Source organism: Juglans microcarpa x Juglans regia, chromosome 2D (assembly GCF_004785595.1).
Source record: "Juglans microcarpa x Juglans regia isolate MS1-56 chromosome 2D, Jm3101_v1.0, whole genome shotgun sequence".
NCBI classification, from domain to species: Eukaryota; Viridiplantae; Streptophyta; class Magnoliopsida; order Fagales; family Juglandaceae; genus Juglans; species Juglans microcarpa x Juglans regia.
The window spans coordinates 38,763,662-38,833,839 of NC_054596.1; the positions used below are offsets into that span (position 1 = coordinate 38,763,662).

The window sequence follows — 70,178 nt, forward strand, 5'->3', positions numbered from 1 at the left end:
TAAATCATATGATGATCGTAAGAAATGCACTATGTATTATTGCTAAGTCAACTGTGAGAGTTGAGCTTATAGTTTTGGCTTCAATAAAGGAGGAAGCAAATTGGTTGAAAGATTTATGACATGAGATTCCCTTGCGGGGAAAACTAGTTCTACTTATATTAATTCATTGTGATGGTACTGTTACAATTGGTAAAGTACAAAATCGTTATTATAACGGCAAATCCAGTTCTATAAGAAGAATACATAGTATTGTGATATTTATTTGATTGATGGTGTTATTAATGTGGATTATGTAAAGTCTTGTGATAATATTGCATATCTACTAACCAGACATAGACAAGAGAAATGGTCTGGAATACATCGAGAGAAATGAGATTAAAACCCATAATTCAAGAGTCATGTATGAGGATATCCAATCTAGGGACAAGAGATCCTAAGAACTAGGTTCAATGGAAAAAACAAATCATATGATGGTCGTAATAAATGCACTATTTATTTTATTTCTCATTCCTATGATATGAGTGTATTTATCCTGTAATGTTTTGAATGATGAGTTATTTGAAAAAACTCTAAATGAAATTATCTTATGAGTAGGATGTAAGAATTACATGAGTACTCTTGACATATTTCACATATGTGAGTTAGGGATTGGGGCGCTCTCTATGATTATTGGATTTATTCTCAAACATACTCATGAAACCGGGATTAACACAAGGTCGTAATGTGTTGGCTAATTGGGTTTTTATGTGTGAGTAATAATTCTTTATTTCTCTTAAAAAGTCATAGTTCAAGTCTAAGACTTCTACTGACTCTGTAGTAAAGGTTGTTATTTCACTAAGTAAGAGTTCAATACAGAGCACACATTCATGATGCATAATAATCACTTTTTGTCTGTAAGTATCTCTCTTATTTTTATTATTAAAAAATAGAAAATATTTTAGCGATAAAGGAATTAGATAAAAGTAATTCTACAAACTGATGTGGCTTGACGTGGTATGTCAAATTGTAAAGTTACTTTTATTATAAAGTAGATCTAATGAATTCTATAAAGCACATCAGTTTGTAGATTTATTTTATGTAATTTTTGTGTATCTGTAACAGTACTATTAAAAAATAGTGGGGAAATGTTGGTATTTTTTTTTAATAAATTGTATTTATTCATAACGTTTTTATCATTACCGTTCTTTTTTTCATTAAGCTTTCTTTCAGTTTTTTTTTTTTCCTTTGTTCTTGAATTTTAAAGAAAAATTTTACAACATCTTTTATTTCCAAGCATTTTTTAAGCTCTGAACGGTTAGTGCCTTATGGGTCTTATTTCCAGCATATGTTTTACCATTTGATCATGTTTAAATTTTATTTAAGGCGATAAAGAAAAGAAAGCCGTTGGGTTGGGTGTTAACTCGAAGTTTACGTTTACGGCATTAAAAGCTTGGAATCAAGTGTCATTGATATGCATGGGTAGAAATGAGCTCCGTTTGGTTTTCCAGTCGTAAGTGGGCTACTTTAATTGTTTTGATTGCCTATGGCCGTTCACTTCGAATATTCATTCTGGTGTGTCTTTTTCCTATGAGATACATAGAAGATAAGAGAAAGTGTGTAGATAAATTTGAGAGTATTTTCCAAATAAAATAGATGTGTTTTTTTAGTGGAGTTTTGAACTTAACCACTGCAGAGTTAGTTAGAGTTATACTACAATCAATTGGGTTGTTGTATCCTGAATGAGTTAACTCAAGAAGAGTTCTATTATACTGGTTAATTTGAAACTATATATACCACAAAGGGCTTGAATCTACTTAAAGAGAGTGAGATTTTCATGTCTCAGTCTAAATTAGTTTCGATTGAATATTATTTTACTGTAATTTTTATTATATTATTATGTATTTTACCAACACATTATTATAATTTTTTTTTTTTTTTTTTTTTTGTGGGTGGGTGCCACTCAAGAAGTTTTCACACTAGGAAAAACACAAATGGACAGACATGGAAAGTGCTGTGTGAAAGAGGAGCACATTCTAGACCTGATGAAAATTCTTCCCTCTTCTAGAGGTCGATTCAATTAGAGCCCTAATATTTCTTTTTTCTCTTTTTCAAACCATGATGTTAAACTTACTTTATGCCAAACCCAAATATACTCAGGCACAGCCACAGGGATATATTGACAAACTTTCCTGATTAGGACTGATGATTATTAAATTAAGTTAGGAGAAATAGATGTCATGGTGTCATCCCCATTATACAAGAGCATCAACTTGTCTTCTGATGTTCCCATTTGAAATATAAACAAATTGCAATGAAAAGCATCTTTGGTAACAAAAATCAAAATAATTTTGAAATTAGAAGCCATAGCTGACTGGTTTGTGCAGGCTTGACTCGAGAAAGACCAAAGCTTTTACAGGATCTGGGTCTAAAGAGGCAGATACAGTCGAGCTCAAGCAATCGATTTTAACTCAGGCTGATTTACGGCTAAAATTATAAAATTCAAGTTCCGAGCATAATCTCTGATCAATTCCCATCATCCCCTCCACCAAAAAAGAATGGAAAAATACAGTAATAAAGTACAGAATATATTAAAGGGAAAGCATTGAGGTGATCATGATCTAATCACAGTAGTGTTCTTTCACTAACAAGAGATCTTATTGCCCATGGCCCATCCTGATTCATCAGAGAAAAAAAAAAACAAAAGGGATGTGAGGGTCCAATGCTTATTATAGTTATCAAAACACCCTTTGTGGAGTAGGAACTACGAAGTGTATGGTGTTTAGATAGTGTATTGAAATGAGATGAGTTGAGATGAAAATTGAATAAAATATTATTTTTTAATATTATTATTATTTTAAAATTTTAAAAAATTAAATTATTTATTATATTTTATATAAAAATTTAAAAAAAATTATAATAATAAAATAAAGTAAAATACTTCTTATATCACTTCGGTCGGTCAACATATGCAATACATTATATTTTACAAATAACCATTTGGTGTGCTGTAGAGTTGTGGACCCATCATTTCATGTTTTCTTAATTGTTTTTTTCTACGCAACTTTTTATATAACAGAAAAATAAAAATAAAATGCCTCACCCTCCATTTTTAAGATTTTTGAGTTTTGACTCTCTCCTTTGTGCGCGCACACTCTCTCTATCTCTCTCTATCTGTGTCAAAGTCTCAAACAAGAGCTATCTTCCAATTAAAGTGTGAATTTTGTCTTTAATTTTTCTTCCGAAAAATAACCACCCAAATGTCATCATTCAAAGTCCCCTCTTTCTCTCTTCCTTTAATGGTATAGGTTTGCTTTTCCTTCTCTCTCTCTCTTCTTGAACACACTCTTCTGCTTGGTAGGTTGTGCCGTTGAAGTGATGGGCCCTAAACTCCACTGAAGATTTTAATGGTGCGAGGGGTCTCTATCCATCTTTCAGTGCTCTCTTTGCCCCTATTTTCCCGCTGTCTCGCATTTGGGTTTCTTTGGGTTTTCTCAAAATATGATCTCGGTTCTCTGATTTCTCAGTCTGGCGGGCATGGGAGCTGACTTTCTGAGGTTTTGGCGCATGGGTTTTATTTATTTATTTTAGACATGGGTTTGGGAGATAATGCGGTAATGAAGTTATAGTGTTTTGGTCAACTTCGGTTGATTATGATTTATGGGTTTTGCTTCTTTAACGTGTTCGGCTTCTGATCCTTGAGGCTAGTTTTCAGCTTCCCGTGAGTTTTCATGAGATGGGTGTTTGATTCTGGATGTCGATTTTGGAAGATTACGAGGAGAATTTTGTTAAATAATCAGAGTGATTTCATGTTTATGTTTTGAAGTTGGATTTTGGTCCTGGTGTGCAGCGAAAGTCAGGTTTTTTGAGACGAGTTATGCGTTTGTTACATCTGTGTTTCGGATGGGAAATGGTGATTGAGAGATAGGCACTTGATTTTGGAGGTGGGGTTTGATAAATCTGGTGTTGGCAAGTCCTTGAACGACGAGAAATGGACAGAGTGATTCAGCCTCCTCTGGTAAATTTTTTATCAACCTTTACTGCTTATTTCTGCTCTATTTTACATCAATTTTTTTCTTTTCATTTCTGGTGGAATCGAATGGTAACTTGGTCTATGCTTTCTTCCGTTCTTACTCTTTGAAATTGCTTTTTGTCTCGTGATTGGGTATACGTTTGCGTTTCTTGGTTGTTCCTGTTGTTGAATTGTGTTCCAACTCAACGATATGATTGCTGAGGTGCTTAGTAGAGCTGTAATAACTAGAATACTCTGAGCTGCTTTATAGAAATTAGAAATGCACTCTTTTTTTACGAGTGGAACTTGTTGCACAATATCTGTGTTTGTGTTTGTTCTGTTATCCGTGGATCCCTGGCTGAAATCTCCCCAAAAGAGTTGGATAAGGAGAGGTTTTTCAGCAGCACGCCTTGTTATATGCTTGTTATGTCATGTGAACCAAATTGGTTCTTTGGAAAAGAAAATTGACATAAATGGTACAATAGATTGATTCTAAACTCAATTAGAGATTCCTTACCACTCCATCGTTGCTTTGCTGGGGCATAAAAAGTAAAGAATGCTTCTTGTCCAGGATTTCTTTCATTGGCAGATACTAGAGATTCAAAGTTGAAAACTCAGGCAAAAAGGTAAAACAAAATTATCAATGGAGTCCTTTAGCTCCAGTTAGGACCTTTAAAAGCAAGGACCCGGTACGAACAAGTGCATTTCACTGACATCTTTGCTAAATTCAGAGTCAATATGCTATACAAATTCTTTTCATGCTTCTCCATTCTGTGGGGGGCGAATGACTATCCATTTCAATCAATGAGGTATCTAGCAATTTAGTCCTTTTTAACTTTTGAGGCTCCAGTATCTTACTTTTTGACAGCCGTTGCCTTGTTGAAGTCCTCTTTAGATTAGTTTTAAATTTTCCCCTTTTCAATTTTGGAGGAAAAAAAGCCTCAACTGCAAATGTCTTTTAAGTGATTAACCCCTAGGGGTTGGCTCAAGGGGTAAAGGTCTTGGTCTTGGTGGTATGTTCCCTCTAGGTCTAAGGTTCGAATCATCTTGGGTGCTAACAATTTCTAGTGGCCATCGGACTGGGGGAACTTCTTCTTGAATTACCCAAGGTGCATTTGGGAAAAACTCCTTGCTGGGATTAGTTGAGACTTTGTTCTTGGACACCTGGTGCCAATAAATAAATAAATATATATATATATAAATATAGTACTAGTCTTTTTCATCTTTTTACTATGGTGAGGCAAGTAGGAGAGTAGGAGCTTGCTGACATTATTTGATCACCTCTTTTTATCAGTAACAATGTGACAGACTGATGCATCAGGCTTATGTGGTCCTCTTTGATGTGGACATCAAGATAATGTATAATGTTGAGTTCCTAAATTGTTGGAATGGACTAGCCCACAAGAATTTTAATTATTGTACTCATGTACCTTTGCAGGTTGATACAACAGCCTGTCTATGTAGGGTAGATGCAGGCCTCAAAACTGTTGCAGGTGCAAAAAGATTTGTTCCTGGGGCGAAGCTCTGTCTTCAGCCTGACATTAAACCATCAATTCATCCTACAAGGAACAAGCCATCTCGTGGTGACAGGAACCGAAACCAATCCCCTCTGCTTCCAGGACTCCCCGATGATCTCGCCATTGCTTGCCTAATCCGGGTCCCAAGGGTTGAGCATCGGAAACTCCGGCTGGTCTGCAAAAAATGGTATCGTCTTCTGGCTGGAAACTTCTTTTACTCACTTCGAAAGGGCCTTGGAATTGCAGAAGAATGGGTATATGTCATTAAAAGGGACAGAGATGGGAAAATATCATGGCATGCCTTTGATCCTATATACCAGCTTTGGCAGCCTCTGCCTCCTGTGCCAAAGGAATATTCTGAAGCCCTTGGGTTTGGTTGTGCTGTCCTTAGTGGGTGTCACCTCTATTTGTTTGGTGGTAAAGACCCACTAAAGGGATCAATGAGGCGTGTCATTTTTTATAGTGCCAGGACTAATAAATGGCACCGTGCCCCCGATATGCTTCGTCGGCGACATTTTTTTGGCTCTTGTGTCATAAACAATTGCTTGTATGTAGCAGGTGGAGAGAACGAGGGTGTGCACCGGTCCTTGAGATCAGCTGAAGTCTATGATCCTAATAAGAATCGATGGTCCCTTGTTGCGGACATGAGCACTGCAATGGTTCCCTTTATTGGGGTTGTCTATGAGGGCAAGTGGTACTTGAAGGGGCTTGGGTCTCATCGGCAGGTTCTAAGTGAGGCATACCAACCAGAAACTGACACCTGGTACCCTGTTTATGATGGAATGGTCACAGGTTGGAGAAACCCAAGTACTTCCCTTAACGGGCAACTTTATGCTTTGGAATGCAAGGATGGCTGCAAACTTAGGGTTTATGATGAAGCAGCTGATTCCTGGAGCAAGCATATTGACAGTAAAATGCATTTGGGGAATTCTAGGGCTTTGGAGGCAGCTGCTCTTCTACCCCTTAACGGGAAACTGTGTATCATCAGAAACAATATGAGCATTTCTCTGGTAGACGTTTCGAAATCTGCAGATGCAAGGGGACCTGCATCTGAACATTTGTGGGAAACAATAGCGGGGAAGGGGCAGTTCAAGACTTTGGTCTCAAATCTCTTGTCCAGCCTTGCCGGCAGGAACCGCCTGAAAAGCCACATTGTTCACTGCCAGGTTCTTCAAGCTTAAAAGGCAGCTGCATATCAAAACTGAAGGTGGCTCCTAGATTTCTTTAGACCCTCTCTATCTGATGGGCTACAACATGCATGAAAAGATGATGCACATCAATCTGTTGTAGGTTCATATTGAAAGTAGAAATCACGTTTACCATGAGGGTGCTAGATGGATGAGGATGTTTGTTCTGCTAGACTTTTTGTGTTACATATATATATATATATATATATATATATATAATACACAGTTTTTACATGTCAAAATTGATGACGTATTTGACAACTACTTTCAATGTATGTGTGCTGTGCCGCATCAATAATAATAATAAAAAATCATTCACTGCACACCATCAGTGCAAAGGACCTTTAAGAACTCAAACTCGTGTTTATCTGTGCTTAGGCACTGTCCATAATTTTACTCCAAGAATTTCCATGCGAAGGAGGGAATAAAAATTGTATATAATTTGAAAACAACAGGTTTCACAATTACAACAGGATATCTTATTTTGCCCTAAACTGCAATATTTTCCTCTCATAAATGGCTACAAAGAATATTTTACAAGAATATATCTATCTAGAGGAATCAAGGACCTCTTCCTAGAACTCCGTATGGCAAATTTCTAAAATGCAGACACTGGTAGTAAGTACAGCGTAAAATGACAATAACTACCCAGACACAGATCCCAAGAGGTAAGATCGTGCCAGCAAGAAATAGTTTTCCTTCTGCCTTTTGTATTCATTGTATCGGAGGAAGAAGTAACCGAGATAATCAAAATCAATAGGGGACATCTTTGCCTACGAAGAACAGACACAAATATAGTAAGTGCGAGATACAAAACCAAGGGGCAAGCGAGTTTTCGCATGCAAAGCAGGAGGAATAAATATACCTGGATTAGTGCCCACAACGCCCAATACAAGTGCGAAGCTAACATATACGTATTTGACTCGACATACAGAGCTTCAAGATCTTTGTCGGATACCTGTCGTTAAAATGATCATTATTACTGTAGGGAAAGGAGAGTTTAGCTATGAAGAATGAAGATTTTCTAATCAAACATCTCATATAAAATTGCGACTTCCTTATAGGGCTTTATTCTAGATTAATAAACCATTCTATAAACAAAAACACACACACACACACACACACACACACACACAAGCAAACAAAAAAAGGTGCATAGGAAATACTAACATTTTCAAATTGTAAACATAACACAATCCTTGCATACCTCATGTGGGGTGTCAGGTTGTAAATAATTCCTGAAGAAATTATATTGTTCATCCTTATGAGGGTATCTGCAAATGAAACCACTCCCACATTTCAGAAATAGTATCCTCATTGAATCATCACGATAAATGAGAGAGAAGCAGAAGAAAATAAAAAACATACGTGCTGTAGTCACAGTCATAGCCCGCATATTCATTGAAGTGATTTCCAATGTCAAAGCCTCTATAGTTGTATGACCCATACTCAAAATCGATGAAGTATAGTTTCTCTGAACATTTACCAAACAAACAACAAGGTTAAAGGACAAAAAATGGCAAAAATAACATATCAGCAAAGCGAGAGCTCATTCTATTTCGGTAGTCTTTTGTGTTTATCTTCTGATGCTGGATACCATATTACTTAATTTTTTATGACGAGGAATCCCGGAGATTGAGCAAACACAACATGTATTTTATCCAGTAAACCCCAGACACGTGTAAAGCGTCCCCATCATACAGCTTAGGTATATGATATATCATCCATTTTTCACCGATGGGATGTGGCCCTTAGAAATTGTTTGCACCCAAGGTTTGAAGTTTGAACCTTGAACCTAGAGGGAGTAATACCACCAAGACCAAGGCTCTTACCACTTGAGCCAATCCCTAGGGGCTCCATTTTATTTATTAAAAAACAAAAGGATGTGGACACCATTTTAGGGATCCAAATCACATTTCCCTCTTGTTGCAGTCCATACTGGACCTCGCACAAATCATGATATTGGCAGCTGCCAAAAGCATAGCATGTAAATGTTCTTGCTAAACAACGTTTAGGAAATAGTATTGAAGCAACTCATCAGATGGATCATCAGAATTCTTTACACCAATACAAAGATAGACCCCATTATCTAACCATGGTATGAAAAAAATCTCATTCACTACAATTGTACTTGATTGGCATCACCGCATCAGCAAAGCCTAATCAGCAATACAGCGCACCTGAATTATTGCAATCTCAGGATATACCATTCTACTACTCCACCAATTAGGGACCCACCAAATCAAGAGATAGAATCACTTATTAAAAGTTCTTGGTATATGAAACTCTGACTTTGGGTTTGTTTGTGTCAGTTATGGGATAAGCACAAATAGAAAGAAATAACCTAAAAGAGAAACCCAAAATGTGTATATTAACTTTCTATTCAAAGGTTCATGGAAAAGATTATTGGAGGTCAGTGGAGGGTTGTTTGTTTGTCTTTACAAGCAAGAGTTCTCGCACGCGGGAGAGAGAGAGAAGAGAGAGAGAGAGAGAGAGAGAGAGATGAATAATAAAAGAGAAGTGCTAAATCTATAAAGAGAAGTACAAAATGAGAGTTTACAACTTGACGTGGCTTGATATAATACATTAGATCTGCTTTACAATATGTCGTACCACATTAAGCCAAATCAGTTTGTAGCTTCTTTTTTTTTTTTTTTTTGTAATCTTTTTGCAGACCAAGTATTTCTCATAACCAAATTGGCAGGCACACATTTTAATTAGAGAACTATAAATAAAACAATATAACAGAAATAGATCATACTTCAGCGAAAAAGCCTAGCAGACTAAAAAACTTTAGAAGTCAACAAAAGAGGAATACAACAATATAAACTGAAAAGGAAGGGTCGCATATACCTTCTTCATCATTAACCATTATATTTCCTGAAAGCAAGTCATTGTGAGCAAAAACCACGGGAGCATTGAGATGGCCTGTCAATTCCTGTTCCATTATCAGAAGACATCTATAAAGAGGAATACAGTTCTTTTCACCCAAATAAACATGAATAGCCTTTATTGATCACAATTAGCTCAATTTTTCGAAGTCCTGTGTGGTTTCCTCCCACCAAGAACTATTTTAAGGTGAAAAATTAAACCGAGATAATTCCTTAGATCATTACAAGTATAGGGCACATACTGCACGTCCCAATTATGCTTCTGGATACCAATATACCCCTAGCTCATTCTCATATTATAGCTCCATCTGGATATGATTTTGCTAAGATCCTCTAGGAAGGCATTCAGATTAATTTGGTATAAGATGATAAAGACCAATTATGGCCTGCTTTTGAGGAAACTTTTTCTGCACCTATTTATCCCCAAAGCAGAAATACCAAGCTTCTCAAAAGGTTATATCTTGTCATTGAATTGGCAGGATCAGAAAAATATGGGAGGTATTGAAACCTCTAGGAAGGCAGGTACAGAAGATTGACAACTTCAAAATTCCAAGATTTCAAACCAGGGCAATCATATGGAAAAAAACATTAAAACAACTACTACCTTGAGACCAACAATTTGATCATGTACTTCCTTGAACGAAATCGTCTCATACATCCCCTGCTTCTCTTTATCATCAAATTCAAGAGCAGATGCTGCAATAGAAGATGGTAAGTTGAATGTCAAAATATAAACCAGAAACTATAGAAAGACACACAGGCTTGGATGTAACAAACGGAACACTATACATTGCCCGGGAGGCATAGCTAGTCATCCATCAAGGGAAGATAGAACACCTTTGTCAAAGAACCTGGAGATGTCATTCCATAGCTGAGGTTCTTTAGGGCCTGGAATTTCCACTTCATGAAACTGGCGTAGTTGCTTGGCAATCTCAGCAGCTAGCTTTGGCTTTCTCATGTCTGCAAGGTAAATTGTATGTGTGTATGTTATTAGTGTATATGTATATACTTATCTGTGTGTGTGTGTGTGTGTGTGTGTGTGTGTCTTTCAATATTTATTTATGTGCTTATGTGCATTGCAAGGTTGCAGGCCAATAGAAACATAGACAAATGAATATAAACATATATGTGTGTCTGTCTATTAGTTCAATGCTAACAACTCTCAGCTGCCATTTAATTCCACGCCTACAGAAGACTGTTTTGTAAATGAGAATGCATAAATATTGGCTTATAATAAAGAGGGAAATTTTGAAAAAAAAAAAAAGTGATTGCATTAATAGAACTAGTTTATTTCTTTTCTCCAAGTGCCCTGAGAGGGGGGGGGAGGGGGGGGGGGGGGTGTCAGGTCGTCATGGTTACTTGTCACCTAGGATTTCAAATTCAATCATATAACAAAAGGGCCTCAACCCTCATTAGATTGTTTACAACAGCCCTTGAATTGAATGACAAGAAATTTAAGTGCAACTATAGAAATGTAATTTCATTTTTTAGATTACTGCTACTTCAGAAGTCCTTAGTACATGGGATAAAGCCTGGAAATAAGAATAAGCCCGTACTAGTCCTTCCCTGACATACAACTTTCTAATTTTTACCTGCTGAAGTAAGTGTGCGTGCATTGATAAAAGATTGCACCATTCCATTTCCAAAAACTCCAAGCAACTTGGCACCAAATCCAGCAGCTGAGAGGTATTTGATAGACTAAACACAATACATGGAGAGCACTTACAAAGTGAAGCTTCAACAGAAAGTCATGAACTATATACAAAAAAAGCCAGATAAACTTAAATATGGTGGAGCATCTTTCAGTAATGTTATAACATCAAAAGATGACACGACTACCATGAGTTAAACAACTACTGCCTTTCTATCCAGCTGTCCATTCTATATGGGCTCTAATTTTTTTTATAATTTTCTCTGTCAATAAGTATTTGTATATATAGTTATCAGAAAGGATTACGCATATGAACTCCCAAACAACTAGGACGGGTAAGATTCGAGATAATCAATTTTCGTCAACAAAGAAGCAGAACTCAACTTGCCGACTGCGTTGATTTCATCTTAATGAACATCCTTTTACAACCCCTCAAATCGATATCATATTGCTAGGCATTGGACCTCCGTACAGCAGAACATCAAATACAATACATTGCACTTAAAGCCTGATATCTAGCCGATACAATAGCATAGGAAAATAAATAACCAGCAAACTGCTTAAGATGAAATAAAATCTTGAAATTATTCAGTTCTCGATAGAGAATCATTTCCAAGAAGCATAGCAGAAATGCAAATCACCAATATAATGGAAAGTAATCTGGCTCAGACAAGTGACGCAAAAACTATTTGGTTAGCACACAGTGATTCTGGTATTTCTACAATGATTGCCCATTACTATCAAAAAGCTTAGGGAATCACCTGCAATTCCCGTTCGCGATTGATAACGTACTCAGTGTTAGGCCCATACAATCTGACTGTCACCGGCTCCTCGTTCCCAGTTTCTTCCTTGACGGTAACCTTAAGCACTACACGAATCAGTGATCAATTTTTCAGTTCAAACAGTATCAAAGACAAATGCGGTAACAAAGCAACATAATATGCCTAATTCCATTATCTGTCAAGACAAATCATTACTTATAAAAAAAATACTCACATAGATTCGTAATGCCACCGGATACAGTCTCCACTGAAAAGTGAGAATCGTCCAATTTCGACCATTTATTGAACAGATCCTTGCACAAATCTCTGCAAACAGAAGGGAATCGAACCGGATCAAAATTTTCGGAACAAGCAAGACGGAGGGTGCACAATGAGAACCAGAAGTAAAATAAGACTCAATTTCCTTTTCCGTAATATTAAATACATGCAAAAGAGAGAACAACTTGTTGCAGTAGCTCAAAATAAGATCAGAAGCTATAAATTTTTCTTGTTTTCCAACGGTTTCTCAGCTACCAGCCGGAAAACGGAAATCAGAGCAAAGAAAAGAAAAAAAAACCAACACAGAGAGAAGCTAATATTTCTAATTCGAATAATCCATAGAAATGCGTATGAGATGAAGAGGTAGAAGCTCGACGAACATGAGGCGAGGCTTCATGTCAGGGAGAGAGAGAGTGTGGTCGACGGTGAGAGAAGAAGACTGAATGTCCGAGCTAAGTTTCGGGTTTTCTCGAGCTTCCTCTGCCACTTCCATGGCGTTCCAGGTGGTCACAGCTCCCATAATCTTCCGACTCTGTGTCTTCTTGTTCTATATATGATATTCCTGTATCTGCTATATTCAAACGCGATATTGCGGAGCCTTTGAGGGTTATTCTTCTAATTATAGGACGAGCACGCTCAAAAGGACGGAAATTGACCCTACAAATTTCTATAATAGCGACTATGTCCCTCTTGTCGTCTCAAGTTGTCCGATAATAAGCATTCCATTGTTTTCATAATCATTTTTATCTCTTCTAATTATTATAATATTTTAAAATTTTTAATTAAAATAAAAGAAAAAATTTCAATTTTTTAAATTCTAAAATAAAAATAATATTAAAAAAATATATTTTAATAATATTTTGTTCAACTTTCAACTTTTATCTCATCTCATCTACGAAAACAAACGAAATATTGAGATTAGGTTTGGATACTAAATTGAGATAAAAGTTAAAATTTAAATAAAATATTGTTAAAATATTTTTTTAATATTATTATTATTTTAATATTTAAAAATATTAATTTATATATATATATATAATCAAAGATTTCCTTGAATCATCAAACAATTGTCCTTACAAAATATTGCTTCTATCAAGCCAAACAGTTTGAGATACAAAAGAAGGACACCCCTCCCACCACATTTCAATATCATCAATCCTATGCATATCTTGCCAATAGATAAGCTGTTGAGTTACCCAATCTATTAACATAAGAAATATAAACATCACGAAAATCACTCATCAACCTTTTGATAACTCTAAGCAAATAATCAAAATTTGTTAAAAAATTTGAACCATCCTGCAAAGCATTTACTAGAGTCAAACAATCTGTCTTAAGCAGCAAATTCAACACCCTCCACTGATCGGACTGTTGTAGACCTCTCAACATGGCAATCGCTTTAATAAACTCTGAGGAGAGAACTTCCCTTTCCACTTTACTGCATGCCACAACCACATTATCTTTATCATCTTTGAGAATTTATAAAAATTGTGATGATGAGATAAGAATGTTTCTCAATCCAACTTGAACTTAAATGAACTATCCAAAACAATCAGAGGATTTTAAAAGCACTTTGTATAATAGCGTGTGAATATAGCGTATTTGATTTTGAGTAGTGTTACGTGTATTTATAATATTTATTTTATTAATTTTTTAAAAAATTTAAATTTTTAAATTTGAAATTTTATCCTTTTTAATGTATAACTGATATATGAAAAAATAAATTTTTTATAATTTTTTCTTAAATATATTTAATATTTTCCTTCCCACTAAACAATATCATGACAATCTTGTTTAAGTTTTTTATATTTCCAATCATCATGAAATCAAACTTTTGAAATCGTATCATTGAGTTTTGTTTAGTTTTGGAATTGGGTGGTAAATGGACTCGATCAGTGAGAAATATTTCTTTAAAAACTAATGGTACATCTACAGAAAAGTGAAAATAGTAAAAATAGTCCTGATAAATTTATGAACGGTAAATTTTTCTTATCCAAAGATATAAAAACTTAAATATAAAATACGAAAAATATTTTAACCACAAAATAATTTTATAAATGAAAACTCAAATTAATATATCTTAATATGTTATATCAGAATATAAGATTAATTTTAATATAAAATAAATTTAACAGATCATATAAAATTACTTCAATTTATCATATTATATTTTGTGAAATCTCTTTATAGTTATAATATTTATCTAAAATAAAACATACAAATAATTATTTTTTATTTAAGGAGTAATTCTATAAATCAGCCATTATCTATATTCCATACCTATTAACTTTTCATAGAATGTGGTAGGGCTGGGCTCCGACTCCGACAGAGTCGGAGTGCTCGTTTCCGACCTCCGACTCCGAATTTCGATGACGGAAGAGGTTCGCTGGACTTCCGCTCGACATGTCGATCGAGCCAATGTTCAATACAACGTGTGCTCGACTTGCGCTCGACACCTCACTCGAGCGTAAGTGTACAGTAAAAAAAATTTCGGAGTCGGAATCGGAGCTTCTTGGAGCTCCGACTCCAACTCTGACTCCAAATAGATATTCGGAGCTACTCCGAATTCCGACTCCGAATTCCGATGACTCCGACGAAGTCAGAGTCGGAGTCAGAGCGGAAGTCGGACGGAGTCGAAATTTTCATAATTTTGCACACCCCTAGAATGTGGGGTGTTTTTATAAGATATGAAAGTTTTTTAAAAAGATGTGGGATATGAAATAATGAATAGTGACCGATAAGATGAATTTTTCTTATACAAGAGCCATGACCTTTTAAATTCAATAAAAAAATTAGGAGGCGAAATTTAAATACAATGAAAGATTACAAAGCAAGCATAAAAGACACTTTATATTATTATAAATTGGCGTATGTTTATACAGTTACGTTACTTCCCAAAGTTTGATTTGTAAATAATTTTTTTTTTTATAAATAATCAAATTTTATTACACGCACGTCACTGTCGGCATGTAAATAAAATAAAATAACGGATCTTGAATGCAAAATGGCAAAATCTGAAAGGGACCATCTACATTCTATATAATATATTTACGAGGGCTTGGGCAAAGATCTCGATTGGATGACGTTCGGTAGTTTGTCCAATCAAATGCATATATTATTATTATTATTATTTTAGAAAGAAAACAAAGGCACACGCAATGCAAGGGAGGGAAATGTCAACGTGGTTGCTTGTAGACAGGGACGAAAGGTCCCGGCACGCCTTTTGAGAATGTCAAAAGTTTGGAGGTACTACTAGAGTAGATCATGCCGCGTCATGCTGTGCTCTCTACCGAATTTTTCTTTTATGAATCGTGGTCAAATTTGAGAAGAGAAATTCTGTACGGAATATTCTTAGGCTATATATATTTATCTAATTAATAAATATATAAGAGCATTTTTATTAATTTAGTCAAACTTAAAAGTTGGTTAAAATTTAGATAATTTGTGTCTAAAAAATCTCATATTGGATTGGATATCTCTAAAATAATTTAGATTTCAACTACAGTGCTTCATCAAATATAACTAACTACAATTGCTTCATTAAACATTAAAATATTAATTTCTAACTCCAAGCAAACAAATTAAATTAATTAGAATATAATTAACATTTAGCATTTAGAATATAATTTTTAATATTAATTTAATTAGAATATAATTATTATTAACATTTAATTGGTAGAACTATAAAATGCGATAAAAATAAAATTAATTAATTAATTATTAAAATAATAATATTTTATTATTCTATAGAGAGTAAATGGATAATCCAATGTGGAGATTAAATTTAAATGGAATAGGCAAATGTAAATTCATGTGATATTAGCTAAAATTTGACGATGTATTTGGCTAATCCAATGAAAATGCTCTAATTTATCATTTTTATTCTTTTATTTTAATGTTTAAACTTTTTGTTGAGGAAAAAAATTTACACAATATTTTCCACAATATTTTACACAATTATATTTTAAGTGAGATGTATTTTTGTAAAACATTTTTATAAAAATAACGTTATTTTAAAAAAATTTCATCATTTTATAATATTGTTGTGCAATGTGTTGTGTATATATTATTACTCTTTTGTTAATGTCCTATTTGACTAGAGCATCTTCAGATTAGGAGGCAAAGTCAAATTTTTGGAAAACTCTTGTTTCAGGCAAGTTTGTGCATCGAAGTATATCGACTACTGACGTGTTTAATAAAACGGCTCGTTTTGTTTTTAGTTCTTTCTGGTGAGTTTTGGGCTGGATCTCAAATTAAGTGAAAATTGGCTCAAACGCTTTGTGTTGTGAAGCAGGGTCTCTCTTCTCTTCCTACCTTCTCTGTACCGAAGACTCCTCCATTCTTTTCTCTCTTCCCTCACTATTGGTTCCATTTTCTTCTCTCTGTGTGCCTTCTCAGGCCGTCGATTCTCGTTCTCTCTTCCACCAAAAAGCTCCCATGACGCTTTCTCTTCTCTGTTTCGTTTAACCCCATTTTTTGGTCTGAGCCCTAATTCTAAGCCGTCGTTCTCTTCTCCGTGATTTGTCGTCGAGGCCAACGTGTATTCACCTCCCTCTCTCTCTCTCACTCTATCAGCAGTTGATTAATTTTGTGTTGTGGATATATTTTGATTTTGTGGTTTTCAAAAGTTAGGTTTTGAATTTAGGTTTTTACCATCTCTATCAATAAAAAAGGGTAAGAAATGAGCAACCGAAAGCTAATCTTCTGAGTTCTTAGGTAATAAAATTCGGGAGAAAAATATATGAAGAAAAAAATGTTGTTGGCAGGCTAATTGGAATATTCACCAAATTCTTCTAGACATTTTGTCCCTTTGGTAGAGATTTGTACAAATGTCCTTTTTGCTGGTGTTTTCCATTTGAATATTTCCAAATTATGGCATAACAATAAAAAATGATCATTATCTCAAGCCGGTCTTTCAAGAAATCTTAAATAGGAATGGTTTTCTTTGTGGGTCTAACTGCATGCATATATTTTGCTATCAAATGGCCATGTGACCTGCCAATGTGCTTAGCTTGGTAAATAAATGATTCTATTTGGTTTGAACTAATCTATTCTATTTGGTTTGAACTACTCTATAATTTCTTGCCAATGTGCTTAGCTTGCTAATCTATTCTATTTGTTTAGTTGAACATGGTTGTAATGGTCTTTGTTGGAAGTCTCCTTCGACTCTTATCCTTTTTTTTTTTTTTTTTTTTTTCTGAAATGTACCAAGAGCTTCCTAAAGCTTACATATGCTGCAAATTATGTGCAAGAAACTATATTTGGTTTGAACTTGTCTTAATCCCAAATATATTTATGAATCCATGTGCAAGAAACTATTTTTGAATTGTTGTAAACGATTTTATAAATTTTTGAAATGTACCAAGAGCTTCCTAAAGCTTACATATGCTGCAAGCTATGTGCAAGAAACTATATTTGGTTTTGACTTGTATTCATCTCATATTATATTTATGAATCCATGTGCAAGAAACTATTTTTGAATTGTTGCAAATAATTTATAAATTTTTGAAATGTACCAAGAGCTTCCTAAAGCTTACATATGTTGTGGATGTATATAAAACTGATATATTTTTGCTTTGTTGCGAAGTTTTGGTAATATGTTAATGTGGCTGAATAAAAGTATATCTTTTGTTAAAAAGATTATATATTGAGTTGCCTAATGTGTACATTTGGCTGGCATAGATTTTTGGTATTCTTTGATTGATTTGTTGACATTGTTTATAGGTTGTACATTGGGAACATGTTTGTTGAAGCCCATTTCTTCATTGTTTTGGGTTTCTACAAAAGTTTGTTATTTTATATACATGTCATTTGTTTGTTTATAATCAGGGGTTACCACACTGTAACTATTTCAAATGGGCAGATAACAATGAGGAAAGAGAAAAAGAATTTGTGAATATAGAAATTGAGTTGTTAAGGAATGATGAAGAGTTTCGAAAAAGAGATGAAGAGATTGTAAAGAGGAAGTTGGGAGTCCACAACAACCAACTTGATATTCAAAGGCAACAAGCAGACATTCGGCGTGAACGCACACTACTTCGTGCATATTGGATTATTTCTACATTAATTTCATTGTATTTCATATGGTCACAATAAAACCATATTACTGGAGGAAACTTTGTATATACTTTTGTGGCATTTGTTATTTATAACCTCAACCAACTAGTTGAGTGTAAACAAATATACCAACAAAATTTGAAACCATCAAATGAAAGTATTTCCATAAATCTTCAATCATGCACGTGTCCATAGTGCTGTCCAATCCCACCCTCAGTTCAACATCATTATTTCTGCAGAAAAACATAGAAATATATATGAGGGACTAGAATAATTTTCCATTAAAGTTCTACTAAGAAAAAAAAAACATGTCTTAACAATACTTGTAGTCCAAAGCCAGATTCCCCATCTACAGCTCCAAAAAGCTCTGGTTGTGTCTCATCCCCAAGTTGCATCTGTGAACATAATCTAACAGTTAAAACTGTAGCTCCATACTTGAGTGTCAAGTAATTAAACAATATCAATTACACTTTCTTGACTCTCAATCATTGAAAAGTCAAATTGGGTTCTACTAAGGTTCAACATTTCAATAGTGTTTTGGGGCGGCTAACAATAGATAAAAAAAATTAGATCAATTTCAAAACCATGTTTACCTTTCTCCATCTACAGAATATTTACCAATATTTTAGAACAATAAATAAGAGAGACACAATAATTAGAAATAGAAAATAAACACAGAAATAATTAAAACTCAGCCCATTAGAATCTATAATAGCTACCCAAATGAAATAGTATTACAAGAAAATTTTAAGCCTTCCATCATTTCCCTCTTACTATACCAACACTAGAAAGATATGTCTGCAAGTATATACATTTTCTTATGCATACATTCAAAAAAGTGAAACCACCCAACATCTTTTTTCCAAACACATACACTAAGCAAATTCACAAGTTGCATGTACCAATGTCTCAAGAAATATAGTGCATACTCATTGTCTCACCTCATCAAACCTATAGAAATCGAAAACCTCTCAATCTAGTACCCTGTTTTTAGCTTTGTTTTCAAGTCCTTGAAGCTTTACTAACCATGGATTTAGAGTTTCATTTTCGAATAAGCCATAAAAGAGTAGACACTTCATGGCTAATTCACCAGTTTTATCCACTCACCAAGACTTACATTCTTTATTAACCCATTTTTTATTTTTTCCAGAAAATTCATTTGTCATTTTTCTTGAAAAATTCATTTATCTGTTTTTAACCCAGTTCACTGGTATTCTTCCCATTTTTGGTTCTTAACTAACTCTAAAAACATATTTTTTGTGAAATAGAGCCAGAGAAAGATGAAGTACCTGAGACTGTCGACGAAGAAGACCAAGGACAACGGACAACTGAGAAAAATCGTCGTCGAATAAGGAAAAAGACCATCGCTATCGTGTTCTTTCTGATGTTTCTATAGTCCACTCTCTTCGTTTTAGTTCTTTGGGATGTTTCAATCGTGTTTTGCTTCTTTTTTGTTTTTTTTTGTTTTAATACAACGAACAACAACTTTAAAATAATAATTGGTATGCAGGTTGGTGCGCCAACTCGTTTGTTCCTAGAAGAATAGTAAAATTTTGCTAAGGAAAAATATGAACGAAGTCGACTTTGCGCACTCCCTTTGCACACCCCCTTACTTGGCATGCCACCTACAACATAAAAACGGGGCATTTTAGTTTTGAGTGGGAGACAGAATTAATAGCAGGGTGAGGAAGAGTAAATCAATGAAAAGATACAGAGAAAAGTTACAGTTTCCGGAAGTCTTACCCTTGGCTTCATCGTCTTCATCTCCAGCGACAATATTGTTTCCTAAGAAGCACTTGAGGAAGAACAACTCTACATCAGCTTCGATCAGAGTGACACAGACAGTAAGTAGGAGAGGCAATTCGCTATGCAAGCAACATGATGGTATTCAAAATGCCATTCTCCATTGCAAGCAATTCTTGCATTTCTTCTTCGTCGCTCTCGTTCTTTGACTTTGGGATTCCATTTCACTTTCCTATTTTTCTATTAACAAGTTTTCCTTTCAGAGACGGCTTTCCAATTATCCTTTTGTTATCATTTCACAAGAGGGGATCTTTCAAAATTCCAAATTCTGAAACTAGGCCTTTGACAGTTTCGAATTTTGCTATTGCAAATTTGTAATTTTTTGAGCTTACAGGATTTAATGGGTGTCTTCGTTACCACTAAAGAACAAGAAGGTAAGCATTCTTGTTCATCATCCTTAATAAAAGTTCTCTAAATATTTTTTTTTTTTTTTTAAAGAGCCTCATTTCCAGAAAGTAGTGTTTTATTTAATTGAATCTCCACCAATAACCCAACTCATCTATCTCATTCCCTCATGAATGTTCTTTTCAATCTAATCCTAGTTCTAATTATCATATTTTTTATTCACACCTTTTACTTTTGCTTCGTTTCCAATCCAATCTTGATTGTGTTTGTGACGGTTAATGGGTTGCGCAAGTTTGATGCAAAAGCGATGTCGGCACTGCCAGAGCGCTTATTCCCCTGCCACCAAAAGCTACTCTATGCACATTCACCACTCACCACAGAACCAAGGCAATAGCTACCATGTTGTCGCTCTCACCTTCTCCACACTGGGTTCAATCAAGCTCGAGCCTTCCACCCAAATCAACCATTTCAATAACAAGATCATCGATGTCGACGATGATCTCACTGACGGTGATGACAATTACATTTGCTATGTCGAGAGATTTGGGGGAGGGGAGGCGAAAATGGATTTGGGAAGTCGATTTTTTTTTTCTTCTCTTATCTTACTGTTTTTCTCTTCTTCTTTTTTTAATAAAAAATACTCTGACAGCAGCAAGCCAGGTTAGCTTTCGTACCCGGATTTGTCCTCCAAATTGTCTATATCTAGACGAACTCTTTTACTAATATCTTATATTTTGCATTTTTACTTTTCCATTCAAAATATGTCCTCATATTATATTATGCATTAATTCTCTATATAATAATAAAATATAATTAATTAACAAGAAACTTCCACATAAGTTAATAATGCATACATGGCAGTAAAAGCATGAATGCATAATCAAAATCATAAGTAAGCATAACATAACTTGACATATAGCATGACATAAATGACATAACTTGAATTGAAACTGAAACTTAGCTTGACGTGTCATGACATGTACGTGAACTTAAAACATAACATGGACTAGCAACATAGCATGAACGTGAACTTGAAACATACCGTAGAGTTGAAACAAAGCATGAACGTGAACATACATAATTTGAACATGACCTTGAACATAACATGAGCCTGAGCATAACATAACATAAACGTGAATTTGAAATATAACGTGAACGTGAACATGACATAACATGAACGTAAACATAACCTGACATGAACGTAAACTTGAAACATGATATGGACTTGAAACATAGCATAAACGTGAGCATACATAACATGAACGTGAACTTGAACATAATATAACGTGAAAAATGACTTGAACGTGAAATATATGAACTTGAAATATTATTCAATATGCTTAATTAATAAAAATTGACCATACGGGTGCTACACGAGTCCCTTTGAGCTGTGTGTCATTGCCGATTACCGCATCATAACACATATATCTATATCAGCTGTGAGTACATTAAGACGTACTCCACAGTCGCTATGGCCCCACGTATTCTACGTGTCACAATCGTTGTGTCTCACGTAGTGTATGCTCCAAAGTTGTTGTGGCCTTATACTTCATGCTCCACAGTTGTTATGGCTCCATGAATTGTTTATGCCACACTTGTTGTGCACACACGTAAAATAAAGTGTGGTTTCATTGGTATTAGTGTTTGGTGCGCTCCGGTGACCAACTAGTTAGGCCCCATTCGCAACCTATTGACTGTATTTCGTGAATCCATAAAATTTCACACTTATTTAGACACTCCAACATGAACAATGGAGTTTCACTAGGATATTATCTCATCCTAGTGCTTAGGGTCGTGATTAATATGAATAACTTAATAAGACTATTCTCAAAATATACAAACTATATTCAAGACGAAATGACATGAATGCGAAAAGACAGAAGTCCTGACGTAGCGTAACGTGATATGAACGTAAAACGAAAGACATGACATATTTTGAGACATAAATGTAACAGATAACATTTCATAACATGACATACATGTAACATACAATATTTCGTAACATAACGTACCATATAACAGACAATATTTTGTAACATGACGTAACATGTGACAGTGAATATTACATGACATGACATACATGTAACAGATGACATACATAACGTGACATACTTGCAACAGATAGTAACATGAGACAAAATATATTATGTAACAAATAAATTTTTTGTGACAGAATAATTCGTGTAATAGATAAACGTGTGATGACATAGTATGACATAACATATATAACAACATAAGAACATAAACTGTAATTCCCTTACCAATCACACATAATCAGTAAACTGATAGTAAGTTAAGAGCTAACTTACCTCAATCGTCGGGTTTTACGAGAATAAAGCACGAAACACGAGGAACGGTAAAAGAGTATTCTAAAAATTAAAAATTTAATTACTAACAATTAGAAATGTGAAAAGAGACAAGTTAGAATAAAATTACTATTTTACCTTCTACATGTGAGAAAACGACCATTTTACCTATACCTTAAGGGTTTCACATCTTAATTTCAAAAATTATCAAAATTTACATTTCTCGTATAAATTTTGTCCTAGACTTAAATATCAACTCAAAAAAAATTTAAAACCATCCATAACTATGAAAAACTCACTATGGTAGAAACATTCATAGGTTATTTCTCTTAATTTGTGTTGCAATTTTTTCCATCTTCAAAGTCCATGATTAAACCAAAATTTCGTAACAAAGATCTTCCTATCCTAAATTTAAAAACACACTTAAAATATTCATTAAGAAAAAGCTAATCATCAACACCAAACTTTTTGTAAGAATACCCAAACCTTTTAACAAAAAGTAAACCCTTAAATCACAAGTTTTGACCTTAATAAAAACATCTCTAAGAATTCCAAAAAATCAAATCTTACTTCTAACATATTCATAACATTATCCTAAGATCAACCATGCTTTAAATTATCAAACAAAAGTCACCAAAAATCACAAAACAAGACTTAGAGATTTTGGTTTTACACTTGGTCAAAAAGCAGAAACTTTTATCTCAACTAACTTTGATCAATCTTTTGATCCATGGCTTAAAGACATGTTATCTTCAAACTAAAACATCACATGGTTTAAAAATGTTTCCTAAAGAAGATCAAACCATCAATTTTAAAATCACATGGCTAAAACTCAATAAAATATAAATCTAACCCAAAAAATTAAATCAGCCTAACCGAAATCCTCTTGTATAGAAAAATTATATCTTTAAAACTAAAACTAAATATCTTCAAAATAACATACTAACATGTATATAAGTGGCTAAGGATCATCACATAAAAAATATCAAAGCCTTTGGAATAAGATTAAACAACGAAATTTTCAAATTTTCACAAAACAAAAACTATTTTTCCACTTTCAGTTTTCAAGTTTCTTAATCTAGGGAAATCTATCACCAAAAATTTTATTCATGCAATAAAATCTCAATGAACATTCATAAACACAAGCTAACAACACTCCATAAAACTTTCGAACCAAAATATGTCCATTAGCTTGGTCAAAAATCTCAAAGTATAACATACTCTCCAGTTTCACGCCCAGAATGACATTTCTATGGTTAAAAATACTTTCAATTGATCAAATGAGCATGAAATGAGACTAATAAGATATCCACCGAAGCTCAAAGAAGAACAATTTTTATAAAGGAGTCATCGTACGAAAATGCCTACGAATGGTCGAAAATCTCCACACAAAAAGACTCAGAAATTTGCCCGATAGAGTTCTTTTGAGTTTCTTTCTAAGAACGGGGTGAAAAAATGATAAAAGATAGTGGAATGTGTCTTGCACAATTTTAGCCTCCTGGATGGGAAAGTTATAGGCTTGAATGACTCTTGATAAGATGTGGTTATGTGACATAAAATGGAGAATAGTGAGGGGCAAGGACTGCCTGCAGTAGCTGTGAGATATGGAGGTTGATGGAGTGGATTTCTCCTTTACATCAAGGCACTATTGGGTGCAGCCAATGGGAATGAATGGTCTGCCATGTGGGGGAGGAAACTTCTTCAAGAAACTTTGCCAAGGTGGCCAAATTCGTGGGCCTTGGTGGGCCTCAACTAAATGGACTTCAATTTGGGGTTTAAAAGGGGTTTGGTTAGGGTTTGAGATGCTATCAAACCCAAATCTAAATTTTCTTAACTCAATCAATTTTTCATGATTTAAAAGGTTGGATAATGATGTTATAACAAGGATTTGATTAATTAATAGCATGTGGAAATAATTTAATCAAGTGATTAAAGACAATACTATAAATCAAATTAAAAAGGAATTGGAGGCCAACTTTAGGGTTTGGGAAACCATTTAGGGTTTCGGTTTCGATTAAGTTTTTGGGGTTTCAATTAGATCTTAACCATTTAGGGTTTCGCTAGGATTGAAACCTTCTTTGGTCTATCACAATTTAGTTGATCAGATGGAACAAAGTTTTGCTTAGGTGGCATGATCTCACACCTTAATTTCCTTCACAATTCTATCTAATGGTTCATCTTTGTGCTAAGTGTTTAATATTGTAATTTTGAAAACACTGCAATGGGTGCGCTCATTGAGGTTACTATTCACTCTGAAAAAATGCATAATAAACTTAGTACTAAAAAATTTCAAATATTCATATTAACTTATAATGAAAAAAGTTTACCGAAATTCAACCTCGAAGTGTCCTTAAAAATAATTTCAGAATTTTGAACAGGCTTTTCTTCTGAAATTATAAAAATGGGCTATTGCGCCATAAAATTCTAAATAATCAACTGAGTCTAATGTCATAGATCAAAACACATTCTGACACTTCTAACTATCTCGTATAATTAAACTCATATTTCTGATACCTAGTGAGTGATAACACTGACTATATTAACAGACCAACACTTGTACGATTGGTCGATTCGTAAAAACTGATGGGATTTTCACGAGATTCTTAAAATCAATAGAAATTTCACTAGTGAAGTTTTAGCGGGTTGTTACAAAATTTACATTTGATCCAAATCATCTTATTCAACACATTCCAAACACAATCACATTCCAAAGAAATTTACATAGTTGCAGTCACATAATTAGTTCCATACACATTCCAAACACATTCAGCGCAATCCAAAATTGTCACATAGTTGCCTCCATACACGTTCCAAACACAATTCTATCACTCAGCACCTCCATACATAAACCATACACATCCGAAACACATTCAACACATTTCAAACACATAGTTGCCTTCATACACATTCCAAGCACATTCAGTATATAGTCATATAGTTGCCTTCATACACATTCCAAACATATGCATCACCTACTTACACATTCCAAACACATTCAACACCTATATACACAGCCCAAACACATCCCAAAACTGTCACATTCAAAAATGTATTTCCCAACCACTAAGGCTAGTTTGGATGTTGCAAAAAACCAAATCCTAAGGGCTAGTTTACAAAAAAACCCAATAATTAATTAATTACAATTGTTGGCTTACGATAAAAAAATTATATAATATAATATTTTATATCAAGTTATATTAGTTTGTAAACTTTATTTTATAATATTTTTTTAGACCAAATATTTATTTGTATGATATAGTATCAAACTATTGAAATACAAGTAACAGGTAAGGATAACTATATCAAGTGATGATGATGAATAACACTTTTTTTTTTTTGTCTCGTTGTCTATCTCCATAATCTGTCAAACTAGTTAACGTTTTCCTTTTGAGAACATAGGATATTGGCTCGGGGGGCAACTCCTACATTTTCACCATCTACACATCGTTCCAAGAAAGAGCAACATTTATTTCTTATGGTAATACAATCAAGCTTGCATTGAAGCATGGAGACAAAATGCTTGCTCAAATATGTGAAACAATTGCCTCAGATGAAAAGCACCACGAAGTTGCTTATACCAATATATTTCTCTAGTTGAGAAACTCTTTGAGATGGATCCAAATGAAACAGTCATGGCCTTTGCCAACTTGATGAGGAAGAAAATATTAATGCCAGCCCACTTAATGTACAATGGACAAGACCATGATCTTTTCCATCACTATGCCAATGTCGCCCCTCGCATTGGAGTGTACACAACCAAGGATTACAGAGAAATACTCGAACATTTGGTTGCCAGATGGAACATGGAGAAGCTCACTGGACTTTCGGGCTAGTTTTCATATGTAAAGTGTATTTCACTAACGGCTAGTTTACGTGAATAACTATCCAAAAAAGCCAAGATCAAACAGGTACACCTCCAAAAAGTGTAGATGGAAATAAAGATGCAAATGAAAACCTACTCTTTGAAGTCTCGTAAATTTCTTTTTGAAGATTTTGAAAATAGTCTTGCTGCATTGTATTCAATATTTATGCCAACAAGATCTAATTTCATTATCTTCTTCTTCTTCTTCTTTAGTGCAAGTAACTCAATTCTATCACTCTCCACCATGGTCACTTCATCTCTTCTCTCCGCCATGCAAGTGTTTCTGTCATCGGTCATGTGAGTTAAGGGAAGTGAGAGAAAAAAAAAATAAAAAAATTATTTTAATAGAATAAAAAAAGAATATAAAGTGGGATGTAGGAAGTTTTTGAAAAATGAGTAAAATTTATGAGAAAATTTTAAGAAGTGTATTTTTTAACCAAATTATAAAAAAATTTATAGAGAAACAAATGAGAATGCTCATAGTATGGGTGTAGGACACTACCATGTGCCAAACATTGTAATACTATCAAATATTGTTTTAGGAAAAACGGCTTGCAAAAGCAATGCTATTAACGTGACTTTATCCGGAAAAAAGGTTAAAAATATAATAAATCGAAAAATACAATAATTTTGCATTTTTGTTTTTTTTAAGTGCTATATTTATAAAAAATTTCATAAAAATAAATTTATAAATTAACATAATTTTACATGATATTGATTTATTTTATTATAAAAATAACTTAATTTTGTTAAATTTGCATTTCTAAAAACAAAACAATTATAAACAGGTTTCGTTAACAGACTCTCACCATTTGTCCGCATTGGGTGAGGAGGTGCACCGTGCATGGCATGTCACGGGGTGGCACTAGCAACCTTTCTAAAATTTCAAAACTCCGATTCTACCCTTGTGACCGTTGAGCTTCTCAAAGGTACCAGTCCACGCTCATTAATTGCGCGTATCTGAAGTGTACCACTGCCCCCAATATACCCTGACTCTAGCAGTCCTTGGGCCCACTAGCTACCAGCTTTCCAAAGAATCAGAATTCACCACTTCTTATCTACCGGGCCCCACCTCTTAAAGATATTTTCGATTCTACTCTCTGTCACACACTCCTAACTCCTCACACGTCACATCATTCAGGGACATTTCCGAAATATAAACTCAATTCTGAGGCCAATTTCGTCCAACAAGAATGTCCAGGCCTTCATTTAACGAACGTGGAGTTGGCCTGCATCTCCTTCTCCCTCGGAAATCTCCTCTTCCTCTCCTCTTTCTACTATTCTACAGTTATTAGGGTTTTGCAGCTTTCCTCTCCCCACCCCTGCATACATGATGCAGATGCAGATGCAGATGCAGTCACAAAGATGGAGACAGTGATCCCTTTTGAACCGACGCATCTTCTTTCTTTCGTTACTGTTCTAATGGGGTTTTCTTTATGCTAACTCAGACGCCCACGACGCCATTCATTTTCTTACGAGAAACTGATTCCATTGGTTTGTTCGCCCGTACAGAGAGAGCGTTTTCATTTTTTAGGCTTTCAGGGTGGTTTGGTTTTCACTTTTTTGAGTGAGCCTGGCTTCGCCTTGTGCTACTGATAGCAGTGACAATGACATGGTCTGACGCTAGAAACGATTCAACTCCGAAGCCAACTCGCCCGGCTCGACTCACCTACATCCCTCCGCACCTCAGGAAAAAATGTGTCCCCGTACCCAACCACAACGCGTACAGTTTACCCAATGAGTCAACTCACCTCGAGCTTCGAAACGGTCGGGGTCGCGGCAGAGGTCGTGGTCGTGGTCGTGGCCGGTTTTACCAGACCGAGCGCTGGAACCAGAACCAAACACAAACCCCTTATGATATCTCTTCCAAATTCGACGAGCTGGATGTCAATGATGACGAGGCCAACACTGAGTCAGAGTCGATGAATTTGGAGGCGTACGAGGACATTCCGGTGGAGGCCAGTGGCTCTGATATTCCTGCACCGGTCAACACATTCGCGGAAATTGACTTGGGTGAGGGTCTAAACTGGAATATCAAGCGGTGTAACTACGTGAAGCCCACTCCGATTCAGCGCCACGCCATTCCCATTGTCATGGCCGGGCGCGACCTAATGGCCTGTGCCCAAACTGGGTCTGGCAAAACCGCTGCGTTTTGCTTCCCAATCATCTCTGGGATTCTGAATGGCAACCATTTTACGAGGCCGAATCGAGTCGCGTGTCCGGTTGCGCTTATCCTGTCCCCGACTAGGGAGTTGTCTTGTCAGGTTATTCATTTGCTTTGTTTATCGTATTTAATGCCAAATGGGTGTCGGTTTTGGTTTGGATAGCGGGATTCAGTTCCATAAATTTTTTGTGGTACTTTTCTTGTAGATACATGATGAGGCTAAGAAGTTTGCGTATCAGACTGGGGTCAAGATCTCTGTTGCGTATGGTGGGGCTCCAATTTCTCAACAGGTTTGTGGATTCTCATGGTCTTGCTGGTCTAATATTTGGATGTTTTGTATTTTGCTCGCGTAATATTTTGTTGAAGTATAAATATAATTCTTCATATTAAGATGATGCATATGCTCATTTATTGTGTTGAGTACGTGGCTTGGGATTGCTGTTTTTTTTTTTTGGAATACTTCGTTGATTGTAATAAAATTGTGTGGCCCTTCGTTTGCTTGGTAGGAAAACGTAGGGAGGGAAAAAGAATTATAAATTCGAATGTTATGTATTACTTTATTCTGTCAATGACTTGGCGATACCCTCAGGGATAAGTTTCGATTGACATCCACCTACTTCTATGAATAAAATTTCTTGATTACCTATAAAAAAAAAAGTTTCGATTGACATCCATATTCTAGGTTACTGATAAAAAAAATACATGTTCTGGGTTTCTATCTTTTATTGGTAACTGCGGATTTCCATTTAGAAGTCACTACTTGGTTGTGCAATTAGTACACTTAAGGGTTAAATCCTGCACATTTGTTTTTATGATGCTGTGTTAAAAAGTACGATTACATAACCTTAGGGGTTGGCTCAAGTAGTAAGAGCATTGGTCTTAGTGGTGTGCTCCCTTTGGGGTTAAGGTTTGAGCCATTGGGTGCAAATGATTTCTAGGAGCCATTGGATTGGAGAAATTCTTCCTTGAATTACCCGATGTGTATTTGCGGGAAATTCCTTGCTGAGGGCCTTAGTCAAGATTTTGTTTCAGACATCTTGTGCCGATAAAAAAAAAAAGTACTGTTTTTTTTTTTTTTTTTTTTTCTTCTCACAAAGTGTTGAGATTATCTCATTTTTGTTAGTACTAAAGTAGGTAAGCAGCAATGTATGAGCTAGTGAGTATCTTATATCATGGTTAACGGTGGATGTTGAAGATGGCATCAGCAAATTGAAATTATGTTGTGCCAACCCCTTTGAATTACCCTCATTAATGAACCTCACTTTGTTAACAGCTCGCATTCTCACAGTAATATATATTTTTTAAATTCTTTGTGCGGTGACCTAGCTATGACTGCTACACGTGCATGCAGGAAGCAAAGATTATATAGATCAGTGAGCGTAGCTGCCCTTCCCATAAATTCCTAAACTACATGTTTGTTCGTATGCCCTCTCGTGCCTCGTTGTGAGGAGCCCTTGTTTTTTTTTTTTTCTCATGATCCTACTGTTGTGGTTGGCATTTAATCTCACTATGGTGTTGATAGCTCAATTGTCCTTCCAAACTTTATTCCATTGGTCGATTGTAATAGACTTTAATGGCATGAACGTACATGATTTTCTTGTATCTTTAGACACCCATGCATAGGTGTTACTCTTGTATATGTCCCGTGTACTTGGCTTCACCTTTTCAATAAAATTCGTATTTACCGATAAAAAAAAGATATCTCAACTGTCCTTCATGGTCAAATTGTAAGTTGGACCAAATCTATATGTTTTTATCAACACATCTTCGGTTCATTCCTTGAATCCGGAAAATGTACTGCTTTGTTTATGCTCATAAATTATTTTATATTATCAAAAGATTTCTGAGCTTGCAATCATTTGCCTCATTTTTCATTTTGATTACTTAATTGGAGAAGACCCCATGGGAATCAACCATAGTAGGTTACCCTCCGATCCTTGGTAAAGATGAGATTCAATTCCTTTTGTTTGCTGTTTCTACTTATAACTGTTCACTCTGCAGTTCCGAAACTTGGAAAAAGGCGTTGACATCTTGGTGGCTACACCGGGGCGATTAGTGGATATGATTGAGAGATCAAGAGTTTCACTTGGGGCAATAAAATACTTGGCATTAGATGAGGCTGATCGAATGCTGGACATGGGCTTTGAGCCCCAAATCCGGAAGATTGTCAAGGAAATGGACATGCCTCCATGCAGCGAAAGACAGACAATGTTTTTCAGTGCAACATTCCCAAGTGAGATACAGGTTGGTTGACGTTTTCCTTCTTTTAACTCTGCCCTTTTTGTGACTTTCCATGTGGGAAATCAGATGAATTATGCTTGATATAATTTTGTAGTAATGCTACAAACTACACTTCTATAACACTTTCATCCCACTATATAAAATGTGGCACTTTTCATTATCCTTGTATCGACATTTACTTTTCTAAAGAAGGTTGATCAACAATGCCACCTTCCTACTAACCTTATCATAGTAGGATTAGAGCAGGATGAGGGTGTAAAAGGAGCAGGGAGACTGGACCATTTACTTCTTTGCTGTGAGGTGGCCATGACCTTATGGAATAAATTATTTGCTAGAATGGGGGATAGCTTGGGTGATGCCGAGAATGGTAGTTGATTTCCTAGCAAATTGGAGAGGCTTGTGTGGCAAGTTGTAAATCATAGCCATATGGAAGATGGTCCCCATTTGCCTATGGTGGTGTCTTCGGAGAGAGAGAGGAATGATAGAAGTTTTAAAGATCGCAAGCGGTCAATGGACAAACTTAGAGTTTTCTTTTTTAACACTTCACTCCATTGGTCGATTGTACTAGACTTCAACGGTCTGAATATCCATGAATTCCTTGTATCCCTAGTCAAATCATGCGTAGGTGTCTTGTATATATCCCATGTATTTGGGTTGTGCCTAGTTCTCATCAATAAAATTCTTATTTATTGATCCAAAGAAATAGTACGATGAGGGTATAGTTGGTAGAATTTTCCATCATTTTGACACTAGTAAACAATATGAAATGATATTTTGTTCCAATGAAATAGATAATTGCCAACCATCTCCCATGTATTTCTAACTTGCTTGTCGAATTCACTACACAATTCATTGTCCTATTGAGTGGTAGGGGTTCTCCTAGTTCCATGTAGCTTGAGAAAGTGCTTTTGGAGACCTTCATGTTCGATGGTACTTTGGAAAATAATTTGAAAAGTGTCATTGGGATCCTTCATCTTAGATCTTTAACTTTTATTTCATTGTACTCTTTCCCTCTTAGGTTGGTTCTTAAATCATTTGATGGGGATTGATTTTATCTATTTGTGTCGTAAATGCAAGGTCCTAATGAGCATCACGTGCCTTTTGGTTCTTGGTTATATACTTGGTCTTTTGATGAAAAGCAAGGGTCGTGTTAATTTGAGGCTTTCCTGTTGACTGCTACCTCCAAGGTTAATTATGCAGTTTGATTTTGGTTGGGGCATTGCGCATCGGTAATGCTAATCTTTGTTGGGCTGGGGCTTGTTTCTATTCAACCATTCATTCAACCATTTATTAGCTTGAGTTGTGTTCATAACAGTTACACTTTTGTTGCATCTTGCAGAGACTTGCATCGGATTTTCTTTCAAACTACATATTTGTGGCAGTTGGAAGGGTTGGTTCTAGCACTGATCTAATTTCTCAAAGAGTCGAATTTGTTCATGATGTGGATAAAAGAAACCATCTTATCAACCTTCTACAAGGCCAGAGGACGAATGGAACCCATGGCAAGGTAGACTAACCCTTTGTTTCTTTTAAACACCCCTTCTGTTCATACTTGCACAGTTCTGACATTACTTTCATACACATTTGTCTAAAGTAATTGTATTATTTATTTTGCACATTTGAACTTGTATTGTTTTCATGAGCTAATGATCATAAACTGTACTTTGTTTTGCCACAGATTGCTTTGACCTTAGTATTTGTGGAGACAAAGAGAGGAGCAGATGCATTAGAAAACTGGTTGTCAATGAAAGGTTTTCCAGCAATTGCAATTCATGGTGACAAAGTGCAAATGGTTAGATCACATTCTCTATTGCTCTTACTGTTTCTGTAAATGAGCTAAGTTCAGTTTCTGTTTTCTGCTTGCTATGCTGCACAAATTTGGTGCAGCTTTTCTGAAAGCTTTTATTTTGATGTTCAGTATACATAGGAATTCCTTCGTGTTAATGCAAGTGGGTGCTCTATTATGTTGAGTGCCATGTGAGTGATTAAGGGATAGGTTCTATTATGATTTCCTTCGTAATCAATGTGAATAGCTGAAGTTATGAGTATTCAGATTGAAGTATGAAGAAAAACTTCTGTTGTTGTTATGTTCAAGTGTCAAGTTACAATACAATTGTCTTTAGGATGCAGTTGCTCTCTTAGAACTATAATTGATGGAAACGAGAAAAAGTCAAGTTTTCATTTTTTTTATATAAATCAATTATAAATTATTCATTTATCTTTTTGCAGCAGAGGCGTTACTCTATTGTATGTCTTCCATTATAACAGAAAGGATTAGAATAAAAATTATGATTCTCGCCAAGAATGTCTTGCATATGCTATCTTTTATTTATATATTGGTTGGTATCTTCATGCTTACTTATTAATTGTGAAGGAGAGAGAACGAGCTTTGAAATCTTTCAGAAGTGGTACCACTCCCATTTTGGTGGCAACAGATGTTGCTTCACGAGGTTTGGACGTCCCACATGTTGCCCATGTCATCAATTTTGACTTGCCTAAAGACATAGATGACTATGTCCACAGGATTGGGAGAACAGGTCGTGCTGGTAACTCCGGTCTGGCAACTGCATTCTTCACTGAGAAGAACCTGCCTCTTGCAAAGGCACTTGTTGAACTCATGCAGGAAGCAAAGCAGGAAGTTCCTCTTTGGCTTAGTGATTATGCTAAGAGAACATCTAATGTTGGTGGTAGTGGACGAAACAACCGATTTGGGGGCAACAAATTTGGTGGCTATGATTTCCGAAGAGATGCTCAATCTGAGAGTGAGAATGATTACTATTCAAGCACTTGTGGCAATGCTGCTGCTTCCTCTTATGCGCTTTCTCATGCTGTTGCAACCAGTGATGATTATGCTGCTGCTAATTCCTATGGCAACACCGGTGTTGATTCTTATACTTCTGGTTCGTATGGATACGGACATAATTTTTCATCTGGTGGCGCCAGTGGTTGGCACTAGACCAAAAGGGCCTCATTCCCCCCTCTGTCGACATCTTTTTGACTAGAACCAGCATGGTTGCGCATGGTATATAGTAAGTACACATCGGAAACAGATTTGAGTATAATCCTACAGTAGTCCGTAGTCTTTCAGATGGTCTTCTACACAGGAAATTGAAGTTCTACTGACGTGCTTTTGTTTTGTTCTGTTGAGGGAACTATGGCATAGCTCTTGATTACCTCCTTTTGAGCCTCTTAAAAATGAAAAGGCTATTTCTAGTTTCTTTTCATTTTTCTTTATTGAAATGTATCTCTCATCAATTAGGTATGTCACTTCTCTATGTAGCTGTTTGTAACGAAGAAACTGTTCGTATCGACTTTAATATCAGCATTGCCCTGCGACCCATGTGTGATTTCGGCCTAATTTTCCTCCCTTTCTTTATTTTTCCCCCCTTTTTGGTTGGTAACGTATCTTTATTATTGTTAAATAGTTGTGTTAAAAACCCAATCATTGATCCAAAAATTTTAAAATCATTGGATATTAATTTTGTTAAACTTCTAACCTTTAGGATCATAACATTTCACCACGTTTCTAAATTCGACGTTCACGGTAGCACACTCTATTGATAATGATCCAGTGGTAACATTTTTTTTTTTTGTGGCTTCACTCATTTATGAGTATTCAATGATTTAATACTATGTCCATACAAAGTACTAAAATATTTTAATTTAATTTATAGGTTGTCCCCTCTGTGACTTGAATTCGGGACATAGTCCCTACTCTGATATCAATTGTTCAAGACTTAATCATAGATTCAAATATCATAAAACTGTTGAATACTAATTTGGTTAAACTTTTAAACCTCAATCATTACATGTTGATTCTTGTGTGGATCTGAACATTGGTGGTTTTGAACGTTCAACTTCCATGTGAAAGGAAAATCAAAGAGTTGAACACTTCAATCGGGATTACTGAAAAGTGGTTTAGATCCATGTGAAAGGAAAGTCAAAGCATGCATGCATGTACATATATATGGCATGCTGATATTAGTCACATCGACTGGTTTAAATGAGTATCCAAGAAATTGGCATACTTGGGAGAGCTTGAGAAAAAAGATGCAAAAGCCCTACGGCGGATGTAAGCTGATTTACTATGGGGAACTTGATCAAAATTTGTTGTATGGTTTTTCTCTTTTAAGTTAAACATGCATGCCATCTGAATCTGGATGTTTTTGTGTGATTCATTTGCTCTGTGAATGGATTTTGTTTATAAGATGAGAATTTTGATAAGAAATATTTTACTACTGTTTGAAAGCATTGTTATATTTACTTAAAGAGTAATTTTACACATCATTCATTTTGCTATTATCTTTCTACCATTTCATGATGTAATATTTAATGGTTGGAAGCGATCTATTATGTTTTATTTATAGACCAATCATTTAATGTCGCGTTAAAATATGTTGAGAGAAGGACAAAAAAATAACAAATATATATATTTTTTAAGTTGTATTGGTCAACTGTGAATGCGGAATACTTTTCTATTATTATTATTATTAATTATATTAATTCAATTCTTAATACCATTTGAGTAATTCTACATACAATTGTGAAGTATGTAAACGACGCGTAATCGCTTTAAAAAAAAAGTGGAGTCTACTATTAAAAAATTAATTTTTTTCATGTAGATCACATGTTTTATTTACTTTTTTTTTAAAATGATTACGCGACAATTACAAATATATTTTCTCATACCATTAATAGTTAATAATGATAACAACATTAACCCACTAGTTATTAAAATAAAAAGTTATTACAATAATCTTGTTGTTTGTCTTCAAGATGGGGGTGAGCACCAGCTGAATTAGAGTTGGTATCTCCTAAATCCGAATTTGACTCAAACTTTGACTACTTTGGAGTTTGAGTTTGAACTCCAACTCCGACTCCGACTCCCACTTGCATGGACTCTGATACAACTTTGATTTCAATTTGTCGGAACAAAGTCAGGTTTGAGATTTTTTTGGGCTTCCTTTTCTCGTGGGCTTTCAAGTTTACTAAAAACATTAAAAACAAAAAAAAGATACGAAAAAACAATAAATATAGCTACAAATATTTTATATGCTATGCAAACCTGAAATTTTTTTTTTAAAAAAAAAATAAAGAAATAAAAAATATATACAATAAGCCTTTTAGGCTATTCTTGATATCCTAGCATTCATAATTTCAAATTAATAAATATTAATTCACTAGTATCTAATTACATATTATTATATCACAGTATACATGCTATTAACTGATGGGCACTAAGATGAACCTAGTAAGATCTTTTACAAGTTCTAGAGGAGCCAATTACAAGATTCTTTTCTATTGACTTGATTTTGGCTTTCTTGGAGAGTTTTTAAATTGATTGTGGGTTCAAGAGATTCCATTCCTGCGGGTTCATATCATTAACTTATTGTACTAGACTTATTTCTATACTAATATCCAACTTATTTTTATTCTAGAATTATACTATAGTGTTTCATTACATATTATTTTACTATAGTATTACATATTATTTCTAGTGTCTAACTATATGTTATTATACTATAGTATCATGTATTATTAACTTATTATACTATATTTATTTCTATACATGCGTCTAATTTACTTCTATACTATACTTATTTCTAATATTTAATTACATGTTATTATATTACACTATTACGCATTATTAACCTATCACACTAGACTTATTTCTATATTTATTATGTATGGTAGTAATATTATAATGTTTACATATACATTTGTATTATAATACAAGTATACTATTTTATAATAATTAGATTATACTTAACTATATAAGTTCTAGTTATATAATTATAATAGTTAGTATTATATATGATCAATATATATATAATACATATTTTCGTAACATATGTATGACATTGAAGGTAGAGTTAGAGTTAGAGAATAAAGTCAAAGTTGGATTGAAACGGAGTCGGAGCCGATCAGACAACACCCGATTAGAAAAAAAAAAAAAAAAATCCGACTCCGACACTAATAACGAGTACAAAATCTTTAAACATATTTCTTACGACTTAATTATTGTAAAAAAAATTGTAAAAAGAAATTGATTATTTCTTTTAATCCCTATATATAGAATCCCAAAGAAAAATATTGATGCATATACTCTCCTGTCACGATGGATAAGAATTTGACTCGTTTCTAAAATGTAAAATAATAATAGTAAGAAATTAAAAATTAAGAAAACTAATTTAAGGGAAAAAAAAAAAAAAAAACACACTTAGGTTATAACTTATATCCAGCTTCCACAGCTTTGTCTCTGCGGTATTCCTTTTCCCTCCGTGTTACCATTCTCAAATCTCATCTGACAGAGGCAGAGAGAGTTAGGGTTAGGGTTAGGGTTTAGGTCAGTCGAGCTCAATGGAAGAGATCACAGAAGGAGTGAACGCCATAAACCTGGCAGGAGACTCCCACAAGAAGAACCGGATCCAAGTCTCCAACACCAAGAAACCTTTATTCTTCTACGTCAATCTCGCTAAGGTTCCCCCCCCCCCCCTTCTCTCTCTCTCTCTCTCTCTCTCTCTCTGTCCTGAGCATATGTAATTTTATATCTGTGTTTTAGGTATTTGATGCGGTTACTAAATCTGCATAACTAGGTGCTTTCGAATCTTTTCTAGGAATTATTGTATTGTTGGTAAATATTTGATTTTTGCTTTTGATTAATGATGGGTACGATTTATCTTTCATGCAGAGGTATATGCAACAGCATAACGAGGTCGAGCTCTCCGCCCTTGGAATGGGTAATGTTTCATTCTGTTATATCCATTTTTGTAAAAGTTAGTCCATTTATTTATCTTCACATAATTTTTTTTCTAAAAGCAATAATTGTTTGATCATATAAAACACAAAAGGCAGTTCTCTTCAATCTTCATTTCGTAAATTCGCTTTACATGTTTGTTGTTCCCGTATGAATTCAATGGCCTAACTATGTAATTTTATTTATGGTAGTTTATGGTCATAAATCGTAAATCTCTATCTGCAGAAATTACCGAACTAATGTAAGAAATAGCTGCTTATTTTAATGCTCAATCGATTATTACGTTAAATTTTTTTTCCAGAGATTTGCACAGGGATTTGTATAGAACCGGGATTGAATACTAATATGGTACATTCGTCCAGATTTATCTGTTGTTTTTGGGGTGTCATTTCAGCATGAAGTAGTAATGTAATTTAATTGCCATAAATTGAAGAAAACTTCTGGTTTGCTTTGGGGTTGCTTCCAAGTTTGGATAGAGGTATCCCCAGGAGTCTTGACTGAACTGTAGGCCTAGAGTCGGAGGGAGATAGACACATCAAGTTTGCCCTATTGCATTCATTAGGCATTTAATGCTGCCCAAGAAATTTATTCGGACAACTATAAATGCTGTGGGGGGTCCACTTTTTTGGGTCTCTCTCTCTCTCTCTCTCTCTCTAGGCCCTCGAGTTCGATCAAAAACTCTAGGAGATCTGAATCCCCTAAGCTTCTCCGCCTTAGATTCGTGGAAGCCTAGGATTTTCTGCTTTGTTCTTGTAATCTTCTCTTGCTGCTGTCCCCAGAATTAACCAATATGCGGTTTTGGTGGGGTCATGTATCTGGAGTATACTCCCCACAGGTAAGTCCAGAGGGCCCTGCCTTGGTGAGGTTCCATGCCATAAAGAAAAAGAAATCCTGTTGCTACTGAGTTGGTAAAAGTTACCAGATATATGTTCAAGGGACTGCTCTATTACTCCTTTGTACATTTCATTTGGCTTTTGTATTATCTGAGCATCATCCAATGTAATATTCGCCACTATATTATATTTCTGAATATCGTCTGATGTATTATACCTGTAATTATAATATGAGTTAAAGCAAATCTATGGGGATATGGTTGATTTGTTGAGTTTCTTCCCATATGGATAATTTGCATGTAACTGGCTTTGGTGGGCATTTGATAGGGTTTGTTGCTTCCTGTGCTTTTAACTTACTAATTTTAGTGTTTCATTCTGACATTTCCCTTATCAATATGTTCATTTTGTTATATTTTCAGCTATTGCCACGGTTGTCACTATAGCAGAAATTCTGAAAAATAATGGACTGGCTGTTGAGAAGAGTAAGATTTTTTTGTCTACCCTGTACCGGTGATAAGCATACAGTTTGATTGTCATAAAAAATGACATTCTCTTTCTGCAGGGATCATGACCTCAACTGTTGACATTAAGGATGACTCAAGGGGGCGACCGATCCAAAAGGCAAAGGTAAAGTTGATGCTAATATGTTTTCATGTTTCCTTTTTGCTTTACCTTAACCGACATGCATGTTAATGGCAGTTTATATTAAATTGATGAACAGGATGGAGTGTTTCCTCACTCACCCACAAACACGTGCAACTTGTATTCTTTAAGTTGGACCCCCTAGAGTTTCTAGGGCTTAGAGTGGGAAAGAGATAGATACATAAAGTGGGTCCCATAACATTTATCAAGCATTTGATATTGCCCGAGAAATTTACTTGAGCAGCCATAAATGCTGAGGACCTGTTTTATGTGTCCATCTCTTTCCTACTGTAGGCTGTAGAGTTCGTGCAGGAACTTTTTAGGATCTAAATCCTGCATTTTCCATATTGATTTGTCCTCATGGTGAATTTCCCACCATATGTTGTCATTGTAAAACTACTTATCAAAACAAAATGTTTTCATTGTAAAACTGAATTTTTTTTTTTTTTTTGAATATCCCTTTGATGACAGATGGTTTATGTTTTTCTTTTCCTGCCCTTCAGATTGAAATAATGCTCGGGAAGACAGAAAACTTCGATGAATTGATGGCGGCTGCCGCTGAGGAGAGGGAATCGAGGGATGGTGTTGATGGTGATGAGCAAAGTTGAAGTGGGTTGTTTCTTAGTGTCTGGTTTGCTTTGCTTTTGTTGTTCTAGTTCTGGCAAATGCACTTAAGGAGTCAATTTTATTTATAAGAGATTTGTAGGAATCTATTTGTGGTCCTAATGATTTTGTAACCACCAAATTGTGTTAGTGTAGAAACCAAATGTGTTTGTTATTTAAAAATTTCTTTTCTTATTGGAATTTTTGGCATAGATTTTGGTAAACATACATGATGTGTTTGCTCTTTTTTGGATAGGCATCATAGTTGAAAGTTTATTGTTGAATTAGTATTATAGGTTGTAAACTACATGAGATAAGCATTGAAAGTTAAAAAACTAATGCACTGCCGCATTTCAAGCTTTCTTTTGGTTTATCTATGACGTGTATCCATGAATTTGATCATGGTTTCCAAAGCTGTGTATCTACATCTCGAACTATAGCCAGCCCTGATCTCAATAGACAATGAATGTTTCTTTCCACTAAAAACATTAATGTGTTTTTGAATGATCTGTTATCAAAGATGAAATTGTCATTTGAATTCTAGTCCATGTCAATGTAGCGAAAGACGGTCAAACATGGGTGTGTTGCAAACTACCACTCTTCTGTCGTCTTGCCATGATGATATGAAATACCAAGCCTTACTTGGACATAGAGAATTTCCAATCTCAAAACATTCCAAACTGTGTTAAGCAGTGTTGCATCAAAGTAAATAAACTAAGCAGCATCTGATCTGAAACATAGAAATGATTCCTCTTCTGGTAAATATCAGAGATCATTCTAAAAGCACTTTAATGCTAAAAACTTAGTTTAATTACCATCCTCAGATCTAAATCCTATCATAAAAATGTAATTCAAAAGGTCATGGTAAGCCAATTTCGCCGACGTAAACCTTCGCTTTCCTCTATCCAGAAACTGTAAGAACCCAAAACTGTATATTATTGCTTCAAAATGCAAACAACAAATTCTGCCCCTCCAAGGTTAATTATCTTCTTCTTTCTCAATCAGCAGCCTCTTGCATGCCTCATAGCACATGAAAGATATCCCAGCAGCAGGGACCAATTTCATGCAGCTTGGGCCCAACCCTCTGTACAGACCCCGGAGACCTTCATGTTCAAGTATGCTTAGAAGAGCATGAAGCATGCTTTGGTACTGCCTCCCATTGATGGCTCCAGCGGCCTGCATATGCCTTCGAGCCACCTCAAGTGGGAAAGTTGCAGTACTGGAAATTGCTCCGGATGCTGATCCAATCAAGAGAGTCATGATACTTCCGATTTCCTCCTTCTTGAAAGCTTTCTTGTAAGCTTTTCGTAATGTATCATAAGCAAAATAATTAGCGGCAGTATATGGAATTACTCCGATTACACTTGGGGTGAGGCCTCTATATAATTCTGCTGGTCCCTCCTCCTTCACTATTTTAAATAATGCATCCAAGAGATTCTTATATACTCCTCTCTACAATTAGATAAAATAAGAACCATTACATAAGATTTGAAATGACCTCATACTGAAGAAGATGACAATTTAGCAAATTCCCAAATTCTTCTCAAGACTTGAGTTACCTGGACAGTTATTCGGGTTTTGAGTAACTCGAGAGGGTATGTAGCCAAGGTAGAGCTAACTCCAGCAACAGCACCTGCAATTAATGAAGCAGGAATTGGGCTTTTGGGTTCTATCCCAGGCTTAGGAGTCAAGTGCTTCTTAACCGTGTCAAAAGCAAATAACTGCAGAATTTTCCATCAAAAGATACCAGAGTCTGTCAATAAAATGGACTTAACACAACACAATATGCAAGGTTCTAGTACTAATCAGAATCTCAGTATGAAAACCTTAATCCTGTTGGACTGCAGTAGGTTGTGGAAATTAACAGTGACAAATAATGGTGTCTTCAAATAGAAGTGATGAGATATGCTATTAGATGTCTGTAGTTAAGATATTGTTGGTCCCCAAAATGGCATCCATTCAAAATCCATGATAGTGGTCTAACCACTTAGCCGGCAAAGCGATGCTCCAATTTAGTAATCAAACACCATAATGATCTATCATATGACATTAAAAAATATCATGTCATGCATCAAAATCAAAACATAGAAACTGAAACTACTAATTGCACACCTCAATAGCCTTGCTTGGAGCAACCCGGATTATATTAACGAAGTTGCCCTTGAACAAGCCCTTCCATCCATCAGTTTCCATGATATTTTGAAACACCTCAGTCGTCGAGTGTCCCAAGCTCCCAACCATCACATGCGTCCTTATTGTCTCCAGTGGTGCTACCACAGTCCTTGATACCGCACCTGCTATTGCCCCACTAACCAACCTCCTCATTGAAGGATTACCAATCTTAATTTTCAGTTTAAGACCATCCCTCATCTTCTTCTTCTTCTTCATCATCAGCTCGTCCTCTCCAACCTCCAATGCCTCACCAGTCACCGATTCCGGAATCCAACTAAACCCAAACCTTGATTCGGGCATTGACAGATATATCATGTGTGTAGTACCACACAGGGATTTAATGTCTTCGTCTTTAGGACTCTGAGGATTCGATGGAATCCCAAACCCCAGACCTGCTTGACCAACGCTGGCAAATAAGCCACCAGAACAAGAACTACCCTCTTGAGAATAACATTGAATCTTAATCCCAGAACTGACAACAACCACATCTTTGTTACTCTGTGCAACACTTTGCAATCCTCTTCTACCCATGAATACCAAAACAGGGTTATTTTTCTCGCGTTTTCAATATACCCAGAAGGCCAGAAGACCACTTTTACCTATAGAATTACAGAAGTCAGAATTCTGAGAAGGAAAAGAGAACGATCCTTTTAGAGCAAATGAACACTAAAAAGCCGTACCTTTACGAGGCAAGGAATATTTAGGAGAATATTGATGCAAAGAATCGAAACTGTGTTGAGTAAGGTGGCTGAAATATTCTAGTTAAAGGGAATATATTATGGTTCTGTCCAAGAAAAGCCAAAGCTCGACTCTCTGCCTGATTTCTCTCCCTGCCTCAGTAAACAATGCAGAGAATTAAGAGACGTAGCGGCGAAATCTTCAATACTATGTCCTTATAATAGTATCGCTTCGTTGTTTGTTTGTTCAAAATCTGTCCCTTTGCGGGCATCAAAATCAGCCTCGTCATAGTGCTGCGAGAACCAATTTTGATGGCGTATTTATCATTAGAATTTGACTTTAGTGAGCTCACATCAATATTAATATATTATTGTAGCCTTACCTCTTGCCAAAAACCACAAAATGAGAGAGAGAGAGAGAGAGAGAGAGAGATTTTACCTTCAACTTCAAGGTTAGAACTTAGGATGTATTCTGTCCAAATTATGAAATATAGTGATGATTTTTTTTTTTATTTTTAAGCGTACATTCATGTAGATTAGTATAAAATTCAATCGATCTTGGATAAAATATTTTTTCAAAAAAAAAAAAAAAATGCTTTACACATTTAATATAAGTACACATGTCACTCACCTAAATATTATGGACTTTCTTTTATATGTTTAGCTCTCACATTTTATATTCTGAAGTTTAATTCAAAATTATACGGTTAGAGTCGAAATATAATGATAGAGAATCCAAAACAAAATATTAGAATGTGGTAATTAATTTGTTGTTATTGATTTGTAAAATAAATTTTGTGTAAGTCCTATTAAACATTTAATATTAACATTTATAAGAGAAGCATTTGAAACGCTAAGATATTATTTTAGCAAACATAGTCATCGTCCATATCATGTTCATATTCTTCTAAGAGTAATATTAGGTATAATTATAGTTGTATACGCGTCGCATATTTAAAAAAAAAAAAGATTTACTATTAAAAAATTAATTAATTTTTATATAAATATCATATTTACTCACTCTTTTTTAAATGAGTTATTGACACTTACGTACTCTATAATTACAAATATGATTTTTCTTCTTCCATACATGCAGCAATCTTCGTAGACATTTACATATTGTCGGGTATCCAGAAATCGTAAGGCATGAAAGTAGTAGCGAGTGTGTATTTTGTAGAGACTTCGGTGCTATAAGATTGGGATAAAATTGATATTTCAGTTCGGTACCGACTCGGAAAGTATACGTGGAAATGAGATTTTTGTGAAATGTTTCAAACATGTTGTGTGCCACACGTTGAATGGGATTGATCAGCCGTGTTGGGAGGACTCCAATGTCACCACACGTGAATACGTGATTGCCTTTGCCTTACATGGGAATTAAGAAGATGCCATACACGACTTATGAGGCCTTGGAATTTGAAGTGCCACCACATGATCCTCAATAATTAAGGTATGTTTGAAGAGATAATTATTTTTAAATATTTTTAAATATTTTTCAAATACAAAATATTTTTTAATTTTAAATTATTAACTTTTTTATCTAATCATTATAATTTTTTTAAACTTTTGAATAAAACATAAAAAAAATACTACTTTTTAAAATAAAAATTATATTCAAATAATTTTTTATTTTATTTTATAATATCTTTATTCAACTTTTTCTTTCTTATTTTTTAAAACTCAATAAAATATTTTAACTTAAAAACCATTTTAGTACCATTTGTAGATATACATATTGATATTCTAAATATCTACAAAGAACCTTAGAGTCTAGTCCAAACTTTTTAATGTAGTTGGCCTTTTCTGCAACTTAATTCTAGGTTTTGACTAGTAGATTAAAGAAATGATATTTTGTAATTGTAAAGTGTGAAACGTTATGTAATCATTTTAAAAAAAAATAAAAAATATAAGACTCATATAAAAAAATTAATTTTTTAATAATAAGCTTTACTCTTTTTTAAAACGATTGTACAGCGTTTACATATTTTACGATTGTAAGTAATATTACTCGATAAGATAACATGCTTAGTAATTATTGATTACTCAACAATCATCATTATTGACATGGCATTGCCACGTCAGCTCTTGCACATAACATATTTTATGTACGGAGTCGGAAATATATATTTTACTTTTTCTATATTGTGAATGGTTTCAGCCTCAAGGACCATTATCTCGACAATATTGTCCTCGTAATTTCAACACAGTAAATTTCATGAGTTTAGTCTTCTTAAAATAATATTATAAAAATAATAAATATGAAGTTTATGTAATAATATTAGTTTATTAAACGAATCGAAGAGCAAAAGCTTAGCCGATTATAAACAAATCGGTTCGTTTAAATTACAATCGTAATATCAAAATAAAAAATGTTCTTAAACTATGTATGGGCTGGTAGGGCTTTAGGCCTTATGTGTACAGATTTGTTCATTAAAGCCTCTTCTGGCGGGCTGGCTTAGGCCCAAAGCCCAAAATTTTCAAGTCTCAACCCAAAAAACTTATTCCCATAGCCTTCTAGGATTGGAAAACAACGTCGTATTGTAAGATGATTTATCTCTCCCTCTCGGCGTGTATATATATATCATCTCTACGAATGTTTGTTGCAGCTGCCATCGCTTCCCCTTAAACCCTAATCTCTGTGTTCCCCTTTACCGTGTAAGCAAAAACCCTAGCCCCTCCTCTTCTCCCTCGAATCATCCGCACTAAAAATGGTACTCTCTCTCTCTCTCTCACACACACACACACACACACACACACACACACAGTGGGTTTGATTATTTTCGTTATTCGTTCATTATGCGTGTTGCTGTTGTATGTTCTTTGCAGACAGGGGAGGCAGTCAATCCAAAAGCGTATCCCTTGGCCGATGCGCAGCTCACAATCACAATAATGGATCTTGTTCAACAAGCTGCTAACTACAAGCAGCTCAAGAAGGGCGCCAATGAAGGTCTCTGCTTTCCAACCCCAATTACAGATTGATAGTGGTTTGCTTTGCTCTTCAAGGAACGTGGTTTATCCCCTTTTTAGAAAAACATAAACTTGTAGATGATTTTTGATTATTCGAATGAAACAATAAGGTTCTAAACAAACGATGAGTTTTCTATTTAGTTCTTGGGTCAATTTTCTTTTGTTTTATTGACATTGGTTATATTTTCTTAATGGGATTTCAGCCACAAAAACACTGAACAGGGGTATTTCTGAGTTCATAGTGATGGCTGCTGACACCGAGCCTCTTGAGATCCTTCTCCATCTTCCACTGCTTGCCGAAGATAAGGTATTTTTCATTCCCTTAATCACTTTCTTGAATAAACATACTCATATAAGATTTTAATGTTTGATATATCTTGGTTTTAGGTGGAGTTAGCTTTATGTAATTGGTTTGTTATGCGTCTATTAAATTTCACCTGTTTATACTCTTCCTGTTTTGCCTGTTAATATAATTTTGTTTGATGGTGAATTTTACTTCACATAGTCATTATTGATTACTTGGAAAATCGGATCAGTTGGTGGATTACATTTGGTCAAGTGCCTGTAATGAGATGCAATTCCAATTTAATTGATTGTGTTTGTCATGTTTTATGTTTTCGATTGTTTGGGTAAATTTGGAGGGAAAGTAGTTGTAAACCTATGGATGTTTTCAATTATGATATCTATTTTTCAATCTTTAAATTCTATTCTGCCTTTACCTGCTTCCCTTCCCTCCCCCTCATTCTCTCCTCTCTTCAGCTTTTCTCCCATGAGTTGGTGTTGATTAAACCATGGGGCAAATGACAGTCCTTAATATTTTATATATGCTATATATTTTTTATGGCTTGGTCTAACAATAGAGTACGAATTGCAATTGCACTATTACTCACAGCTATGACAGCTTGAACCCCAAAACTCAACCTTTGTAGGGTTAGTAGGTTGCAAGGTCATTGGAATTGTGACAAGCTATATTTCATCTCATCTCATTTCTCAATAATTTAGTCTCCAAGTTTCTTGCTTGTAAATTGAGGCAGTCAATGGGTAGTATGTCCATTAAGATAGACTATTATTGATACAAGGTGAATGGTGGGGGCTTTGGCAATATATCCATTTTGAAGCCAATATTCTATATTGTGTGCTGGAAATTTCTGTTTTTGAAAGCAAGTTTGTCAATGCTGGACTTACTGATAAAAGAAAAATTGTCAATGCTGGGTTGTCTGGTTTGCACGTTTCTTGACTACCATATTTGTGACTCTTGCATGTTTGGGTTGTCTGGTCTGCATCTGTAGCCTTTGCTTTGTATTCATAGCAGCTAACTTGTCTTATATTTTGGATGCTTTCATTAGCTTTATAACTAACCAAACTATTAATTTGTCTTATTTGCATTTGCTGTATAAATAACAAAACTAATATGATTGATTTTTATATAGATGGATGTTTTCTGTGGCTAATGCCATGCATTGGTAGGGAACTCTGATTTTTTTATGATATTTAGTTGCAATACAGTTTGTATATTCTGTTGATTCTAGAAAGGTTGGCACTGGAATCTTTACAAAGTCAAATAATTCATGAAGTGTCTGGCACCTACCATATGTGAACTGTACTAGTATTGATCAATAATATATTAATAGCACTGCCATCCTGGTCATGTGACTAAGGAAGAAGTTTGGATCCCTTTCTTGTTCAACTTGAGCTGAGGCTGTTACCTCTGTTTGAGCTATGAAACACTTGATCTTATGCATCCCTCTTCCCACTGTTCTTTCTTGGCAAGAACATGGAACTTGACCTTCACGTACTATTTTTATTTCCTTAAAATAAAAGCTGAAAAGCAAGAAGTGAGTTTTAGGATTTTATAGCTACCATATAAGTAGACTGTTTCCCCTGTCTTCTTTCCATTCAGATCCATGTAACTTTTTATTTTTTCAATTTGGCAGAATGTGCCCTATGTGTTCGTCCCTTCAAAGCAAGCACTTGGCCGAGCTTGTGGAGTGACCAGGCCTGTTATTGCCTGTTCTGTAACAACTAATGAGGGAAGCCAATTGAAATCCCAAATACAACAACTCAAGGTGCTTATTGTACTGATTGCCTTCTGATATTGTGCTATATCCAATAAATGTTGTGTGCTTTTCTTTGTTGAATTTGGCCATGGATTCTGAGATTTTGGTTGTGAAATACAGGATGCCATTGAGAAGCTTTTGATATGAAGTGCAATGGAGTGCGTGTTCGGTATGATGGGCTTCTTGGATCACATTGGTCGCTCCTTTAGAGGCTTTGACTGATGAAGTTGTGCCATGAGTGTCTTAATTAAGATTTTTACTTCTATGCGATGTGAGCAAATACTCTTAAAATTATATTTGTGAGCAATTTGCAGGAATGATATTTAAACTTATGTTACAACAAGTTTGATGTAATTTTATTTGATTGTTGCCTGCAGTTGAAATTGCCCAACTTGTTCTCTTTTTTCTGTACTTTTTCTTTTTGGTTTCTTTTATGTACTATGGTATTATTCCACTGATCTTGAGCTAAGCTTTTATTTTTATCTACCGTACTGGATATTGGTTTTAGTTTTGTCAACTAGAAGTTGGTGTTTCATTTTTTGGACTTGGTGACAAGTTCGAGTTTTCACTCGCATTTGAATAGAAATTAAGCCAAGAAAACTCTTTGATCAAGGACGTTGGGACTTTATGTTACACAAAGCTGTTTGGTCAAGTTCTCTACTATTATTCCCACATATGCCTGTACTCCTGCCTTTCGTAAATCCTACCCAAGGAATGAGCTCTTCAGAAGTATTGACATTTGACATCTTGATGGTGTGGTGGTTTGATCGATCCAGAAGGTTGAAGACCGTCGTTTGATGCTGCCTGATAATTATAATTCTGGAAAATTAGTTTGGATATGCCCTTCTAAGAAAGGACAATGCTACTGTCTTCAGTATGTACCGATGGACGTGTCTCCGGCTGACCTGGCAAAGATTTGAAGCTTACAATTTACAAACTTCTTTTTTTTTGAATCAAAACCTCGGATATTTCAATTAACAGAACTTGAATCAATACAATTTGCATTTCTAAAAACTTGTAAAGCTATAAATTCTGGACATTCCTCTACCCATATCTTCTCTTGATCAAACTTAAAAAGAATTCTTTGCTAACAAATGAGCCACCTCGTTCCCTTATCTTCGGAGAAGCTGCACTCTCTAAGCTATTCTCTCGTTCAAAACAGTCTTGACATCTTCTATAACATGGCCAACAGAGGACAGATTCTCCTCCTCACTATGGACTTCTTTCACCACCACTTCAACATCTCCTTCTAAGATTACTTTGTTGAAACCAAGTGAATTACACAGCTCCACTGCAAACCAGAGGGCCACAATTTCAGCCTCCACGGGATCTTGTACTGGGTTCTTTTTGTAACAAGCACAGGCCATGATATCTCCTTTATCATCTCTCAAAGACTATGCCTAATCCCAAGCTGTGTTTACCAAGGGAAGCATCCCAATTTGCCTTGATGAAACCTTGAATAGGTTTTATCCACCTATGATTAGCTCTTTCACCCCCTTTTGCCTCATTTGACACTGAAAATTCTTGACCCTTTTCATTTCCTTGAGCATCTTAAAAGTCATCAAGAGTTGCCTTGGCTGTTCTAACCAAGCTCTCAGGGTCCTTGAATTTATCTTCAAAGATAACGAATTTCTTCTTATCCATAACATGCGCATCAATACAGCAGCAAGTTCTAGCTCCACATAAGACAATCTGTCCATGAATTTATCCCATAACAGTAGAAAATTATCTTCTGCACTAGTCCATTTTTTAGCAGCTCTAAAGGATACTGCCCATACATATCTTGCTGCTGGGCACTGCCATACCACATGCATAGCTGTCTCCTCCTCTTGACCACACACTGGATAGATTGCAATTTCCACCAATTTCCTCTTCCACAGGTTCTTCTTTGTAGCTAGTAGGTCATCCCCCATTTTACATAGGAAAGCTTTGGTTCCTCCTGGAACCTTCAATTCCTAAATACTCTTCCATTTCTTATCAATTTCACATTCTTTAGAGGTTTCACCTTTAAGGGATATTTTTCTGCCTTGCTCTACAAAGTAAACACTCCTCATAGCGAAAGATCCCTTATTAGAAGGCCACCAAATCATTTAGTCATCTGAGCCTAACTTACTCAAACTGATGCTACAAATCAGATATGCTTCCTCCTTAATGAAGATTTCCCTCACCAATTCCTCATTCCACCCATTTCCATCATAATTCAATAAATCAAAGACCCTTGCATTGCTATCAAGCATCTTAACAGGAGATTGAACACTGAATGCTGATGGAGAATTAAGCCACTTGTGACCCCACACATTGATGCTTTTCCCATTCCCCACTCTTCACCTCAACCCCTCTTTAAGCAAGTTCAAAGAACTCCAAATACTCCTCTAAATTAAAGAGAGATAATTACCCAAACTAGCATCCAGCAAGTGTTTTGCTTTATAATACTTCTCTCCAAATATGGTGGCTCCCAAAGAATTAGGAAATTGCAGAAACCTCCATGCTTGTTTGGCTAATAAAGCTGTATTAAAGCTTTCAATATCCCTAAATCCCATACCTCATTTTTAATTTTTGAATCTCCATGTTTTCCCAACTTTGCCATTGAATCTTCTTTTCCCCCTATGCACTGTCCCACCAGTACCTAGATAACATGTTATTAATCTCTTTACACAGGTTCTTAGGCAATTTAAAAACACTCATCGTATAGGTAGGTACTGCTTGCAACACAACCTTGATTAACACTTCTCTACCAGCAGGTGATAGATACTTGTTCTTCCAACAATTAATTTTTTGCCATATCCTATCTTTTATACTTTAGAGTCATATTTGGATCTTCCAACCATAGAGAGTAAACCAAGGTATTGTTCATAGCATCATCCACAGGCAACAGATCCCCCTTCCTTCAAAATTAAGGTCAGGTCCTCATCCTTTGTATTTGAGCTAAAGAAAACAGATGTTTTTTCCTTATTCAGAAACTGACTCGAGGCCCTTTCATAGACCTTTAGTAGTTCCATAAGCTTCTGCCATTCCTCATCTTTTGACTTACCAAATAGGACATAATCATACGCAAAAAATAAATGATTTATCCTAGTGCCTCCTCTTGCCATAGTCACACCTCTTAGAAGGCCATTTGCATCAGAATAATTGAGCAAATAGCTCAATCTTTCTGCACATACCAAGATCAGATAAGGGGAAATGAGATCCCCTTGTCTCAAGCCTCTCTTTGGAACAATTCTCCTTTCTGGCTTGCCATTAATTAAGATTGAGTAGCTCAGTGTCGACACACATTCCATGATAAGATTTATCCATTTTTCACAAAACCCAAGCTATTTCATAACAGCCTCTAGGTAACACCATTCAATCCTATCATAAGCTTTAGACATGTCCAACTTGATAGCTATAGATCCAACCTTGCCTTTTAATCTAGTCTTCATAGAATGGAGGGCCTCATAGGCCACCATAATGTTATCAATAATCAGCCTTCCTTAGATGAATGCACTCTGTTGGGGAAATAACTACTGCTAACACCTTCTTAAATCTGTTAGTCAATACTTTAGAAGCAATTTTATAGACCACGTTGCATAGACTGATAGGTCTGTAATCACTAACCACACCTGAATTTTTAACCTCAGGAATAAGGGCTATATAGGTGTACCATTTAAGAACTTCAAGATAGCTTCACACACCTTATCACCAAAAATATTCCAATGATTTTGGTAGAAGCAAGCCCCTAAACCATCTGGTCCAGGAGATTTCAGTGGGGTCATTTGTTTGATTGCCAATTCAATTTTAGCTTTATAGAAATCTTTTGATAAGCTTTCATTTATCTCTTTAGTCACTCTTGGCTTCATCGCCCTAAGGTAATCATTTAACTCCTCTTGGGATGGTTCCAAAGAAAATAACAACATCTCAAAATAACCATGAAAAACTTCTTCTATATCCTTCCTGCTAGTCAGCTTGCATCTCTGCTCATTGCCTCCTTCTCTCATTGGCACAAGCATGCAATATTTAGTGTTTCTATCTCCATGTTTGTACCAATGCCTTTTAGCCTTTTGTCTCCACTTCAAATCCTCCTGCTTAAGCAAACCATCCAAATCTTTTTGAAATTTCTGACTAAGAAATATTATGGCTCCCTTCATCCACCTGTAGAAGCTTTAAAGCCTCAGATTTTTCATTGATCTCTTTCACCTTATACCTCCATAGGCTTCTGCTCCACCTCTTCAAAGATCCTGTGCACCCATCAATCGACCTCTTCAGTTTCTCAAAAGGTAATCTTCCAAAGTCTATTTTCTTCCAGCCCTCCCTCTCCACTTGTTCACAGTTTGTTTCTGTAGCCCACCATGCCTCATTCCTGAAATTTGTGCCACCATATATTTAAATCCCATCTGTTTGTGAGTAGCTCAAAAGTACAGGTCTATGGTTTGAGCTTGTGGCAACTAAAGTCTCCACATTAATCTCCTTATGGGTCTCCATCCAAACTTTGTTAGCAACCACTCTATCCAGCCTTTCTTTTGTAAAAGTGTCATTCCCATGCCTATTACTCCAAGTGAATTTGTTTCCTTTCCACCCTAGATCTGATAACCATCCATCCTCCAAAGCATTCCTAAAGTTGTTCATCAAATTATCTCCTCTAGGCCTTCTCCCTTCCTTTTCATCATTGGTGAGTATTTCATTAAAGTCAACAATTACACACCATCCCTTATCACGAGCAGGCTTGAGAGAAGTTAATAAATTCCAGATCTCTTGCCTCTTGCTAGCCTCAGGTTGCCCATAAAACCCTGTTAAGAGCCATTTTTTCCACCCTTCATTGTCACATACCCACACACTTATGTGTCTTTGTGTAAAATTCAATATTTTCACCATTCCCTCCTCTTTCCAAAACAGTACTAAACCACCCCCTCTATCGTTCCATTCCACCCCAAAACATCCTGCCATTCTCAACCTCCTTCTCATGCCTTCCAACCTATTTGTCCTCATTTTAGTTTCCATCACAAACACCACACTAGGCAACTTTTCCTCCACCAAACAACAGAGATCTTGAACTATCCGAGGGTTGCCAAGCCCTCGGCAGTTCCAACTTAGTATTTTCATAATCCTTGGCGGGGCTGTTTAGCAGCCTCTGCCAATTCTTCTTGTAACTTTCATTCCTCTCCTATAGAAAATTTTTGCTTCTTTTTTTCCATCCCCGCTTTATGCCGCTCAACTCTCCCTCACAAGGCCTTTTAGTTGCTAAAACATGGCTCAAACCCACACTCCTTTTACCCATAACCTGAGCCTTTCTTTTCCAGGATTTCCTTTTTTTGAACATAACCTTTAATACCTCATCGTCCTCCTCCCTCACCTTCTCCATTGAAACTATCTCATTTATCTGAGTTTCTTTCACAACCTTCTCCACTCTCATTTTTTTCTTTTGAACCTGCCTCAATACCCTGTGTTTCCTTCACAACCTCCTCATACCTCATATCCCCATCAGTGACCTTGAGATCATTATCACCCTTAGATTCCTCTGCCCTTTCACTCAAATTCTTTTCAACCCCTTAAGTAGCATTAACCTCCACCTGCATCATCCTCTTTTCTTCTCTCAATTCCTCATTCCCTTCATTATAGTTTGACTCCACCTCTTTCTCTACCTCCACCCTCCAAGACCCCATTCTTCTGTTAACTCCACTGTAATCATAACTGTTCTTCCTCCTCCCTGTTGAGGTAACTCTCAACCAAGCCCCAAATTGCTCCTCCTTTTTCATTACTCCCTCCACTCAGGTCTTTTGTCTCACTGCAACCCTTGGAATCATGTATGATTTTACCACATGAGAAGCAAAGAAATGGTAGTTTTTCATACCTGAATGGGATCCACAAGCTATTGCCCTAAGCTGAGATGGTTCTTCCCCTTGCCAGAGGCTTTGTGAGGTTCGTTTCTATAAGAACCCTTAGATAGTTTCCCCAGCCACTTCCATCTCCCTTCACATCGATGCCCATCACCTTCCCCACTGTGTTTCCCGACTTTTCTCCTCTCTGTTTGGTCATGAAAGCCAGAGGCAAGTTGTACATATGCACCCATAGCTCTTCATGATCAAAGCATATCTTCATTGGAGGCGTGAATCCATCAAACACCTTGAGCACCATCAACTGATTATCAAACAGCCATGGCTTCCCTTCCCACACTCTCTGTTTGTTTGCATGGTTTGCAAATATAATGACAAACACATTCTTGACTATCTCTAAAAACTTCACTACCTTGCTGAGTTTCTACACCTTGGCCATCATGGTTTCCAACACTTCAGAACTTATCTTCCTCTCCAATCACAGTTTTCCAACCAGGCTACATTCTCCTTTGCTCATTATTTCCTCGAGTAAATCTTCATCTAGCTCTACATTCATTTTTTCTTCATCGGTTAGCTTGAGCTTATCCCATTGTTTATACAGATTTTCCATCGTCTCCACTCTCTACTTCCTCCAACACCTTTCTTACGTACCACCAACAAAAACCTTCCTCAATCCACCAAGAGTTGAAGCAGAGTCTTCCTCTCGAATGAATCTTTCTGCCACCCTGCACTGGTCAGAGGACCACCTTACACTACCTTTGTGCCACCGTACACCCTGCTCTGCCACAAGCTGTTAGAATCTTCCTAGGGTATAGTGTTACCCACTTTTCCTCTCTTTCCTCTAACGTAATAGAGAGAGAAGACTACCATTCCAAAGGAATTTCTTAGTAATGTTACTCTGAATAATTTACACTCTTTTTAGTTTTGCTTTTCTCAAATTCTGATATATTTTTTCCCTAAAGAAATAACCCATTGCAATGTGAGTTAATTTAATCCATTAATTTTTGGTAGTGCTACTATGCCACTCAAGTTTGCCCACTTAGTGTGCGCCTAGTGTAAATTGCATTTTTTTTTGCCTTTTATTTTAAATCTTTTTTAAACATTATTAAATATTCTTAAAAAATAAAAAAATACCAATACACTAATAGTTACTTCTTTAACCATAAAGTAAATAAAAAAAAAAAAATACATAAACGGTCAAATTAAGGGGACAAAATTAGGCGACATATATCATTTTCCTTAATTTTTCTATATACTTTAAATGAAAACACGTTCCAACTTAACAAATTTCCGCGTATGTTTTCATTTTTTTCTGAAATCATAATCAATAAGACTTTATAATAAAATCATATTTCTTATTAAAAAAATATAAACCTCGATGCTTACTTATTGTTGTACAGTAATTAAATCATAATGGGTTTCGACTCTTGACATCGAAGTGGGCGTGCCGGAGTGGTTATCGGGCATGACTAGAAATCATGTGGGCTCTGCCCGCGCAGGTTCGAATCCTGCCGCTCACGTTTTTTTACATTCCCCTGTTATTTAATTGTCTCCCATAAGCTTCCCCCTCCAATTTGATATTAGTTTTTCACGATTCAAGATAGCCATCGTGCACTGATTTCAATTAACCACTTTCTTCATTTCAATCAAATGTATGCATCAACTCAAGTAAATAATTATATGTAAAAACTTGACCCTCCATGTTCAAGGGTTCCAAGTCCAAGGAATGCATGCTCTCTCTCCCGTCCTCCCATTCTCTCGCTGTCTCTCAAAGCCTTCATTTCTAATCCTATGCATTCAGCCATTCTACATATCTCCTCAGATTGTGGGTGGGACATGTCACCTGATGAGAACCTGTGCAAATACAAGGAACTACCAGCATCACTAGCATCCACCCAACTGAACCCTATTACCTTCTTCACCCCTCTTTCTCTCATCCCTTTCCTTATTTTTGCTACCTTTTCCCATTGCCCCTTCTCCGCGTACAAGTTGGACATCAATACATATGAACCTGATCCCATTGGCTCCATCTCCATCAAAGCATCAGCTATCCTCTCCCCCATCTTCACATTCCCATGCATCCTGCAAGCCCCAAGCAAGCTCTGCAGCACAGACAATCCTGGCTGTCCCGGAATCTGGCCGACCAAGTTCTCTGCATCCTCCAATCTTCCTGCTCGGCCAAACATATCCACCATACAAGAATAATGCTCTGGGGATGGTTCAATTTGATATTCTTCAACCATAGAGTTGAAGAGCTGATGGCCCACAACAACCATCCCCTTCCTACCACATGCGGTAAGTACAGAAAGGAAAGTGATTGAGTCAGGTCTTACCCCTTCCCTCTCCATCTCCTTGAAGAATCTTAACACTGATTCATAGTCTCCGTGTCTAGCATAGGCGGAAATAATTGCTGTCCAAGCAAATTGAGTTTTCTGGGGCGTGTCAGTGAAGACTTTTTCAGACTCGCAAATGCTCCCACGCTTTGCATACATGTCAAGAAGAGCTCCTGACACAATTGGGTCAGAGTCAAATCCTTGTTTTATTAAATAAGAGTGGCATCGCTGGCCGTATTTTAAAGAAATATCCTCAGCAGCACCAATTGCACTCAAGACACTACCAAATGTATATTGGTTTGGCTTGGACTCGGTGATTGCTGAAAGAAACGTGCACAGGGCTTCTGGATAAAACCCATTCTGAGCATACCCAGAGATTAAAGCATTCCATGATATGGTTTCCCTGTAGTCAAGCTCCTCAAACACCCTCAGTGAGTCGTGCATGGTTGCAAACTTAGCATACATGGTAATGAGGCTATTGCAAACATTTGGTTCTGAAAAAAAGCTAGTCTTTATACAATACCCATGAACCATTTGGCCTTCTTCCACCATGTTCCTGATTGTTATAGCATGGATTAATCCGATAAATGTAACATCATTTGGATATACATCATCCAATCTCATCTCGTTGAAGAGGGATACAGCATCCTCGTCATTGACAGAAATCATCGTAGTCCAAGAGACTACATTGCGTTCATTCATGATCTGAAAGACCAATTTTGCATCTTCAACGACCTCACATTTTGAATACATTGAGATCAAAACATTACAAACTGAAACATGTTTCTCATATCCTCTTTTTATAATCAAACCATGTATCTGTCTCCCAAGCTCTAATGTTACTTCATAACCACAAGCCGAAACTGCACTAGTAAATGATACATGGTCAAGCGTTATCCCTTCTCTCACCATTTTAATGAAAGCCAAAATCGCTTCTAAGCTGTGATTTCCCTCCTGAGCATACCCTGATAAGATTGCATTCCATGAGACCAAATCCCTTTCTGGCATTTCATCAAACACTGTCCTAGCTTCCATTAATTGCCCGCATCTTGAATACATTGATATAAGTGCATTTGCAACAAAAACTTCACAATAAAATCCAAATTTGATTGCAAGCGAATGCAATTGCAACCCGAAGAGAAAACCTTCGTCGTCTGAACAAAATGCAAGAACTGTAGAATAAGTCACGGGATCAAATGCAATCCCATTTAAGTTCATCCGAAGAGCAAAAGCCAACGCATCCTCACTCTTTGGGAACCCCGAGAGCATGGTATTCCAAGAAACAATATCTGGTTCGATCAACTTCTCAAAGATACATAAAGCCTTTCCAAACTGTCCAGATTTACAATACATATTCATCAAAGAATTCGAGACGGTAATGAACGAAATAAACCCAGAAGAAACAGCAAACCCGTGGATTTGGACACCGGGTTTTGGGTCTCTGCGACAAGCCTTGACAGCAAGCGCCACAGTAACTTCATCAACATTGCCGACAAAACCCAGTTGACACTGCTTCTTAAAGATATCAAGAGCTTGAAATGGAAAGTTTCTGTGCAAATAGTTGAGCATTGAACGGTTAATGAAGACGGTATTTGGCTTAAGAATTTGGTCGAACAGGTGGTGGCGTCCATGTTCGAGTGAGTGAAAGCCTATAACGCTACTTGACCGTTGCCTGGGTATTATTCCACTGAGGGTTTTGAAATCAAGTCGGCGAGCTACCATGAGAATCTAACGGTCCACTGTTGGGATCAGAAGAGAACCTTAACACCCTTCTAAAACCAACACTTCTCTCTTTGCTACTTCTAAACCCTTGAGTTAAAACCCTTCCGGAAGGGCCAGAGAAGCTTTAAACCCTTCTACAACCATACTCACGGACCTTAAAAAGCTTCCATTAATTGGATTCTCTTAACGCAACCAAGTTGTTCGTTTAACAAAGATATTCAATGGAATTATGTTTATAATTTATTCATTCAAAGGAATTAAGACACATTTTAAGTAACTAATATATAAATCAATAATTATAATTAAGAAAGACAAAATTTAAAATGAACCACGATATTACCCTTTCATCAATTAGCACTTTCATCGTTATAGGAAATTTGTCATTATTAAATTATGTTTTATTTTCTTTTTTGTTGGAGGAAAAAAGTTTGAGGAAGCAAACGGGATGGAGGGGCTTAATGTTAGAGTGATCCATCAATTTCAGGAAGCAAATCAAGCTGCGGATTTTTTGGTTAAGCAAGGAGAATTGAAAAGAAATATTATTTATGAGGCAAGCCAACAAATTCTTTTGTTTTTAAAAGGTATTGTTCGGGTAGATAAGGTGGGTTTTCCTACCATTCGTTTATAATTTTTTTGGCCTGTTTAGCATTTTTTTTTTATCTACTCAGGCCTGTTAGATTTACCAGTGGTTTGTCTAATAGGTTTATATAGACTTTTTGAAACTTTATTTTTTCGTGTTTTGCTTTTGTTGGTTTGTATTTGAGAGGATTTTATTGTTCTTACCTATACTTCTTCAGATGCTTGGCTTGTAACCACAATATTTCTCCGTCACAAGTAAAGAACTTGTCAATAAATTTAAGATGGGGCCACTATTAGACATGTAGATACCGGCTTTTTTTAAAAAAAAAAAAAAAAACAAAACCATAGTAACACCATATCCGTTGGAAATCTGATCATATAGGAAGAGCCTATATATTAAGGTGAATGCATATTCGGATTTGAACTCATGCCAAGACCTTTACAACCTATTTGGGTCTGACCCAAAAACCATTGGGCCACTACTTTGCCAATAAGTTTATCCTTTTTTTTAATATATAAATATATAGTCTATTTTTTAACGATAATATGGAGCTTTTAATATTATTGGAGTGAGATGAGACTGAGTTGATCCACCTGTTTTTTAACCACATCTACACTAATACTTTCTTTAATATATTAATACATAATCACGTCACAATTATCAAACAAATATTGAGCAAGCCAACAAGTTGGACGTTATCATTTATGGCATGATCTGATCCTCTAATTCCACATAAAGTAGATTGCATTAAAGAACTGTTTTCTTGATCTGCATGCCACAAACTATGGCAAGTCTCATTAAACATGACATGACTAGTCGTCTTGGTGCATGAAAAGCACATAATTTGGGATAAATACAGCCAAGTAATCATCATCAGTGGCAAAATGTCTTTATCCTTAATATAGAGAGGTAGCTAGCTGGGGATGAATATAATATGCTTATTCAGAATCAACATGATTATACCCACAATTGGCAAATGGCTCCAATTATTTGAGATTTATATGGTCTTGTAAAATTTTGGCAAAATTGAAGAAATTTATGGCATAACTCATATCATAAAACTGATTTTTTAAGAGAGAATTGTTCATTTCTTATAAATATATTTAAAATCTTATCCTCAGATAACGTGTGATTATTCCCAATACCCTCCTCACGTGTAGGTCAGTATCTTTTTCTAAACCTTGTCACGGGATAAGTAGTATGGGCTTCCATTCGTCTTGTGACAGACTCTAATATCACGAATGAAGGACCCACACTACTTACTCCGTGACAAAAATTGAAAAAATATTGGACAACACGTGAGAGAGAGTGTTGATGAATAATCTCATATTGTCTGTGAACAAGATCTTGGACATGTTTATAAAGAATGAATAATCATCTCTTATAAAATCAGTTTTATGAGATAAATTATGCTTATGAATTTATTCAAAAATAAGATTACTAAATAATTAAAAGTATGGTAGATACGGGAGAAAAACCCCACCAAATATCCCAAACAAATATTACATTGCAACAAACAAAAACAAATCAGAAAATATAACCTAATTATGATTCCAGTCCCATAATTTGTATTGACTTATATACGTACAGTTTACAAAGATAAGCAAGAAGTAGCTATATATTTAATGTAAAAAAGACAATACAAAGGCCTTAAAGTTAATTTCTAGAAAAAAGACGAGAAAACAATCTGAAAATAATATAATAAGTCATCGTAACATGACTGGTAAGTTAATCTCTGTCCGTTAGAAGTGGTTGAAGTGAAAAAGAGCTAGAACAGATCGAGGCCAGTAGGCAGCGGATGGCAAAGATCATGGACGAATGAGAGGTGACACTTCACCTAGCCTCCAGTGCTTTGAATAAAAAAAAAAAAAACAGAAAAGTTTAGAAGTGCCTTGCATTCTCGTTGCCCTCACCTCTCCCTCAAGGGTGTCTTGCATGCGTCCTACTCTGGCCTTCAAACCACCCTTATCCTTGCAAAAAAGATTAAAAAAAACAAAAAAAACGCAGATATCATTAGAAGAAATGATTACCACAAACTTCCAAGAGGGAATCGCATCAAACTGATCAGTGGCCTTTATGGAACCTCTGATTACGATTAAAAAAAATTACTTGATACCTTTGTTTAATGCGCATCGCTTTACAGATGTAGATGGGAACGCCATTGAACTTGGATTTGACTTCTAAACCAAGCATATTGATCTTCATTTCTCTTAGATTCTCACAGATGCCAAGAGCTTGTTTGTGCGCACTCATGTTTTTAGTTGCATTGCTCAAACCCAATAAGAAATTTAATATTGGCCTGGAAGTTAGGATATGTAAAAACATGGAACGTGGTCGAGATAACTGAAAAAGGGAGTGCACACAAACAAGGAAAGAAGGTCACTACAATAAATTTGACCTTTTCCACCGATTTTAAAACCGTCCCAAAAAGAATTGCTACAAATATACCTTATTTCCGGCGATTTTTAAGTCGCCGGTTAGTTTCCAGTGCATAGTTGGGAAATGGAGGAAAATAATTTATACTTCACTTTTTGCGACGACTTTTCTACCTTTAGCGACGAGTTTGGTCGCTGCAACAAAGAAAGTTTAACTGTAGTGGTGTTATAGTTTCGTCGATTAGAAAAATTGCTGCAATTGATGCTATTTACGGCGAACATTGTCGCTGTAAAAACATATGCGGCAATTTAAGCTTATTAGCGGCGAATGAAAATCGCTGGAAAAGCTAATAAAATTTAAAACCTGCACGTTATATTTTCTCCTCATTTCTTTCCCTCCAGCCCTCTCCCTCTCCCTCTCCCCCGCCCCCCGCCCCCCTCTCTCCCCAATCCTTCTTCTCTTTCAAGCCTCCGCCACGCACAGCCTGTTACCAACGACCTCACCACTCCACCGCCACCTCACCTCGACGGCCACCCCCTCATTTTCCCCTAGCCCTCATGCCGATCTCTTGCCTTTTTCCTGAATCTGGCCTCACCTTTCTCTCTCTCTCATTTCTCTATATCGCCGTCGTTGGGGGTGCCGTTCGCCATCACACCTCGACGCTGTCAACAGTCCTCTGTTAGAGCCCTGTTCTCCTCCACACCTAGCTCAGCAGCCCGATGCCCTCCCTCTCTCCCTTGCTCTGTTCGTAACCCACGACCACAAGCTTTCCTCAGCGCCGCCGTGCTCCTCCAGAGCCACCACTCCACGCCAAGCAACCACCACGACCACCCCTGATATTGCCTTCAGATTTCACATATAGGTTCTTTTCATTTCTTTTATCTTTGCTTGATTTGGTTTAGTTCCGTTTGGAGATTGGGTTTTGTGTTTTGTACATGTACTGTAGAAATATCTGTGTGGTTTCTAGTTTGTATATGAGTTGTTGATATCATGCATTTTTCAATTATGGCTTTGAACCTAGATTTGGCGCATGCTGATGAACTTGATGTCTAATTTCCAGTTTGGGGGCAAAAGGGATTTATGAAGATAGATTTTATTTTTATTTGTTAGAACTTGAAAACATGAATAAGATTTTCCCATTATTAATATGAATGTTTTCTTGTTTTAATGATAGGTCCTAATAAATTCTTGTGTATTCAACGTTTGGAAAACCATGAATACACAAGAATTTATTCATAAATCACACTAATTTACTTTGTTTAACACTAATAAATCACACTAATTTTCTCTCACTATAGGTACTGTTAATATTTTTAATAATAATTTTATTTCCGTTGGTTTTAGTTGCCGTTGGTAAACGGGCTTGATTTCCTTAAGCCGTTTGTTATGAGCTTTATTGGTTTTCTTTATTGTTTTGACCGTTAAGCTCACTTTATTGTTTTTCATCTCATTAATTCCTAGACGTTGGGTCCATTATTTTTATTTCTTCCCGTTATGTCTATTACGTCGTCCAGAGTCTCTCTTAGTCCGGTTTATATATATTTGCTCTGGTATTTCAATATGGTAGTGTTATATACTTGAGAATAAGTGAGATAATAAATATAAGTTTAGAGAGTATATATTTTTGAGAGTATTTCCAAATAAAAGAAATGTATTTTTTTTTTTTTTTTTTGTGGAGCTTTGAGCTCAACCACTTGTGCAGAGTTGGTTCGGGTTATACGACGATCAGTTGGGCTGTTGTATCTTGGAGGAGTCAAGTCAAGAAGAGTTCAGCTGCACCGGTTAATTTGAGACTTTATACACTGCAGAGGGCTTGAATCTCCTTAAAGAAAATGATATTTCCATGCCTCAGTCCAAACTGATTTCATTTGAATGTTAATTTCATTATAATTTTTATTACATTATTGTATATTTCACTATCATGTACTATTAAACATAGAGAAAACAAAGTTTCTTTTAAAGAGAAAAGAAAAGAAATGAGAATGCCAAGTGATAGAGAATACAAAGTTTCTTTTTCGCGAATACAACTTCATTACCTAAAAATAAACTGAGTTATAGTTTAATTATAGTTGCTTGTTTTATTATGTCTTCTTTATTTTCAAATCTCTCAATGTACGAGAGAATGCCAAAAAAAAAAAAAAAAGTTTGACATTGTATTGATTTGATTTATAACTAATGAAGTATTGTAGTGGTGCCAACAAATAAACTTGAATTTTGATCTTCTGACTATAATTTGACCATTTAATCTCCTTTTATTATGAGTTTTATAACAGTACTGTACTTTTCACAATTTTGGTTTGTACAGCATATAACAACATACCGGTATATATATTGGTAATATCCCGAAAAAGATATGCAAATAATGGTTCTACCACCGGGCCCAGATAAAACTAACCTTAATGGATATCATGCAGAATGTCTGAATCTGCAGAAAGTATACAACCAAGTCGTGCCAATTATCTTATTGTAATTAAGAGATTTCCTCCACAAATCCTAAGGGAGATATGCATGTCATGTGGTGCTGGATGAAAAGGAAAAACAAAAAGCTGGATACCACCAATTAGTTTGCATGATAAAATAAAATAAATGCCATCCCTCCTTCACATGCACTTGGATCATAACATTCATGTGCAACACACAGATATATTTACACCCAATGAGGGAAGGGTAGGCCAAAATGCTCCTGTAGATCATAGGCCCAGCAGTGGTTGAGATTCATGTGATAATTGAGGAAGAGTCAAAAGGAATAAGAAAAATCCTTGATTGCAGATACTGGGGTCAGTGGAAGGAAGGGGAAAGATCGAGTACTTGGACCCACAAAGGGAATGTCTGGTTATGGGAGTGTTGTTTGGCCCTTTTTCTGCTGTTGAGTGGGTTAGCTTTTTCCATGTTAGATGTTGCTTTGATGCCTAATGGCCGGTGGAGGTGGGAGGCATGTGGGATCAAGTTATAGAGATTAGTGCTGTCAGTTGGTATGCTTGCTGTTGGATTATTGCATAATGCATAATTTGTCTACACACGTGAGAATTACAAGAACCAATGAAGGCACGTGCAGAGCACATGGACCAATGTGGGTGACTTTTTGTTGTCAACTCTCCAAATTATAGTGATTTCATTCAACCCAAACATTAGTCCTCCAACTCTTATAACTGCACTCCCAGCTAGCTAGCTATATAGGCACTTAGGTGTATCTTTATTGGCTTGACTAAATTCATTTTTAAAATTTAGTCAATATCATACTTTTTTCTATTTGTCTATTCCATTTAAATTCAACTCTCACATTAGATTATCTATTCACTCTCTATATAATAATAAAATATTATTAATTTAATAATTTCTTTATTTAATTTATTTTTATCACATTTTGTATCTCTACCAATTAAATATTAATAATAATTATATTCTAATTAAATTAATATTAAAAAAATCATATTTTCAAAAGTCATTTAATGCTAATAACAAAAAATATTTGATTAAACTCATTTAAAATTCTATCTAAATTCCTTAATTACAAACCAAATAGTATTTTTGCTTGGAGTGAGAAACTAATATTTTAATATTTGTTTAGAGTGAGAAATTAATATTTTAATATTTGGTGAATCAATTGTGGTTCTCCATATTTGGCTAACCACTGTAGCAAAAGTCTAAATTATTTTAGATTTGCCTAATTCAATGTAGGATGTTTTTGACATCAATTATACAAATTTTAGCCAACCTCCTCATTTGGCCAAGCCAATGAGGATGCTCTTATATATATTTGACATTTGTCTTGGACCATGTGCTTTCATTTTTACCAAAACTGATAAGAAACTCACGCTGGAGATACTGACCTTCTAAGTTTTATTTAAATTTAAAGAGTTTTGAAGCAGCTGGGGTTAAATTATTTGACAATGAAATGAAGGGTTTCCTATCTCCATCTAGTTAAGATCTCATGAGTCATGAGAATGTGATAGATCAGTCAATTTTCGATCTCATTAAACTACTTGAGAAAGTATCCACTTCATCATAGTACATATCAAAAGGAGATTTGAACTTCCTATAGTTTTAGGACTGTCATCAATAGTGTGCATGGATTCTGTCATATCTAAATCTAAAGAGTATAAAGCTTGTATATGAAGGACCTCTCCTAATAATACCTATTGATCAGGAGTCATAGATCAACATATGATCTGGAGATTGATAGTGGTAAGAGAGGACCTTAATCCCTAAAGAGATGGGAAGGGAAAAAGAGAAGGGATAGATTCTCCCTCCAGTTAAAGAGTTGGAGAGAGAGAGAGAGAGAGAGAGAGATAGCAATGAATAAATCTTTGGTTCAGACCTTGAAATGTTGAGTGGGCTTCACTGTTGGTACCCCAGGTGCAAGGAAAGTAGGGATACATGAATTTTCTGTTGAGTGCCATGGCATTGCAACTCTTAATCCATAATTTTCTGTTGAGTTTCAATATTATTGGAGTGTTAATAATAATCCATCATTTGACTGTATGAACAAGTTCCAACGTTGACAAGCAGATGGAAACAGCCGGGGTTCTCAATTAACTAGGAAAAAACAAGAAACTTTCAATCCATGAGTCCATTTTTAAACAGATCATGATCATAACACTTAATTGCTAGCCTATATTATAACTTCTCCAATTGACTAAATAGATAATCATGGCAACATTGTTAATCATACCAAATGAATATTCCCAAAATAACTAGGAGAACCAATCAGTGACCCGATGTCTCAAATTGGATTAGCATGAAAATCTTAAGTGAATATAAACACAGGGGCTTAGCATGGTTCGGCCAAAAAAAGATCAAGCATATATCTGTAATGGAATTTCAATAGATCAGCATTCTCTTTACCACGTGTAGTACTTACTGATCCCCTTAATTATTATATCTGACTGGTTGAGGATAGATCATCGAGTCCTCGATCCATTGGGTTCATCAACAAGTCGGATTCGGGACCTACCCGGACCTAACCATCACTTTGTACGCCACTTACATGCATGGAATGCTTGAATCAATTTAATCGGCTGGGCTGATCGGGCCAGCCCATTTTCTATCCATATAATCGTCAAGAGCTCGCACGTACGTACAAGTAAAAACACGAGGAAGGGGTTTTGTCTACTTAAATGCCAAGAAGTTGACTGATCTCTGAATCATGTCATTTAGAATTTTGATCAGAATATATTATATATATTTTATCATTTTATGCCCATACAGAAACACAGACACTGGACAAAACCAAGAGGTAGGAGGCCGGCTTGCTTGTGGGGTAGCAAAAGCACTTGGACGGCGCCCTTGGGTATATAATGCATGTGGGTCATAACCTAATTTGTAACCAAAGCTTATGTAACCCACCACAAAGAAAGGTCATGTGGTACTACTGAAAATGCTGTTTGAGATCATGAACGTATGTTCCAGATTCCAATTTTCATCTAACCTTTCTCAATCAGTGCATCACCTTTTCTTAACCAAAACCTACTTAAAGATAATAGTACTTTCAATCAGCCCTAGAACCTTCCACCTATCAATGTGGGATAAACCTAATCCCTACCCTTATCAAGAAGCTGCAGTGATGTGTCCTCATGACTTGTGTGCATGGTACTGAGGGTCACTTCAAGTTCTATATATATATGGCTTAGCCTTTTTGCCTATAAAAAGGGCAAGTTCTTATGACAAAGTTAAGTAGCTAGTGAGTTGGAACATCTATAGATCAAGGAAAGGCTTCCTTATTTTAATTCCTAGCTAGCTTTCTTTTCTCAGCATTGCACGCTAGCTCTTTAATTCCCTGTTGAATAGTATACGTCCTTGGGAATACTGATTAGAAAAATGGTTAGTGTTGAAAAGCTAGCTTTCATTTTTAATTTGGTCATGGCATGAGTACTTGGGAACGCTTCCCTCTTCTTCAGTCTTTTCTGTTTAATGAAACAATTTTCTAAAATATTTCTCCATCTCTTAGGAGGGGAAGATGAATTGGACGGTCGCTGATGCTGTGGACTACTATGGTTTTCCTGCTGATAGATCTAAAACTGGCGGTTGGGTACCTGCTGCTCTTATTCTAGGTTTGTTTTCTTCCTCTTAATCTGTCACCTTTTTGTCTTCTTCTTGTTAGTTAAAACAGGTAGATGTGAGGCGTCCATGTATATGTCCTGTAGTGAGTTTAGGCCTTTTTTTTCTTGGTTAGTTGTTCTGCTTTCCACTTGTGTTTTTTCTTTGAGTTTAGTGTACTTCTATTCAAGGTTTCCTTCGCCGGATGTTCTGCTAAAAAAAAAAAAAAACAGGTAGATGTAGTGATAACTGATGACTCATGCAAGAAGAATGAAGGTCTCCTCCATTAATTAGTGCATTAAAAAAAACTTAGAATTTCTAGACATGATTGCTTCGTGTAGTGGAGTGCCTAGTTAGGTACCCGTTGATTCTAAGCTGAATTTACGTCCATTAATTACATTGCGAACACATTTAATGCGTTTCCTGACCTTTTATCAACAAAACTTATATGCAACGTACGTCGAAATTACAATTCTCAGAGAGATGTGAGAGATCAGAGAGAGAGGGAGAGAGAGAGAGAGAGAGTTGAATTCTCCTAGCTAGCTTTTTGTTTGTTGTACAATTACAGTACTTCAAACTCGGATTAATGTTTGTTTTCTTGTTACTACGATTAGAAATGAGTTTCGTTTTTTGTTTTGGGCTATATATTAGACATAAGTAAATATAAGTAGCTAGATTTGTAGCTCAAGACTCAAAGTACTTTACGAGAAGACGTACAGACAAAGATCAATGCTCAAACGAATGTTGTATCATAAAAGATGCATAATGGGAAATCAGTACTACTTATTTCAAAAGTTTAAACTAATAAAAATAAGTAGATTTATTATTTATTTTATATCTTAACACTAATCTCTCTCACTTGTGGGTCAGAGTTGATCTCCTCAATAATTAGGTCTAATAAATGAAATATTTAATTAAATGATATAAAGTGTAGAGTTAAGATTCGAACTCAGTACATCTTCTCTGATACCATATGAAATCACTACTTATTCAAAAAACTTAAGTTAATAAAGATAAATAAATTTTATTATTTATTTTATATCTTAATACATCAGCTAGCAGATTTGAGACGCCAGTGCGTAGGGCTTCTTTCACCATACACCAAGTCCAAGGATAAATATTCAACCCCGAACTAAGTCTTAATTCTATCGATCTTGTTGTTTGTCTGTTATTTGTAATATCAAGATCTTGATATTAAGAGGCCGGTCTACAAACTGAATGTGGGACGTACTAAAACGAACGTACGTACGTAGTCCATATATTGGGCAATCGATCAATTCAATTTACATTTTGAAACATGTCGATCGATGATATTGATCTTACCTTGCTTAGCTTATAGTCATTATACGACTAGTACAGTACTGCTGATGATGTGAACTTTTATTATTACTAGTAGCAGACTTTATTATAATTATAGAGTTATCTAATGAAAATAGAGAAATATGTTGGCCTAAAGAATTTCACAAAAGTAAATCTATAAATTAACTGATGTGATATATCATGCTATAAAAATTATTTTTATTATAAAGTAAAATCTAACGTATCACCTTAAATCATATCAGTTTGTAAATTTACTTTTATGAAATCTCATAATAATTATAGCACTTATAATCATGAAAATAATATGCATAATTCTAGAGTTTAATGAGAGAAGGAGGAAACACGTCAAAATAGTAACGTTGAGTGTGTATATGTACGTGCGCTCACACAAATATATACATATATATAAGATGCGACTGGTACAATCTTGATCTCTATTGTTAATTAAATATAAAGAGAGTACTAAACGAATTAAGAGTGCTCTAATCAGTTTGAAAAGCAATTCATACTCAGATAAAAAAGATAATATTTAACCAGGCCAGCATGAGTTGCATGGAGTCCTGATCACAATTCTCACATGCATGCGTTGACGATTAATCTTTTAAAATTTATATATATGTTAATTTGGAAGTTTTACTGTTTTAACTTACAGTTATTGAAGTTTGTGAGAGGCTTTCAACAATGGGAATAGCAGTTAACCTAGTGACCTACTTGATTGGAACAATGCATCTGCCTAGTTCAACTTCCGCCAATATAGTTACAGACTTTCTGGGTACATCCTTTCTTCTGTGTTTCCTTGGAGGCTTTCTTGCCGATTCTTTCCTAGGCAGATACAAGACCATCGCCATCTTTTCTGCAATACAAGCTCTGGTACGTAAGTTTATATATAACAATGAAGTACTATATCTATATATTCGATTGCACTAGTACTGATTTATATTCATGTTCTTAGTTTCTGGCCTCATCATTAATTGCCTCAAAATTTCCAGATTGTAATTAATCCGCGCGCGTGTACGTGTGCCTATGTCTATTTTTCTTGATCATGTTTATGATGATGATGATGATGATGATGATTTAGGGCACTGGTGCTTTAGCAATTTCGACAAAACTACCACAATTACGCCCACCAACTTGCGGTGCAACTGCCACAGATTGCAAACAAGCCAACGGATTCCAAATTGGAATTCTCTACGTTTCTTTGTATCTAATCGCAATAGGGACTGGTGGCCTTAAGTCGAGTGTATCAGGATTTGGAACGGATCAATTCGACGAGAAAGATGAGAAAGAGAAGGCTCAGATGGCATACTTCTTCAATAGGTTCTTCTTTTTCATTAGCTTTGGAGCTTTGACTGCTGTCACTGTGCTTGTCTATTTACAAGATGAAGTGGGTCGAAGCTGGGCATATGGGATTTGTTCTGTTTCCATGTGCATAGCCATCATGGTGTTCTTATCTGGGACTAAAAGATATAGGTACAAGAAAAGCATGGGAAGCCCCATAGTTCACATTTTCCAAGTTATTGTAGCAGCTACTAGGAAAAGGAATATGGACCTCCATTTTAATGCTGGCTCATTATATGAGGATACTCCGGAGAACTCAAGAATTAATCACACGAATCAGTTCTGGTAAGTTCTTTTTCTTATATTTTTTTCTTGTGCATGCTCCCTATGTCTAAAGTTCAAACCCATGCAAGTTAAAATCAATGATTTAATTAAGCATAGTGCAATAAAAGTACATGTTGTGCTTGCACGTACAGTTTCCGAAACATAAAAAGATATTTGGTCACTAGCTAGCTTATGAAACAAGAAAATTATTTATACGAGTAATGTTATAAATTTTTTGGATTTCCACCATGACTATTTCTCCTTCTCTTCTTTAAATTTGATTTCATTCTAGTTTCCTGGACAAAGCATCCATTGTAGCTGAAGGTGACTTTGAGAAGAGTGCAGCTGGTGCTGCTCCTAACCCCTGGAAGCTATGCTCAGTGACAAGAGTGGAGGAGGTGAAGATGATGATAAGATTGTTACCAGTATGGGCCACAACCATCATATTCTGGACTTCATACGCACAGATGATCACCTTCTCTGTAGAGCAAGCATCGACCATGGAGAGATCCCTTGGGAATTTTCAAATTCCTGCTGGCTCCCTTACTGTTTTCTTCGTAGTTGCCATTATGATCACTTTGGCCGTTAATGACCGCCTCATCATGCCTCTTTGGAAGAAATGGAAAGGGAAACCGGGTATAT

The 70,178-nt window shown here is 35.7% G+C and overlaps 8 protein-coding genes, 1 long non-coding RNA gene and 1 other non-coding gene across 11 annotated transcripts in view; 6 read left to right on the forward strand and 4 right to left on the reverse strand.

Moving 5' to 3' along the window:
* Positions 1–3,135: 3,135 nt before the first annotated feature.
* LOC121250025 (F-box/kelch-repeat protein At1g55270-like) lies at positions 3,136–6,991 on the forward strand. The gene is made up of 2 exons (XM_041148935.1): positions 3,136–3,994; positions 5,427–6,991. Exons 1-2 carry the CDS (start codon positions 3,968–3,970, stop codon positions 6,684–6,686), a joined length of 1,287 nt encoding a protein of 428 aa, XP_041004869.1. The 5' UTR covers positions 3,136–3,967; the 3' UTR covers positions 6,687–6,991.
* Positions 6,992–7,114: 123 nt separating this feature from the next.
* Positions 7,115–12,872, reverse strand: LOC121250026 (probable ethanolamine kinase). Its single transcript, XM_041148936.1, has 11 exons — positions 12,655–12,872; positions 12,231–12,322; positions 11,996–12,102; positions 11,176–11,281; positions 10,421–10,543; positions 10,188–10,279; positions 9,546–9,630; positions 8,061–8,166; positions 7,900–7,966; positions 7,558–7,650; positions 7,115–7,465 (listed from the first exon to the last, which is right to left on the reverse strand). Exons 1-11 carry the CDS (start codon positions 12,792–12,794, stop codon positions 7,337–7,339), a joined length of 1,140 nt encoding a protein of 379 aa, XP_041004870.1. The 5' UTR covers positions 12,795–12,872; the 3' UTR covers positions 7,115–7,336.
* A 15,009-nt stretch (positions 12,873–27,881) lies between these two features.
* Positions 27,882–34,410, forward strand: LOC121251259 (DEAD-box ATP-dependent RNA helicase 52C-like). The gene is made up of 6 exons (XM_041150619.1): positions 27,882–28,911; positions 29,018–29,101; positions 30,813–31,055; positions 32,392–32,559; positions 32,731–32,844; positions 33,427–34,410. Exons 1-6 carry the CDS (start codon positions 28,255–28,257, stop codon positions 34,006–34,008), a joined length of 1,848 nt encoding a protein of 615 aa, XP_041006553.1. The 5' UTR covers positions 27,882–28,254; the 3' UTR covers positions 34,009–34,410.
* Positions 34,411–37,277: 2,867 nt separating this feature from the next.
* LOC121250093 (uncharacterized protein At2g34160-like) lies at positions 37,278–40,082 on the forward strand. Its single transcript, XM_041149031.1, has 5 exons — positions 37,278–37,532; positions 37,744–37,792; positions 39,062–39,124; positions 39,205–39,269; positions 39,788–40,082. Exons 1-5 carry the CDS (start codon positions 37,413–37,415, stop codon positions 39,890–39,892), a joined length of 402 nt encoding a protein of 133 aa, XP_041004965.1. The 5' UTR covers positions 37,278–37,412; the 3' UTR covers positions 39,893–40,082.
* Positions 40,083–40,566: 484 nt separating this feature from the next.
* On the reverse strand, positions 40,567–43,008 carry LOC121250092 (adenine nucleotide transporter BT1, chloroplastic/mitochondrial-like). 2 transcript variants are annotated; one of them, XM_041149030.1, is made up of 4 exons: positions 42,740–43,008; positions 42,000–42,658; positions 41,447–41,608; positions 40,567–41,339 (listed from the first exon to the last, which is right to left on the reverse strand). In XM_041149030.1, exons 2-4 carry the CDS (start codon positions 42,588–42,590, stop codon positions 40,866–40,868), a joined length of 1,227 nt encoding a protein of 408 aa, XP_041004964.1. In that variant the 5' UTR covers positions 42,591–42,658; positions 42,740–43,008; the 3' UTR covers positions 40,567–40,865. The 2 variants fall into 2 exon arrangements, with proteins under 2 accessions (XP_041004964.1, XP_041004963.1); XM_041149029.1 differs by having other exon boundaries at positions 42,000–43,008.
* Positions 43,009–45,292: 2,284 nt separating this feature from the next.
* LOC121250094 (NHP2-like protein 1) lies at positions 45,293–48,242 on the forward strand. Its single transcript, XM_041149032.1, has 5 exons — positions 45,293–45,447; positions 45,563–45,683; positions 45,907–46,010; positions 47,638–47,769; positions 47,881–48,242. The coding sequence occupies exons 1-5, from the start codon at positions 45,445–45,447 to the stop codon at positions 47,905–47,907; spliced, it is 387 nt and encodes a 128-aa protein (XP_041004966.1). The 5' UTR covers positions 45,293–45,444; the 3' UTR covers positions 47,908–48,242.
* A 6,763-nt stretch (positions 48,243–55,005) lies between these two features.
* Positions 55,006–55,087, forward strand: TRNAS-AGA. Its single transcript has one exon. It is a non-coding gene; the product is annotated as a tRNA-Ser (tRNA).
* Positions 55,088–55,234: 147 nt separating this feature from the next.
* On the reverse strand, positions 55,235–57,832 carry LOC121248079 (pentatricopeptide repeat-containing protein At4g32430, mitochondrial). The gene has a single exon (XM_041146436.1). It carries the CDS (start codon positions 57,620–57,622, stop codon positions 55,244–55,246), a length of 2,379 nt encoding a protein of 792 aa, XP_041002370.1. The 5' UTR covers positions 57,623–57,832; the 3' UTR covers positions 55,235–55,243.
* A 1,897-nt stretch (positions 57,833–59,729) lies between these two features.
* On the reverse strand, positions 59,730–60,443 carry LOC121248673. The gene is made up of 2 exons (XR_005937497.1): positions 60,312–60,443; positions 59,730–60,172 (listed from the first exon to the last, which is right to left on the reverse strand). It is a non-coding gene; the product is annotated as an uncharacterized LOC121248673 (long non-coding RNA).
* A 5,771-nt stretch (positions 60,444–66,214) lies between these two features.
* Positions 66,215–70,178, forward strand: part of LOC121249506 (protein NRT1/ PTR FAMILY 6.2-like) — a 4,632-nt gene continuing 668 nt past the window's right edge. Inside the window, exons 1-5 of the mRNA XM_041148206.1 lie at positions 66,215–66,398; positions 66,526–66,628; positions 68,587–68,804; positions 69,013–69,557; positions 69,829–70,172. Of these exons, the coding sequence (XP_041004140.1) occupies positions 66,396–66,398; positions 66,526–66,628; positions 68,587–68,804; positions 69,013–69,557; positions 69,829–70,172 (1,213 nt within the window). The 5' untranslated portion in view covers positions 66,215–66,395. The remainder of the gene's footprint in view (positions 66,399–66,525; positions 66,629–68,586; positions 68,805–69,012; positions 69,558–69,828; positions 70,173–70,178) is intronic.

Excerpts from the sequence above, each read along its gene's own strand:
- LOC121250025 (XM_041148935.1), top strand. The coding sequence starts at position 3,968 with ATGGACAGAGTGATTCAGCCTCCTCTG. Across the intron at positions 3,995-5,426 it reads GAGTGATTCAGCCTCCTCTG|GTTGATACAACAGCCTGTCT; the intron begins GTAAATTTTTTA and ends GTACCTTTGCAG.
- LOC121250026 (XM_041148936.1), bottom strand. The coding sequence starts at position 12,794 with ATGGGAGCTGTGACCACCTGGAACGCCATGGAAGTGGCAGAGGAAGCT. Across the intron at positions 11,282-11,995 it reads ATCGCGAACGGGAATTGCAG|TCTATCAAATACCTCTCAGC; the intron begins GTGATTCCCTAA and ends TATTGTGTTTAG. Across the intron at positions 8,167-9,545 it reads AATGGTTAATGATGAAGAAG|AGAAACTATACTTCATCGAT; the intron begins GTATATGCGACC and ends GTAAATGTTCAG.
- LOC121251259 (XM_041150619.1), top strand. The coding sequence starts at position 28,255 with ATGACATGGTCTGACGCTAGAAACGATTCAACTCCGAAGCCAACTCGC. Across the intron at positions 29,102-30,812 it reads GGGCTCCAATTTCTCAACAG|TTCCGAAACTTGGAAAAAGG; the intron begins GTTTGTGGATTC and ends TTCACTCTGCAG. Across the intron at positions 31,056-32,391 it reads CATTCCCAAGTGAGATACAG|AGACTTGCATCGGATTTTCT; the intron begins GTTGGTTGACGT and ends TGCATCTTGCAG.
- LOC121250093 (XM_041149031.1), top strand. The coding sequence starts at position 37,413 with ATGGAAGAGATCACAGAAGGAGTGAACGCCATAAACCTGGCAGGAGAC. Across the intron at positions 39,125-39,204 it reads TGGACTGGCTGTTGAGAAGA|GGATCATGACCTCAACTGTT; the intron begins GTAAGATTTTTT and ends CTCTTTCTGCAG. Across the intron at positions 39,270-39,787 it reads GACCGATCCAAAAGGCAAAG|ATTGAAATAATGCTCGGGAA; the intron begins GTAAAGTTGATG and ends CCTGCCCTTCAG.
- LOC121250092 (XM_041149030.1), bottom strand. The coding sequence starts at position 42,590 with ATGGGTAGAAGAGGATTGCAAAGTGTTGCACAGAGTAACAAAGATGTG. Across the intron at positions 41,609-41,999 it reads CTCCAAGCAAGGCTATTGAG|TTATTTGCTTTTGACACGGT; the intron begins GTGTGCAATTAG and ends AAAATTCTGCAG. Across the intron at positions 41,340-41,446 it reads AAACCCGAATAACTGTCCAG|AGAGGAGTATATAAGAATCT; the intron begins GTAACTCAAGTC and ends ATCTAATTGTAG.
- LOC121250094 (XM_041149032.1), top strand. Across the intron at positions 45,684-45,906 it reads CAAGAAGGGCGCCAATGAAG|CCACAAAAACACTGAACAGG; the intron begins GTCTCTGCTTTC and ends ATGGGATTTCAG. Across the intron at positions 47,770-47,880 it reads CCCAAATACAACAACTCAAG|GATGCCATTGAGAAGCTTTT; the intron begins GTGCTTATTGTA and ends TGTGAAATACAG.
- LOC121248079 (XM_041146436.1), bottom strand. The coding sequence starts at position 57,622 with ATGGTAGCTCGCCGACTTGATTTCAAAACCCTCAGTGGAATAATACCC.